We start from the raw sequence: 72089 nt of genomic DNA on the forward strand, positions 1-72089 counted from the left end.
GTGTGTGATTTGATGTTTTAGCCTTTGTTTTGTGTTTTTTTTTTTAGATTGCCACGTCACTGGTGCTCTTATTAGAGCTCTGTTTTTAGAGCTCTTAATCACCACTGTTATGAATATATGAGGGGTGCAAGTGTGTATGGGGTGGGGTGTAAATAAAATGTTGTAGAGGTGCAAATGTCACTCGCATCTCTTCATTTATTGGTAATTATTTTTTTCTTCTCCTATCTATATGTAGTTTCCCCTTAATTTTAAAATTACTTCTGACTGTGGGAGTGTTTAGTCGAGCTTCTATCAAATTGAGAATTGATAATATAAAAATAAAAATTAAAGCACTTCTAAGTTGGCTTCATAATAATTAATTTTTTTCAATTTATTTAAATTGCATAAATTATACTTTGCCCCTTTTTTATTTAACCATATTCTCACTTTGGCTATTGTAGGTTTTTTTTTTTTTTTTTTCAACTTACTCCCAAAGCTAATTTATGTTCAAAATTAGACAAAAAAATGTCACATTAATCACCATTCAACATATAAAATATATTGATATATTTAAATTTAGATTTGTGTCAAAGGTGTGAGTTATATATAATAAAATATTTTTATTCTAAGTGATAGTCAATATTTTATTCTCTGTCTAATTTTGGACATTAGTTAGTTTTTAGAGTGAATTGAGAAAAATTATAAACATAAAGGGTCAAAGCGTAAATATATATATATATATATATATTAAGAACCAAAGAGAAAAAATGATTAAACAAAAATGGGACAAAGTGTAATTTACCCATTTGTATTATTTTTATCTCGTAGGTGGTAACTAAAAACTCTACCATACACTTTGAAATTAATTTCTAAAATTAAAAAAAAGAATTATAAATATTTTTATAAATTGTATCAAACAATCCTACCTATCACAAAATTTTAAGCCATAATTTTCTACTTAAGAGTTATTTTTCAAATAGAAATATTAAAAAAAATATATATAAGGATAAATTATAAACATATCCTTAAAATACAGATCGCTTTATGTAATTTTCAAAATTACATTCCAACCTTTTAAGTTTTTAATTACATAAATTATTAAGTCAATTGTCAATTTTTAATGATTTCAGAAATATAGTTTAATTAACAATTCAAGTAAGGGTGCTCATGATTCGAGTTAAGTTGAGTGACCTCTCATCCTCTATCCGTCCGAACTTAGATGGAGTAAAAAAAAATTAATCAACATTCGTCTGCTTAATTAGCAAATGTAGATTGAGTAAGCAGTGTTGGTTGGCAGATAGATACAGATTGGATTCAAGATTTGATGTTTTGGGCATTTTTTAAATTATTTTTCAGTAATTTTTTATTATTTTATATCTAAAATTTTTTATTGTTCAATTTTTATAATAAAAAATATAGGTTTACTTTCATATTTCATACATAGCACATATTGGCATCTGAGCTACTTATAAGTCAGATTATTTACTTTTTTTTTTTTTTTTTAATTTATTTGGGTTACATCACTCTCTAACTTTTATTTGTCTTTTTATAATAAATAAATAAATAAATCAGTTTATTTAGCACTTTTCAAAGTAGGCTAATATAAATATAAATTTTTTTATTTTATTTTATTTTAACACACAAAACATAGAAGTATAACATCATATTCTTAGGAGGTTTGACAAATTGACTTGGATAGTATCACCCTAAACCTAAACTTAGACGGATTGAAAAAAAAAAAAACACACGTATCCATTCACTTGGATCATTCAAATGGTCAATTATGTAATGAATTTGTTCAGGTCATTGGATTTTGATAGATTAGGTGGATGTTTGTCTAATTCTAAATTCAGATAATTTTATTATTATGTAAAAATAATGGTTAAAAAATTTATTTATTTATAATTAATTTTACTTGATAAAAAAATTTCATGAGATAATATTTATAGTTTTTAAAATAATAATTTGTATTTTAAACTAATTTTGTATTTATAATTTTTAGAAAAAAATAAATACTAAAAAAATAAAAGTGAAAAAGTCACTGCGAGCGGTATTATGTTACTTTAATTTGGTAGGGCCTATGTATATGCAGAGGCTTTTCTGTTTCAAGTGTGTGGTCTTAAATTTCTTGAAATCCGAGAACACTGAGGTTCACCAGTATACCCACTTACCGACACTACAGGTGAAAAAAGCGCCAACCAGTTTGATTTTGGCTCGATCCCCAATAAAGCTCATTCACCGTCTGATGCTGATCGAACGGCGGGCGACAAAGCACTCGAATATAAAGCCTCCACCGGATCCACCGGTAACGAAATCCAGTTGGCAAACACGTGTCCGCTACCTTCTCTAAGCTTTCATTCTCTGACCTTACCTGACTCTGACCCTGACTATTCTCGTAAATCTTTACCAGAAGCAGACACTGCAGAGGCCAAGTCCAACAGGCCAAGTCCAACTTTAATTTCTCAAGGCTAAAATTCACTACGCGTTGGGCCAAGCCTGACTGTGGGAAAGACTTATCTAGACGAAGTAGAAGATATCAAAGAAGCTCGTGATACAATATTTGAACTCACCTATCAATGTGTCGAAACAAAAGAGCAACTTTAGGAATCATTCTCCAACAATGTTAGCAATATGAAAAATATATCATAAAATTTATTATGAAGATTTTTTATTTCTTCATTAGTGTGTAGTGTTTTATTATATGAATAATCTAAAAGTGGAGAATTTTTCATGATCATTTTTATAATATTTTTTTCATGATCCCTAATATTACACACCATTCTCTCATTGCCTAAGGAACAGAACCATGATACTCCTGCCAATGTGGAGTTGATAGAAGATGAGACCACAAAGAAAGATGAAACCTGAGAGAGTAATTTATATAAAAATTGGGCTGAGCTGGGTAATGGGCCATCATGAGCCGCAATACAAAGGGCTGAGTAAAAAGGCTTTAAAGTTAGTCCGGTCCAAGAGCCCCGAAGCTAGTCCGGCCCGGAGGAGACTTGATGTTAGTCCGGTCTAAAGACACTTTGAAGTTAGTCCGGTCATGGCGTATCTTGGTTAGAACGGTCAGAACCTTACTATTCGGTAGCTCGGTCTGATCACACCATGGTGTGTACATTAGAGAACCGAGATAAGGTATAGCGAAAGGAAGAACCGAACTAAGGATAGTTCGGCCTACTCTGCAGCTCAGCATAACCATGATTACTTCGGTCATATTGGAGTTCGGCCATGATAAAAACCATCTCACTTGGTTTAAGCAGTGAGGGGTGTTGAAGGATAAGCATTATCTTTCAGGAGTATGAATCCTAGGAGGACTCTGCATGGAGGAGTAGAAATCCTACTAGGATTGTGCCACACGAAACCTATAAAAGTTCACAAACATCACCTTTAGAGAGATAACACAACTTTGCTTTCTGAATACACAGAGCTTTTGTCTATTTGTCAAGCTTACTGACTTAGGCATCGGAGAGGTTTCCGGCACACACCCACCGGCTAGCTCACATTTGTGTTTTCAGGTGATAAAGCAACGACGTACGGAGGAGCGCAAACTTGATCAACAAGATTATACGAGAAAATTTATTTCTTTCCCGTGTAAAACCTAACTGAATGAGATGAAACGCAACAGAAGTTTTAGATTTTTCATATTTTGGTAATCGCCAAGTCAAAATTTTAATTTATTTTCAAGTAGCCGTTGTTTAGATGCAGAAATGTTTAGGCTCTTTGGTTTTCAGAATTTGTTTCTTGGGGGGTGGGGGGGGGGGAACTTTTTTCCGTGAACAAATTGAAATGAAAAAAATAAAAAATAAAAAAATCATGGGTTTCATACGGTTTTATCGTTTTTTAGGGCAAAAATAATTTCTAAAACTTCAAAAACATATTTTTAGTGTTTATTTTTGTTAAACAAATTTATATATTTAAAAAAAAAAAAAAACGAAAACTGATTCTGAAATTGAAAACAGAGCATTAGTAACTGTTGTATACTAAAAGGGCGATTATCCAAGCAAGCCAAGCCAGAGTTCATCTTCTTGATACAGAACCTTTGGGTGTATCCAACCAATTTATACTTAATTGCTTATTTTGCTACTCTCTTTTTGTTTCAGTGCTCCTCTCAAACATGTTGCATATGAAGTGAATACAGCATAGAAGTAAGCTGTGTTTTGTGCCTATAATCTGTACCGACCTTTGTAATTCTTCACTGCTTCCATCTTCACTCTTTGATGGTTGTGTACTGATTTTTCGGATTACACTTGCCCGTCGACCAGCATTTTGCTGATGGCCAAAAATTCATTGTTGGAGCATTAGATATTAGATATAGGAATTTCTCAAATTTTTATTCAGATTTGGTGAAATATTTGATACACCGTTACAGATGCCCTTAGAAATGCAAGAGAATTGGTTAAAAAATGTTAGATTAGTATACTTTTTATTTTTTTAATTTATAAAAAATATAAAATGTGAATTAAGATTGAAGTAATATAGTAGAGAGATGATATGACACAAATAAAATAATTGTGATTCAAATAAGATAATGTAAGAAACTCCAAATCTAAAAATATTTCTTTTGAAAACAAATAAATTATATAAGTTCATTTAGTGACTTTTGTTTTAAATTATGTTAAATCTTTTTATGTTTTCGATCTATCTTGCGTAGATGAATTAAAAAAATAAAAAAATAAATTGAAAACACCAAAATAAGTAAATCCTGGACACCATAACTTAAACATTATTGGACAAATTATAAATAAGTGGAACATTTATAAATTAATTACATTAATGTGTAATTCTAACACACATGAAAGACTAACACCAAGCACATAAACTTGTAACCATACGCATAAAACACTTCAACATTGTAAAAATAAAAATATTTTTTCATTACTTGACTAAAATGCAATTTTTCAATAATATTATTGGTGAAAATAATGTACCCACCATTTTTATGTTTTTATTTTTATTTTTATAAAACAACACAATACATATATAACAATTAGTGGTGTAGTGGTGTAGAGCAATGTCCCTCCTTTTCGTTTGTTCTTACACATTTCGTTTGTTCTTACACATTCTTTTGACAATTTATTAGTTAAAAAAAAAAAAATATCTATTTTGCTAAATAAATTTTTTAAAAAATCATTCATTTAGGTATGCTTAGAGGTGGTTTAGAGTTGACTTTTTAGTAGTTTATAATTTTTTTAAAACTTTTTTTTGAGAATCTAAAACTATTTGCATTTAGCCTCCGTTTGGGAAGTGGGTTGGCTTTTTGGATTTTTAGTTTTTTTGGCTATTTTAGCCTGGGCTTAAAAGCTTGGTTTGGGAAGGGCTTTTTGGCTTTTTAGCTTTTTTGAGTTTTTTTATGAGAGAAGAATGTAATGATTATGGATTGGATGTGATGTTTTGTTTGTTATGGCTAAAATAGCCTATTTTGTTTTTTGTGGCTAAAATAGCCAAAAAAGCCTGGAAATCCATTTGCCAAACACAGTAAAGTTGAGTATTTTTAGTATTTTAGTAAGTGAGAAAATTGAGTGATTTTTTATATTTTTTAAAATTTCTGATAAAGAATTTTTTTTTGAATTTTTCGGCAATATGAGATTTTAGTTTAAAAATTAAAAATTTACTAAAAAATTTAAAAAGTCAACAAATATCAAAAAAATCAAATATCTATATTCACTCTATTTTTTGTATATCTTTTTCATAAAAATTTTAAAAATCATTCTAATCATATTAATTTTTTTCATCTCATATTTTAGTTTAAAAAAAATAAAAAGTCACTAAAAAAAAATTTATTCTCAAACGATCCTGAATTAGCTAAAAAAAACTTTGGAATATGCAAAAAAACAAGTAACTTTTTTATTTTTTTTATCAGTTTGTTTTTATCCAATAAATTATTTTTAACTAAAAAAGTGATAAAGTTAAAAAGTTAAATTATTATCAATGATTTGTTTTTTCAAAAAAATAATTCAATTTTCCATTTACACAAAATAATTTTAAGGAGTATTTGCGAATTGACTACTTTAATTTATTTTTTAATTTTTTATAAAAAAATTTAAAAATAAAATAGAAAAATAATGTGATAATTTTTAGTATTTTTTTTAAGGGCTTAAAAAGTGAAATATATATAAAAAAATTAAAAAATAAAAAGGTTAATGCTAAAATTTGTTTTGAGAAGTAAGTTAAAAGTTAATTTTTTAATTTTTTTTTAAAATTATATAAAAATATAAAAAAGTGATATGACTAAAAAAATATTAAGGCCTCATTTGGTAACATACTTTTTAACTTAAGAGTCAAAAAGTTACAAAAAAAAATTTAAAAAGTCAATAATCTATATAAAAAAGTCAAAAAAAAATCTCTCTACTTTTTATATATGTTTTGGTAAAAAATTAAAAAATCATTTCAAACATATTAAATTTTTTTTATACCATATTTTAGCAAAAAAATTAAAAAATTATTAAAAAATACTAAAACGCTTAAAAAACGATTTTTAGGTGGTATTTGGTTTTCATTTTTGGCTAAATAATCACAAAATGACAAAAAAAGTCAAAAAAATTACAAAAAGACAAAAAAAAATCTATCATTCTAAAGCTAAAAAGCCAATAAAAAATATCAAACAAACAAAAAAATTTCAAACTAAAAAATTTATAAAATTAAAAATTTAACTAAAAAAATCATTGCCAAACGAATGCTCAACCGAGTTGCCGAAATAAGGTTAAGGCCTCGTTTAGGAACAGACTATTTTTGTAATTTTTTGACTTTTTATAAAAAGATGTACAAAAAAATAGAGAAGTAATGTGACTAGTTTTAGTTAACTTTTTAATTTTTTGACTAAAATAGTCACTCCCCAAATGAGGCCTAAGCACACTTATCTCTCAAACTTTTATTAGAGGACATTAGAGTAATTTCACTCTCACTCTTAGAATGACGACGTCTCATCGGCAACGCCGACAGTCCCAATGTCCCAATCAACCAAACTAAAAGGCCAAGCCAGCGTCACCGCCAACAGCAACCGGTGTGAACATCAGCACCATTCCTACCAGTGGGTGGGTCCCAACTTAAAAACCAACACTATCCTCTTCTCTCCTTAATTTTTGGATAAATTACAAATACTCTTTTGAGATTTGATGAAAATATAAATTTTCTCTTGAGATTTGAAAAATTACATTTCATTCCTTGAGGTTTATATTTTTATAATAAATTGCTTCCTAAAATTTTTATTTTCATACAGACTCTCCCTTAATTTCTCTTTTGTTATGAAAATTTGATCTTCAAGAGACAATTTATAATTTTTCAAATCTCAGAGAGGATTTATATTTTTATCAAAAGTATTTGTAATTTGTCCTTAATTTTTTTGTGTTTTTCAATGGTTCGTCACCTTGGTTGACTTCCCAATCTCGTCACTCTAGCCTTACCTCAAAACAAAAAAAAAGCCACCAAACAAACCAAATCCACTTTTCTATATATACCTTAATCCTATCTATTATTCATTCCTCTTCTCTAAAATCCACCATTAATCCCAACCTCCAAAGCTCTCTTCACCTTCCATTGTTCTTTCACCAACACAATTTCTTCAACCAAGATCATATAAACCCAAAATGGAGAGGATCAAGATTCAATTTTGATCAGTCTCTGTTCTCACTCTTACCATGAAAGTTTCTTGAACCCAGTCTCTATCTTCACATATAGATAGATATTTGAGCTTTGAGCTTTGAGCTTTGTGCTTTGCTTGTGGTGTCAGCAATGGTTTCTCTGCAAGATTCTCACTCCAATTCAAGTTGCTTTCCCACAACGCGACCCTTCTACAGTCCATCTTCTCTCTCCTCCACCAGGATTCAGAGGTCTCTGGGCCGGTCCATGCGAACCATCCGGTCCAACTTCTATAAAACCGACCATAGCTACTCCTTCCCCGGCTCGACCGTCGATAAGTCGGTCTCCGAGAACCTCACCGACTCCGTCATCGACATGCGACTCGGCGAACTCGCCGCTCGGCCTAGTAACTCGGCGAAGTCCTCTTCCTCGTCTTCCGACGAATTCCTCGATCTCTCTCAAGCCTTCAGCGAGTACTCGGCTTGTAGCAGTGATATCTCCGGCGAGTTACAGCGACTCGCCACGATTCCGATTTCGGAAATCAAACCGGATCCGAACCCGGAACCCGAGATAGAGCCATGTACCGGTTTTCTTGAACGCGAAACGTTCTCTACCGAGATTATCGAGAGTATATCGCCGGAGGATCTCCAACCGACGGTCAAGATCTGCATCGACGGTCTCCAATCGCCGTCGATCGCCGTGAAACGGTCCGCGGCCGCGAAACTCAGACTCCTCGCGAAAAACCGGTCCGACAACCGCGCTCTGATCGGGGAATCCGGGGCGGTTCCGGCTTTAATCCCTCTGCTAAAATGCACCGATCCGTGGACTCAAGAACACGCGGTGACAGCTTTATTGAATCTCTCTCTCCACGAAGAGAACAAGCCTCTGATCACCAATGCCGGAGCAATTAAATCCCTAATTTACGTACTGAAAACGGGGACCGAGGTTTCGAAGCAGAACGCTGCTTGCGCTCTGCTCAATTTGTCTTTGATCGATGATAACAAGATGTCGATCGGAGCGTGCGGAGCGATTCCACCCCTGGTTTCGCTGCTGATAAACGGGTCGAATCGGGGGAAGAAGGACGCATTGACAACGCTTTATAAGTTGTGTAATGTGAAGGTGAATAAGGAGAGGGCGGTGAAGGCGGGAGCGGTGAGGCCGCTGGTGGGGCTGGTGGCGGAGCAAGGAATTGGGATGGCGGAGAAGGCCACGGTGGTGTTGAGTAGCTTGGCGGTGATTGAGGAAGGGAGGGAGGGGATTGTGGAGGAAGGTGGGATTCCTGCTCTTGTTGAGGCGATTGAAGATGGGTCCACCAAGGGGAAGGAGTTTGCTGTGTTGACATTGTTGCAGTTGTGTGGGGATAGTGTGAGGAATAGGGGTTTGCTTGTTAGGGAAGGTGGAATTCCCCCCTTGGCCGCTCTTTCGCAGACCGGGACTGCTAAAGCCAAGCACAAGGTGACATTTTTATTGATTTTGAACTTCTGATACCGATACTGATACATGTCTCGATACTGTTATTTATATGAATGATTATGTGTTTGTTGCTTGCTTATATTAGCTTGATTATGGAGTTGATTGGGTTACTTTGCATTATCATTTGGTAGTTTTTCAAATGGAGTGTCTAGTGTCTACCATCTTCAAGTGAGTATTGTGTGCTAGATTAGAGTGTTAAGTTTTTGGTAACTTGTGAAATTGAAATTCTTGTTTGGATCTTGAATTTGTGAAGGGAAAGGGGAGTAGAAGAAACTAATTTTTTTTTTTTACTTTTATTTTTGGTAATCAATTATACTTTCTTATGTTTCTTGCCTATGTTACCTTAATTATGGAGTTGGGGTTAGCTTAATTTGCATCATCATTTGGTGGTTTCAAATGGGTGTCTTTCAAGTGAGTTTTGTATGCTATATTATAGTGTCAAGTGTGCTGACTTGTGAATTGAAAATCGATTAGGCTGTCCTTTGTTTGGATCTAGAATTTTGATTAGGAAATTTGAATGAAAACAAATATATATTAGTGAGAAAGATAGAACTTTGATAATTACCAATAAGTAATAAAATATGTACAAGTAATTTAATTTTTCTTAAATTTTTTGTTTATCTTGACAAATTCAAGATCTAAGCATAGTTTGCTTGGCTCAAAAATGGCAATTATGCCATTTTGAAATTATTGTACTTACTAATTGAATTATTAGACGTGTTAGGCGGTAAGGAGGAAGTAAAATATCTATCAATTTTACTCTCGGTCATGAAACTTTAAATTTGTTCATTTCTTGTGAAACATCGAATTATTTCACAATTGATTATGAAATGTACTTTGTTTGATGGCGGCATACAAATTTGAAGTATTTCTTTTACTTATTTCGAAATACCAAACAAATTTATTGATTCATTCCGATTAAAAGTCTGAATGGTGGTTAGTCATAGCTGTCTTTGACTGTCTATTAACCAAATATGGAAATAGCAATTAATGATAACATGTTGTACTCTTTTGTATAATTTTGATCTATTGGCTGCATCTATGTTCAAATTTAAGACTATCGTATTGCTAGTATTTGATATGTATTTTGATACCGTTCTTTAATGGTTATTTGGTTGGTTTTGTAGGCAGAGACTTTGCTTAGGTACTTGAGGGAACCGAGACAAGAAGCTTCTACGTCGAGTCCTTGAAGAGAGGTAATCTCATATGAGATGGTTAGGCTCTAATATTTAGTATACTAGGAAGTGTTTTGGTTGTTGTTTGTATATAGGATATATTTTTGATGGTTTGTACAGAAGGGTTGAGAAATTTGGAAGTTTGTGTTAAAAGAATTAATAATTTAGTGGAAAGCTAGTGAAAGTTTGTGTTTAAAGAAGTGATAAATTAGTGGATGGAAGCTAGGGAGGAGAAGAAGCTGACCTTTTTGATTAGTTGTTTGGTTGTTGACTAGCCTAGGGTTTTTTGGGGGTTTTCGTTTTGCTCTTGCTTGACTATTATTTTTGTTGTTGGAAGGAGAGAGAGAGAAAAAAAAAGAGTGGGTTTGGGGTTGTTGATGAGATGATTTGGGTTAGGTTTTGTTTGGATGGACCCAAATTCTTCTTGTAAAAAAGATTTCTAATGGTTTGCCAATAATACTTGTTTGTGGCTGATATCCAGAGATGATTTTTGAGAAAAAATCTCAAAAATTTGTTTGGTTAAAAATTTTTGAAAAATAAAAAAATTTAAAATTACCTCTCGTTCTATTGTACATTAATCAATCATTTCTTTTTGCCAGCTCTTTTTCTTACACTCTACACATTTTTTCTATGCCTTCTCTTTCTCTCACATCATACACATTAATCAATTATTTTTTCTTATATTCTTCTATTCAACTATAAAAATAAAAAAAATAAAAAAATAAAAAAATAAATTAAATTAAATCATTTCAAACTCTAAAATTGTTCTCAAAATATATAATTAAATAAAGTTTTAAATTTTAAAAAGTCTTTCTAGAATACTTTCAAAATTGTTTTACAAAATCATGCATGACTATAATTTTTGTGTTTGTGTTTTGTTGATGTTTTCTTTTTGGGTTGATGAAGATTTGGGTTATGTTTTGTATGGATAATCCAAATTTTGCTGGAAAAAAATGCGGCTTAATTACACTTTGCCGCCTCTACTATTGTTGATTTATCATTTTACCCCCTCAACTTTAGAACTGAACATTTGGGTCCTTAACTATAAAAAAAATATCATACAAATCACTCTCTCCGGAGGAGTGAAAATGAATAAATTTTGATAGCTAAGTGTAATATTATATTGATTTTTCTTTTTTGTGGTTTTTGAGTGGCCCTCATGTGAGATGGAGTGCCACTTACGGATTCTGTTAATTAGATGGTGTTTGGGTGGGTGTGGTATAAACTATGAAGGGGGGTGACCGCATATATATTAGGGGGCTGGATGGACAGAGACCTTATATATATTTAAATTTTTACCAAAGTTTTTACATTATTTTGTATAATTTCTGTGTATTTTATGATTATTGTTTTTTAAAGTCAAGATATGTTACCGTGAGATGTTAACCTATAGAAAGTAAGACTGCAAGGGTAAATAATAATATTAAGAACACAAAATTTGGTCACATAAAATGTGAGAGAAGGCTAGAATTAAATTCAATTATGGAGGTGTCTATATTCATAAATTTGTAAATTTTGACGGAGATTGGCCTCGTTTGGGAATAGGATAATTTAGTAATTTTTTGGTTATTTAGCTAAAATATGAGCTAAAAAAAATTAGTATGTTTGGGATCACTTTTTAGTTTTTTATGAAAAGATGTGCAAAAAATAGAGAGAAAAGAAAATCTTTGACTTTTTAGTATGAGTTGTTGACTTTTTGATTTTTTTAGTGATTTTTTGACTAAAATAGCCAGACTAAATATTATATTTGTAAATTTTGATGGAGGCTAAATTCAAATGTCTAAATAGCCTCCGTTTGGGAAGTGGGTTGGCTTTTTGGCTTTTTTAGCCTGGGCTATTTTAGCCTGGTTTGGGAAGGGTTTTTTGGCTTTTTGACTTTTTTGACTTTTTTTGTGAGAGAGGATTGTAATGATTATGAGTTGGATTTGATGTTTTGTTTTTTGTGGTTAAAATAGCCTATTTTGTTTTTTGTGACTATTTTAGCCAAAAAAGCCTGGGCTTTTTCTTGCCAAACGGAGGCTAAATATTAAATGTTAGGAGATAAATTTGAACTCAAGATTTCTTTTTTGATATTATCTCAAAAGTTTAAGTTATTAAAGAATGAATTTAACAATATATGTCAAGTTATTTAACAGTTTCACGAGACGTGTATCACAAATTAACGGAGTATTGGTTCATTATGTTTGGCCAAGAAAGAAAGAGTACAAATATGATGATGGCATGGACCATTGTAGGGTCTTTTGAACCTGCCAGTCTTTGGCGTAAAGTAATTTCATCATCCGCCAGTTGTGTTTTTGTGTCCTATCAAGGCATGCATGCGTAAGAATTCACTATTCACTTCATTTTTAAACAAATTTTCAAAATATAAATTAGTTTCGAACTTTACTTTTCTCAAACTTGAGTTGTTTTTCAAAATTATGTTTTCAAAACACGGCTTTTAAATTTGAAGTTGTATTCATGATTTCTAAAAATCTTAGTGTTAATTATGCCAAAATTCTTTGGCTATTGGTGAACATTAAGTTACTCCATTTATGAATATGTATATTTTTATTTCTTCAATTATACTAGTAAAAAGTTGTATAAATATGCCTTCATATATGAGAGATAAGTTGATATTCACAAATAGTTAAGGAAGATTCAATGAAATTTTATATCATTACTCTACGTTGAAATTATGTTTCTTTAAAAAAAAATATATATATATATATATTATACTAAGAGTAATAAATTCAAAACAAGAATCTGTTTCAGAAAACAATATGCAAAGATATATATGTCATGGAGGCAGAGCCAGCCAGCAGACAGCCAATCCAACAACCAACCCCACCCCACCAGAGGATGATGCAAGGAGTTGGTATATATGGGCTGCATATATCTTTTATCTCTCTCTTTCTTTCCTTTTTGTCTTTAATAATTAATATATTATTATTATTACAACAATAATTCATACCATTAAAAAAAGATTACTAATAGTACTAAAGCATTGAGAATGTCAAAAAAAAAAAAAAAAAAAAAAAGACATAGATAGTGGGCGGGACTCACTGCCACATCATTAGTGGTGCTATTAGAATACCACTGTTAGTGCTCTTAACTATTTTTCTTATTATTATTATTATTAGTGTGCATTAGCTGGCATGGAATAGCAAGTTTTGTCTCTCCCTCCCTCCTCTGCTTGTGTATATGAGAGAGAGTATAGCTTTGCCATTTTTTGCACTTAGGTTCAGAGTTATTGAATGCTTGTGTTGTTCTCTTTAATGGGTAGTTTGTTTGTCTGTCTGTATGGTACGTCTGTTTGTTTATCTTGTGATCCCTTAGTTCCTCCTAATCACTCTTTTTTTTTTTCAAATTGTGTCACTTAGTGTTAAAAAGTCCTTGTTTTTCTTGTCTCTCCTCCTCTCTTGTCATATGATGATTTGTCTCACTTTTTGTATTAACTTTTTTTAATTTTAACGATGTGATAATATATTAATTTTTTTTGATAGGATATGAAATAGAGGACGAGATAGATAATTAAAGAAAAATGATTAGGAGCTCTAATAAAAAGAGTTCTAATGAACTCTAATAGGAGTGGATTTCACTGTGATGTGATGTTTTGACCTTGGTTTTATTTTATTTTATTTTTTTATTCTTTGCCGCATTATTAGAGCTCAATTAAAGTTTCAGAATTAGTGGAATGTATCATTGTTCTTTTTTTTCCCTTCTCTCTCATGCATCTCTCCTATTCAAAAACCCTTCTCTCCAATTTCAAAGTCCTCCACCTATCAAGTTAAAATAAATTTATCTTACAATAGACAAGTAGTTTGGAACATAAAGATACTCGCAAAGGCTCATGTTATTCCCTTTGAATGGAAAACATAATTGATATCATCGAGAACCAAGAGTTAAAAATTATTTTGCTTATGTGGTTCCACAATGCCCTTACATTTACGAAAGAGATGTAAAAGGTCCGACATCATTCCTCCACCTCCATAAAAAAGCTTCTTACACTAAATATGAGTACATAATAAAAATGCAATACACTTCACAACACTACTGCCCGCAAATATCTAAACCAAAATTTTTTACCTTCCCTAGTTGTGTTCCCCCATTATTCGTTTGAAGAATTTGTTATATTAGTAGGCTATTTTACTTTTTGACTATTTTAATAGGTTAAAATTTGTGTGTTTGAAAAAATGGTTGAATTTTTTTTTTGTGGTTTGATGTGATATTTGTTAGAGAAAAAATAAAATAATTATGAATTTGATATAACATTTTGTATTATTATCTATTTTAATCTATTTTACCTTTTTTTTGTATATTTTAACCAAAAAAAAAAAGCCAAAAACCCACTTGCCTAACAGCGCCACTCAAATGAACAAGGCCACTCAAATGAACAATTTCTGAATAGTTGATAAGATTAAGATTCCAGCATCTGCACCACAATAACTTTCATATGTTATCACTGAATCCAAGACACCAACACAACATGAATTGCTAAAACAATTTAGTACTGCATGGATAGTAACAGTATTGAGAGTCAAAAAATATATACAAACCATTATAAACCTCTCGTAAAGCTAAAGAAAAAACAACACATCTCATGTTCTTTTTAATTTAGATTTATTTTTTTGTAGTTTGATGTGATATTTATGAGAAAAAAAAGTGAAATGATTATGAATTTAATGTGATATTTTGACTTATTAACTATTTTAATCTATTTTGTCTTTTTTTTATACATTTTAGCCACGAAAAAAAAAGAAGCCAAAAACCCACTTGTCAAACAGCGCCACTCAAATGAACAGTTTCTGAACAGTTTATAAGATTAAAATTCCAGCATCTGCACCACAATAACTCTTATACGTTATCACTGAATCCAAGACACAACACAACATGAATTGCTAAAACAATTTAGTACTGCATGGATAGTAACAGTATTGAGAGTAAAAAAATATATACATATAAACCTCTCATAAAGCTAAAGAAAAAACATCACAAGCCCAGGCGGTTTTGCCTGTTCTTGAGGGTCCTTCGAAGTAGAGGGAGATTGGGCGGATGGGCCTCTGCTCTGGTTTCTGTTATCAGAGGAGGAGGAGAGTTCTTTGTCAGTATATAAATTGTTTATATTATTTTTGTGTATCCCTAATCTAAGGAAATCGTCTTCCCTCCAAACGGAAAAACAACAATTTTGACATAACTCGTACTGAACGCAATTTCGACTTACAAACAAAATATTATTTTCTGCCCATTTTTTTACTTCTTCATTTAAGAAATGAAATGAATTAAAAGGGCTAGTATATGGGGCCTCTCTCTTTTGTAATGATCCCTGGAAAATGTTTTTAATTGGGGGTATTTTGTAACGTAATCGGTGGGACATCTTTCTTTACAGAGAGCAAATAATTGTTCCTCCGTTTCTGCTTCACCAAGTATTCCCTTCCAGAGTCCGTCTCTGTTTTTCGAAGGACTTCTCCCCTTAGATGAAAATTCTCCCCATTCGACGAACTCGCCCCCTTTCTGTATATACTGTCGACTTGCTGTTGGCGAGTGGAGTTTTTCTATATTTGGATGATAGGTCCTCCCATTGGTTCCAGTGAGATCGAAAAATCTCGGGTTGGAGGTTTGGATCTTTTTCGTGCATTGAACCATGGCATGAAGGTGAGGGTTTCCATCTTCATGGAGCTCCCTTGCGACAAGTATGTAGTATGGCTGACAGGTTAGTTGGAGGAGAGATTGGAGGAGTTCTAAGAGTTGTTCTTTTGGGCATGGGCATTGTGGGTAGGTGAGGAAGACATTCTTGGCATAAAAACGGAAAGAGGCTTGGCGAGGCATTATTTAGCTTATTTAGTGATTAACACTTAACTTACACAAGTGTGAATGTTGTTTGTCGAGGCTTTATTTAGGGGGAGGTCACACCAGCTGGGGGGGGGCGCTATATATAATATTACTAGCGCCCCCCTGTTGAAATTGTACCCGATAGGCAATTTCATCCGTCGATGGACGTACGGATGGTGACGTGTAAGGTGGAGATTAAATCCGTACTCACACCAAATAGTCACTATTTGGTGTGAGTGGTGTGAGTAGACGTGGCCCGATCTTGTCCACCCACGTGTCAAGATCGTGGTGGTTTTGTTTGGAGATAAAGCAAAGGTGCACAGAATTCTGCGTGAATGAACAGTAATGGGCGGGAATTCAAATTTTAAATTCCGAATCTCCGCATTTACAGCTGTCTATATATCTGGGTCCAGCCTCAGATATTTGTTGGTGGAGAGAGATAAGAGAGATATGCTTTTGCAGTTGGAGAGTTATTACACTGAGGTGATTTTCTGGTACCTTGTTTCGTTCCTCCTTTTCTTTCTGCCAATTTTGTCGATTTATTTGGTATGCAATGTTGTACTCCTTAGAAAAGTATCCCGAGAATTACGGACAGTTTACTCAAATGTGTGTAGATCGCTTTTTGACGTGGCAACTAGGACTGTGGGAAGAGAGCCGGCGGAGAGCTCCGGTGAAGTTTGTTCTGATGTACGAAGATTAGAGGGCAAAAATATCAAAGCTAAGGTGTCTGAATAGAAGGGTTAGCAGAGGTAACAGATCCTGTAGAAGTGTTTGTATAAAAGATTTGGAGTTATTTATAAAAAATGGAAGGAATATGAAGCAGCCATTACCGGACCCCCTTTGCGTACCGGAGGTCAAGAACACCGGCGGCCAGTGGATATAGGCGTAGTTACCGTAGTCGTGCCCCTTTTAAGACCCAGTATGTTCGCAGACGGTACGTTCAGAATATTCCCCGATTTATTAAGAAGACTAAGAGGGGAGTAAGGAAATTACAGCTATACGATGAACAATTAAGGGACGTTAAGTTTGATAATAAAGGCGTGGCGAGATTACTTAATGGTATTGAGTTGGGTAATAAGAGATCTGACCGTCAATCAGACAAGATTGTGGTTAAGGGTATCAAATTCATTGGTAATGTTCAATTGGGACAAGATGCTAAGGACGAAGCTGTGGTCCACCACGTGTTGTTTTTTGTCATCAGTGATAATAGTCCGTCTCTCATGTTCTTTTTAATCTCCGAAAAAAAAAAAAGCATAAAAATAATCTTGTCTAGCGACTAAACAGCAATCTAATAGCTAAAATTACCATTAGTCTGAGACAAAATTCTAATTCCAACTGATCTAAATTAAAACAGTTGTAAAACAGATTCTAAGGTTAGCTCAAGCAGGATCGACATCCTTTTGCTTGGAGCAAATGCTTGGCCTGTACCCCTTTTCCAGCATCTTCTCAACTTCCTCAAATGGCAATCCTTTCGTCTCCGGTACAAGGAAAAAGCTGTCCCTCCTCTGATGCCTCTGTATCTCAACGGGTATATCTCTGAGTTCACAATCCACGGTACTGTTCCCATCCCCGATGAGTGCATTATGATGTACAATCCCAGAAGTAGGACTGCTAAAGCCCCGAATTTGGTTGGACAGCCCTTCGTTTACCATGTACGATGTTCTGTGCGGCAGGCATCTCTTGTAGCATCGGTTGCAGCCAAGCATGCTCCCGGAAGATACTGATGAAGGGGAAAGCACATTAGTAAAGTCGCAATTGGTAACGTTTATGGATTAGTGTTTACAAAACACGTTTATACTTATTTTTGGTGTGTATACATCGATGTGTTACAAAATTTTGTTTTGAAAACAAGTGAAAGCAGGTGTTTGCAGGTGGTTGTCGTTAGGGGATGGTGGCCGAAGGTCATTGCTAATCATCGGAGGTAGTGGCTATAGATCGTTTTCGGTGGAAAGATTGTTGCTGAAGGTGGTCTTCAGCGGTTGGTTGCATAAAGCCAGAAGTAGTTGCCAGATGTGATGGCCAAAGGTGGTTGCCGTTAACAAGAAAGAGGTGGTGGCCGGAGGTTGCTGACAGCGGTACTAGAGCGGGTTGCCGGCAACAGTGGCTTGATGTTGGAGGTGGCCGGATGTGGTGACTGCCAGTGGTGATAGGCTGGGGGGTGGTGGCAGGGTGAGAAAGGTAGGAATGAACAAAAAAACTTGTTTTCAAAACAAGCGAAAATAAATTTTTTTATTACAGCAATTTAATAAATCTTGTAAACTATTTAATAACTTTTTACAGTTTTTACTTAGAATTTTCAAAACTTCTGTAAATGTAAACAAAAAACTGTGAACATAAACAACTCAATGGTAATCAACATTTGTTAGGATGACAACACATGAATGTTCAAATAGATTGATTCATTGAAGGAGTTGAAAGAAAAAAGAGGGCAATGAATCAAAACTCACTTTGTTAGGTGAATTAGCACAAAAGGCGGAGTCTGATGCTGCTTTCAAACATTTCGTACAACTCCAAGATGATGCATCCTGTGTTGACAAATAACTTGAACAGGTAGAGTTCCCGCCAAATCGCATGCATTCGAACCTACTAATTGGTGGAGAGCGAACAGAAGCTTGGAAGAACACAACCGCTAAGGCCACGAGGCAGACAATAATCCCAATCATCAACAAAATCATCAACCTCCTCCTCCCATATCTGTCAACAGTAACCATACTAACAATTGAGCCTAGAGCATTGAGACCGGAAGTGATGAGAGAGAGAGCTAAAGCAGTCTTGTTTGAAGCGTAACCGGCCAGTTGAACTATGGTTGGACTGTAATACATGACAGTGTTTATACCCACAAATTGCTGAGCCACTTGAACTGTGATCCCTGCGTAGTTGAACTGTGATCCCTGTGTGGAGGCCTCTCCTAACCACATCGTTTTTCCAAGCACTCTTTATTTTTGAAAACATGCCATCCCCGATGGCAGCTTCCTCCACCTTTTCAGCTTCAACCGATGATTGTAAGGCTTTCATTTCTTCTTCAACTTCGTTAGCAGGGTAGATCTTCTCTAAGATGGCCTGGGCCTCGTGTACCTTATTCTGATTATCAATTCAAAGGACAAAACTGTTATCCAAATTGCATGAAACGGCAAGTCTGTTTATAAGTCCATCAAGGTTCAAACTAATATGTACAGTATGTACATTCAAAACAAGAAAAAAGAAAAAAAAATTGATGAGGAATTAAAAAAGAAAGAAGATGAGATCTTTCTTTTATCACTTGGGAGCCATGTGAGTTGAAAGTCTCATGCACGGTTTTGAATGAGATAAACAAGTGAGGAATTCTCTTTTTGACTCTGACTCTCCCAATCCAATGGTTGCTTGGATGGTGAGCAAAGGCAATTGAACACGATGTAATCAAACTTTTCATCACCCAACTCTGAACACGATGTAATCAAACTTCTGCCCATTTATGAAGTGGAAAAAGTAGGAATAGCATAAAATTGCATACTGATGTATTACCTGTCTATAGAGCCATCTAGGAGACTCAGGAAGTAACAGCATCAGTATAAACTGAACAAGAGCAGGAACACCGGCAACCCCTACCATCCATCTCCAGGTACCCGGTGCCTGAAACACATTCATTTGGAGGGATTAACATTAACACAATCAATAAATAAAAAAAAAGTGTTACAAAAATCAAAGGAGATAATCAATTTTCACGCCTTTGTGAATGCGAGGTTGATGAGATACGACAGGAACTGTCCTCCGGCGATCAGCAAACCATTTGTGCTGACAAGCGCTCCCTTAATTCTAGCAGGAGAAGCTTCTGAAATATAGAGAGGTGAGGTCACGGAAGCCATTCCAACTCCAAGACCTACAAGTATTCGTCCAATAATTATCACCCAGGGAGCTGGAGCAACAGCCATGACTATTGCACCGATAAAGAACAGAAAATCAGCCATAATAATTGATTTTCTCCTCCCGAACTTGTCGTTCATCCATCCACCAAAGACTGCGCCAATTATAGCTCCTGCAACTGCCATGCTCACAAAGGTTTCCGGCAGATTGAGGAAGGTATATGATAAATCATCACATAAAAGAAAGATATGAATTGAGAATGATTTCAAGAGAGATCAATTGAAATGTGTAAGGAATTAACTTGCCTGTAGCCATGTCTTCCTATCGACAGATTTGAAGTCGTCCCGGATGTACAGCAGGGCACCAGAAATAACACCTACAACCCACAAAAGAATTCTAATGTACAACATGCAGCTTAAGTATTTTTAGAGCTTTGGGAGCAGCAAGAGTCAAAGCAGGATTGCAATGGGAACAAGGGTATAATGTCATTTTTCTATACTTGAAAAGTTTTGTTTTGTCAGTTACGTGGTCTAAAAGACGCCGATTTCACTAGGTTTTTTTTTCTCAAATGTTTCTTTAGAATTCTAGTATCAAATTTGAACTTAACTTAAATTTAAACTTCTCTCCTATAAATAAGGATGTGACCCTTGATTGGGATTGCGGAAAATTCTTTTACTTTCCTTTTGAAATCAAGTTTGTTCGACTTGTGGATTCAAGAATTTCGTCTACCAGAACAATATCAAGCCTTTTTCCTTATTACCGCTGCATCAAATTCAGTGACTAAACAACACAAAAATGGTTTGGACTGTAACATGATTCAAAGTATTATATCAACTCATGCTACTTCAGTAATATGTGTATGCAACAGAGTGATTGCAGTGGGAGTGACAGTGAAGTCGGAAAAAGATAAAAAAAAAAAAAAAAAAGTCTTCTAAGCTTAGCTCGTGTTACCATCACCCCAAAAGAAAAAAATGAATGGAAAAACCTTGTGTTACCGGTGTCATAACCAAATAGGAGCCCTCCAATGCCAGCTGATAGAGCAAGTCGCATTATGTATGGTGTTTTCCAACTTGTCCGCCAGCATTCTGTGAATTCTGTTTTATCCGGTTTGCCACCCCCTTCCATCTGATTCGGGTCGTTGAGATAAATTTATCACTGAACTTCTGCTCAAGAAATTTTTTTTTAAGAAGATAGAAGAACAATGCAGAAGAAATATTTGATGTATTAAATCAAGGTGAACCTGCAAGAAAAATTAAAGAGGGCATCACAGTATTGAAGCCTATACATCATTAGTGAGCAACATGATCAGCATATACAATAATCAGAAAATTGGATATGATCAATCACATAAAAACCAGTATCAAATTCTTTGTAAAACACATAATTGAATAAAATTATCGAATGTAACCATAGACGGAAATTCATTCGGATAAAAGAATAATAGATCAGATTATACATAAATAATATGGAAGAAGAATGAATTGTGCAGTAACGTATTCCTTAAAATTCAACAAAAAATTAGGGAAAAAATAGAAAAACGAAAATCATTAAACACATTGCTGGGAATTATGAAGAAGCATTCAATCAAAAAATATGTGGGCATGCATCTATAAGCACAGATAATTTCTCCATTGTTAACCATACTCAATTCTCTTCAAAAAAAAATTTAAAAAAATCTCTGCACTGATTTTAGGCAAATCTCAATTCAGTTGCGATTAACAATACTTTTACAAGAATGGAATGAAATCAAACCCATCAAACAAGAAGTACAGTTTCTTTATCTAATTTAGATCATCCCAAAGTTTGTTGAATCTACAATGCAACCCATCAACACCATATAAACTATTTTGATCACATGCAACACAATCCAAAAACTAAAACAAAAGAAAAGAAAAATAGATAAGAGTGTTTTTCAAAGCAACAATTGCCTTGTTGAAATTTTACTTCCAAAAAAAAAAAACACCTTTCAGTGAAACATCATTACCTTGAGAAGCTTCCCTCTTTCTCCTCCTCCTCTGCTTCTTCCTCTCTGTTTTTTAGATTTACTCAAGCCCTTTACTCTTCTTATTATGATATATCTACACATATTTATTGAGATTTTTTTTTTTTTAATATATTTTTGCAGTTAATGAGGATAAGACTTTGTTTGAATTTATGTTTGCGACCCACATCAGAATCAAGCAATTCCCTTGGAATCTATGATTGGACGGCCTGATTAACAGTCTGAGTGGTGGTTAGCCATAGCTGTCTTTGACTGTCTATTAACCAAATATGGAAATAATAACTAATGATAACATGTTGTACTCTTTTGTATAATTTTGATCTATTTGCTGCATCTATGTTCAAATTTAAGACTATCTATATATCAGTAGATAATAATTGTATTGCTAGTATTGATATGTATTCTGATACCATTCTTTAATGGTTATTTGGTTGGTTTTGTAGGCAGAGACGTACCTTAGGTTCTTGAGGGAGCCGAGACAAGAAGCTTCTACGTCAAGTCCTTGGAGAGAGGTAATCTCATATGAGATGATTAGGTTTTAATATTTAGATTCCCGAGTCAACACATTTTGAAGCCCAGATGGTAAATGATAAGGGCATTGATGTGGTCACAAATGAAAGGGAAAGTCAAAGCAATCAGGATCTTGAACCCAGTAAGACAATCAAAGGTAAAGAGAGCAAGGGGGAAAAAAGGAAGATCCAGAGAAAATTAGTGATGAAATCTGGGTTTCAAAGAGGGGCCATCTTTAGAGCAGCTGCTGCTGCAATTTCTTTCTTCATCACTGTCTCGTAACAGCAGCTCAAGCAGTCAAAACAAACTACTTTCGGAGGCTCAAGCTACCATACAGCTTGGGAAATAGATTTCGAAGGCAAAGATGATGAAGTTATGAAGAAAATTATTGAAATGGAAGAGAAGGACATGGAGCAAGCTGCTGAAAAGAACAATGGTGTTGGGGCTTAGAATAGCATCAAGGGAGGCTCAAGAGTGTAAAATATTTTTTATGAAGACTCTTTCTTGGAACATTAGAGGGCTTGGTAGGCCTGAAAAGAGGAGGAAAGTCAAAGAAGCTATCAAAGATAGAAAAGTGGACATGGTGCTGTTACAGGAAATAAAAAAGGCAAATGTTTTAGAGCAGTTTGTGAAATCTATCTGGCCTCATGACCTAGTTGGCTATATGAATGTGGATGCGGATGGGAGTGCTGGAGGTCTGCTTTGTGTTTTGAAGCCTGAAATCTTCTCCTTAGCTAACTGCTGCTACAACAGGAACTTCATCTACTACTAGAAAAGGAAGTATTGGACACGAAACTTTTTGCGACGGTTAGAAAATCGTCGCGACGGTGATGGCGCCGTCGTCAAATAAATGTTTTTGCGACGGAAACTTCAAGACCGTGGCAAAAAATAGTATTTTACTCGACGATTTCTCACCTGTCGGTTTTTTTTTTTGGTTTTTTGCGATTGTTTATTTTGTCTTGCGACGCCATTTATTCTTCCGTCGCAAAAAAATTTGTTTTTGCTTTCCGCACCTTCCTCTTTGCCCTATCTTCCATACCCTTTCAATATCCTCTTCTCAGATTAACCAAAAAGAGGGAAAAAAAACCCGTCTATCTTCTCCAGTCGCCATTCTCTATCTAACTAGAGCTCCCGGTCGTCACAACCCCAACAGTACTAGCGTGGGATGAGGTAACCCTCCTCTCCTCTCCTTTTCTTTCCTCTCACACTCGCTCGCACAGACCCTCACAATCTCTCGCTCTCGCGTTAGGCTCACAGACTATCTTTAGCAGTGGCGGCAGCGACTTTCCACGGGTTCTCTCTCCGGCATCCAGGTATATCTCTTCTCTGCTCTCCTCTGCTTTCCTCTGCTGTTCTCTTCTCTTTTTCTCTTCTGTTGCCTTCATTGGAACCAAACCCTCTTCATTGGATTTAACCCTAAACACCAGTTTTAAAAATTAGGTTTTGATCTCAATTGAAAGGGGGAAACAAGTGGTTGTTCTGGATCTTTTGGATTTTCCCATCAAGTGTAATGTGGATATAACCTCATAAAGCGCCTAACCCAATCTCTGCAAGTACACGTTTTAATTAGACAAAGCCTCATGGTAGCTAAAGCTTCACATATTTTTCTGCAATATAAGCATTTTAATACTTAACAAAGATCAAAACTCTGAAACATGTAACAAATACTGTTAAAATAAATTGACAACTTAATAACAGAAAAATAATAAAATAAAAACATGCCCCTCTTGGAGTGGAGGAAATTCGGCGAATATTCTACCTGAAACTCCAACACTGAATCACTCAACACTAATAGAATTGGTGTTCCAATGCCAGTTCTCTAGTTAGGCCAGGTACTGTTGCATATTTTTCGTGTAATCTGAATGTTAACTCCTTGCTGTTTGTCTTACATGAAAATTTCATTTGAAATGTGATTTTGCGAGAGGTTATTAGAATTTAGCCAAATAGTTTTGGCCCAGTGAATTGAGATGATGCAATGAAGAAATATTTTATGCTTTTAAAATAGGAATTTTCTAGGAATTTTATGTCTATATCAAAATTGAGAACTTGGGGGAAGATGACAATCAATAATCTTTTTCATTGAGTTAGTGTTAAATTTTCTAGAGGAAACAGAACATAGTAAGTATTTAATTACAAAATTTGTGGTTCCTTGAATTATTGTTAAATTTAGTTAGATTTAACAATAAGAAGAAGAATACAGAAGAAAAGAGAAATTATATGCTGGAATGGGAAGAGAGAGAGTGAATTAGGATTCTTTCCATCATCCTCTTGTTTTAATATTAAATTAGTAACTACAAATACACTTCCAAGTTTACATAACACGTGATACTTATCATGCCCAACTTGCAAATAATGGGGTGAAAATTCTTACTACCAAGCCTTTTAGTGAATACATCTTCTAACTGACATACAAATCAAAACCTTGCTCAACTTTTTCTTAATAAACTGTCTGTCAACTTCAATATTCTTGGTTCTATCGTGTTGAACTATATTATGAGCGATGTTGATGGAACCTTATTGAGAAAAACCATAAACAACATTTGAGAAATAAAAGAAACCCATAAAGCTTCATTTAAGTTCCAATTACCTCAGTTGCTGCCTCAACAGGCTCCTCAGCAGGCCTTTCCATTTTCACTCCAACATCCTCCGTAGAGTAGTCACCATGGACCTCCATTAACTTGCCAAGATCAAACTTGGGAGCTTTCAAGATCTTGACTTTGCGAATGAAGACATTCTACAGCAGAGGGTAGATTTACACCCCTAATCACAATATAGATCTTTCAGTAAAACCTAGAGCCACATAAGCTCCCAAATTTCATGAGCCAAGCTGCCACATAAGCTCGCAATATAGATCTTTTAGTTTCTTGAAACTTCTGATTTTTAATGAAAAATTAAGTAGTTTTTCTCTTTTCAATGCATCTCAAATTATGAACAACTTTGCTTATATTCACAAATTTATATTTGTAATTGCAGTGCGTCAAGAGAAATTTGCTAAAATAATTCTCTTTTTTCTTGTTTGTTGGGTTCATTTAACAGTTTTTTTCTTATCAGTATTTTATTGACAACTTCTTGCAGAACCGATTACTTGCAATGAATTACATACATGAGAGAACCGATGATAACAAATGGGTTAAGAACAATTTTAAGTTGAAAGATTACTCAATTAATGATATTTGTGTCAATCTTTATCAAGTGAGGATTGGCAACTGAATCATAAAACTGAGGCAGTAGTGGGAGTGCTAGATGCTATTTTGTTCTGTTAATGCTGGTGCTATTTTCTTTTTATTGTTTTTTGTTGGTGTCTTGCCAACGTTTAGTGTGTCAACCTGGTTGAGATATGTTCCACTAGCAATGATGCAATGTTATCACCCAAGTACTAGATTTGACAACAATTCAAATTTGCAAATGTTATAATAGCGGTTAGTGTTTCGATAATGATACTTCTCCAACTCCGTCAACATTCACGCATTCCATAGCTATCCCAAGCATGCAATTTCCAACACATTTTGTCTTGAATAATTGCATACCATAGCAAATAATAAAGCCTTTTGTCTTGAGTACAATTCTGTAGCACAATAAATGTGTTCTTTAATGCTATCGACTATTCTCTTATCCCTTCTGTCTCTTTCTATCCATGCAGATGTAACAGCTTTAATAAAAGACCCTATTCTATCCTTTTACAATTGTTTGAGGAAAAACTAACCGAATAGTTACTAAAGCTAGACACAGCTTAATTGGGCCAATTGTAGAAGACTTGCATAGTGCCTATCTAGGCCTATTCAATTGAGGAATAAAGGCTATTTCTCATGAATGATGGAAGACAACATGTTGCTGTCCTCCTCAAGTCTTTTGTTGGCCTTGGTTGGATTTTGTTCCACTTATTTTAAAGAAGCTCTTACTTCTGTATAGATTGTACCTTCTTTACTTGAGTAAGATATATGTGTGTGTGTATGTATATTCAGTTATTGGTTTGGGACCTTGAGCAAACTGACCCTGCAATCCATAGCCAAACAGCTTTTTTTTTTTTTTTTTTTTTCCTTTTTTGAAGTCAAACTTTGAACTGGGAGAAAAATAGAAGCACTGATGAACAGAGCCAAAACAAGCCAATCAGGTTTTGGTGTATATTCTAGCTTTCACCAAGAATATGTAGAATGTGGCCCTTGTAGAGGTCTGTACTCTGATTTCTTTGGGTGAACTAACTCTTCAACTAATAACTGATATCACATATGACATATCAAGGCCATAGCTTTTAATTCAACGTAGTGGATTTTCTTAATTGCAACTTCAAACTGCACTTAAGTTCTCCATTTTTCTGAGTTCCCATTTGGGAACATATCAGCTGCATGCTATTTTTCTTTCCGCATTGGACAGTTGAACCTCACCTACTATAAACATATGAGTCTCCTTTCCCTTCCAAAGACGAGGCTTATTTTTAAGGAGATAACTTTACAAATGTTGGCAACCAGTATGCTGCTGCTGAATGAGAGTTGTGGAACTTGCTATAATGGCCAAGCAAATTGACTGTATGATCATAGTCTAGGTGAGTGCAATTTCTGTGAGCTGCTCCAAAATTTGGTCATAATCCTATAGCTTACCTCCAACTTGAGAATCAATATGAGACATGCCCTTAGAATCTCCCATGAGTTGATTGATTCTTCCTTCACTCGTAAAAGTTTTGACTAAATTTTTCTAATTTTTAAAATTGTATAGTCGAAAAATGGACCTAAAAAGTACATAGATATTTTTTTTGACTAAAAAAGAAAGAGAATATTTTGGTCTTATTACAAAAGAATTAAATTCGTGCCAAGCAAACATTCATTACTTTTTTTGATTTCTATACTAGTGGAAGTAGTTGGCCTCATTTAATACATTCTAACTAGTGCCACTTGTCAACAAAACCCCTCTAAAAAATTAGTAAAATGGTAAAAGCTTGGGCACTAATAGTGAGAACAAGGGTTTGAGTACAAGTGCAGCTGGGCAGGCACTCTGCAAATAATGCTAAAGGGTAGGTCTATGATTAGTACACCTAGAACTAGGAATGGCCTGTTGTATGGATCATCTTGAGTGGCCTAACTGTCATTATTATGAACTAGTAAAACCTGCTTCATGGTTAAAAATTCTTCTGCATGGTTTTTAATTCTTGAATGTTATGGAAGTGTAAACCTACATTGTTGTTTTATCAGACGTGCAGAATGTTCGTGTAAATTTCATTTTCTGATGTGTATTCTTTTTGTAGGATTTCTGATCTGAAAAGTGAATGCAGCTATGATGAATCAAGAGTTAATAGATAATGGAAATCGGATGATGGATGAGACTGATCAAGCCATTGAGAGGTCAAAAAAGGTTAGTATATCTATTCTGCTCTAGTCAACTCAACAAGCCTTGCGCCAATTGCCTTGCATATGTCTATCTTCTCCAGATAACTCTATGTAAAGCTATATATTGATTAAAGACTTAAAAAGTCCAAACATGGCCTGACCCACATGTAATTGTTTTGGCCCTTTCAATTTGATTCGAGTCACTTTTTCATGCCTATGCATCAGTTAACCTACAATGCACAAGGGCAAAGCCATCTCAAATGGCATTCCCCCACTTTATCTTCAATCTGTGTCACTACTAACATAATTTGATTTTAAGTTTTATGTTGGCTTTTTGCTTACCGCAACCCTCTTCCCCCTCTCCGGGCTTGGGATGGGTTTTCTAAAATTGCATCGGTAGCCCCCTCATTCACCCATGTGTCTCACAGTGACACATGTGAGAAAAGGCTTTGGATTAGCCCTCTCCTTTCTTTATTATTGATATACTTAGCCTTTTCCTTTTTTACTTTTGATGATAGGATGGCAAGTTAACCAGAGTTAGTTAACTTTTGCTACATATTGTTGAAACACCTACATTTGGCAATGTCCAGAAAGCTAGCACATATCTAAAAGTATGCATTTGTTATCTCTGTTTTGGTATTCTAAGTTGCAATTAAAAATGATAAAAAAGAAAGTGATGTTGCGAATAATTGTAACTGACCTATCTGAAGACTAAAATTTTCTCAACTTGTGTGATGAACTTGTCTGTGGTTAGAGGTGCTCATGGATAACAGTTGTTCTAGTTTACATTTTTTATTTTTCTGTGTCACATCATATTCCTGCTAATGGACCTCCAGTTTTTAAATTTGTTTGGCACATATTTGTTTGGTAGTGCTAGCAACATCTTCCTGTCAATCTCATTTGGTTTTGGGTCTTGGAAGCAATTTGGTGTGGAATTAAAAAGAAATAAATAAATGATGATGGTTTTTCTAAATTAGTGACTCTCACAAATGTGCCCCACCAAGAGAGAAAGAGGGGGAGAAGGCGGTGGCAGAATTACTTGTAAATCTTCAAAAGCTAATTTTCCAGGTTCTCTGTTTTTGTAATAGGTTGTCCATGACACAGTTAACGTTGGAATCGATACTGCAGCAGCTCTGAAGGCGCAGGTACATTGTTAAGACTAATTTGAGAAAGAAAGTTGACAGCTTCTAAAATTTAGGTGTGAGAACTGAAGCATCATGCTTCTTTTATGTTTAGACTGAACAAATGAGTGGAATTATTAATGAGTTGGACGCTATCCATTTCTCGATCAAGAAGGCTTCTAAACTGGTGAAGGAAATTGGTAGGCAGGTCAATCTCTAAATTATTCACATCTCTCTTCTATGATGTAATTAATTATATTGTAAATGAATTTTTTTTTTTTTTTTTTTATTTTCTTTTTGAAGATGCAACCCTTTTGAGTACGTGATAATATTTTCGCATATCGATATTGGAGCTTACAATCTTATTTATGTATTTCTTTATTTATTGAAATAAATATCCAATGTTTTACATTTTCTGTAAGCTTGAAATTAATTATATTGTAAATGTTTTTTCTTTTTTGGTATTTTTTTGCAGATGCAACCCTTTTGAGTACGTGATGATATCTTCACGTGTCGATATGGAAACTTACAATCTTTTTTGTACTTATTTATTTTTTGAAATAAATATTAAATATTTTACATTTTCTGTAAGCTTGAAATTAATCATATTGTAAATGATGTTTTTTTTGTGTGTGTGTTTTTTTTTTTTGTGCAGATGCAACCTCTTTTAAGTACGTGATGATATGTTTGCATATCGATATTGGAGCTTATGTTGATATTAAAACAAACTATGATATATAAGTTTTTTTATTTGTATTGTCGATACTTTTGTTTTGCTTTCGATACAAAAATTTAAGTTCTTGAATATAAAAAATTATTAGTATTGTTGGAAGATGTTTTATATATTTTGTAAAGAATATTTGGTTGACAATTGTTACAGGGTATATATATATATATATATATGTATGATTTTGTGAATGTGGATGTGGATGTGGATGTATTTTATTTTAGAAAATATTAATAATTTGTACAGGGCATAAATTAATAAAATATATATTGATTTTATGAAAACAATTTTATTGCGACAATAATAACCGTCGCTAATGTAATAATTATTTCCTTATATTTTATTAGTGACGGGTTAACCTGTAGTATATACATATTAGTTCAAATCTTTAGTGACGGTTTAAACTGTGGCAAATATGGTATTAATTTAATTTTACTTTTTGCGACGTTTTAGACCGCCGCTAATAATACTTTTTGCGACGTCAAATACCGTCGCTAAAAAAGTTTTGGCGACGGCAACCAACATCATCACTAAAAGTGAAGTTTTTCCCTCTTTTTTTTTGTGTCAGGAGAAATCGTCGCAAAAACTATTGATTAGTCGTCGCTACAAGAAAGCGACGGTTTGTAACCGTCGCAAATATTTTTTGTCACGCCCCCTTCTGCCACCCCCCATTTCCCGTCGCTACTTCGTCGCAAAAAGTCTTTTATGACGATATATAGACCTTTTGCGATGTGTGAGACCATCGCAAAAAGTTCGATTTTTAGTAGTGATCATATTATCAAGTACCTTATTTAATAGTTTGGAGTGTGTGATTGTGAATGTCTATGCACCCAATATGTGATTGATAGGAGAAATTTATGGGCATCTTTGATCAATATTAAGGTTGTTTTCCCCAAACCTTGGTGTATAGGAGGGGACTTTAATGAAATAAAATCACTAGATGAAAGGAAAGGTTGTGTAAGAAGGGATAGGAGAATGGCAGATTTTGGTAACTTCATAAGGAGCTTGGAATTGATTGATGTACCTATGTTGGGAAGGAAATATACATGGTGTAATTTAGTGGAAGGTGAGAGATGGAGCAGGTTAGACAGGTTCCTTGTTAGCCCAGAATGGTTGGAATGGTTTAGATACAAACTCTGGACCTACTTAGATCCATCTCAGATCACTATCCAATTATCCTGATGGAGGATGAGAGAAATTGGGCCCCAAAGCCTTTTAGATTCATCAATGCATGGGCATCTCACCCTTTTTTTCATTAATGAAGTGAAAAAAGTGTGGGAGGGTACTTTGGTAGATGGTTGGGCAGGTTACAAACTAAAAACCAAACTAAAGGCACTTAAACAAGCTTTAAAGAAGTGGAACATTGAAGTGTTTGGGAATATGGACTCTAAACTGAAACAAGCTAAAGAAAAATTACATGCCCTGGATTTAATTGCTAAGAGTAGAAATCTGGATGAAGATGAAGGTAGGAGGAGAAGAGAGGTGACGAGAGAAGTTGTTCGGGAATTTTTCAAAAATGGATTTTCAAATTTATTGTTTAGTTTTGGGTGTTTTTCAAAACCTTCCATGTTTTTCTTTGGAAAGCATGAAACAAGCTTGGAGACTTTGTCCTACATTGGAAAGAGAGCAAAACATGGAGCACTTAATAAAATGCTACATGGAATATTCCTTTGAATATGATATTATGGGATGGATGCTAGTGTACATGCACTCACACCTCAAGAATGGTGCTTTGCACCATCCGCACACACGTTCGCGTATGGCGTGGTCAGTGGGCTGTGTGGCGTTTGATGGTGCACTTTGCACAGTATGCTGGTACATTTGCTTCTTATCTCAGTGCGTCTCGCGCCATATTTGATTATGATAAACATCACAAAGCCCACCTGGGGCACGTCTCGATTGATTTATTTCGAAAACAACCTAGGTCTCATAAGAGCCCTGTAGAATCTCCCAAGCATGGTTGATCTTTATGCCTGTGACCTGAAAAAGCTTTCTGAGTCGCTCAGAGGTAATACATTCCCTTTCCTTCAAGTAAATCTAACCGAGCCCAAGCTAACAACAGCCCGATCCTTGTTGGATCTTATATAGCAAGAGTAGTCTTACTCAACCAAAGATGCTCCCTTCCCTCTTCCCTTAGAGATTTAGCTTCGAAGCAGTAAGCTCTGTGCTCTTATTCTTTCGACCAATACAAGCCTGAAACCACCTCCAACCCCTAATTATAATTATACGCCGACCCGCTTGCTTGCCCATATCAAAGAAAGGAGCTTCGGTCTCGCTTGTTGCCTCCTGGAATGCAGGATACTTACCCTATTATCTTGCTTAGTAGAGGAACGATGTGCGCTAACCTTCTAACCATATTGGTATCTGACTCTTGAAAAAACATTTCACGCAGGTCCGTCTATCATTATTTATATGTAATTGTTCATTCGCTTGACCTAAAAGTTCGGTTATGAAACCCACCCCTTTATTAGTATTAGTAAGCCTTTGCAGGAAAGCACTTAATAGTGTGGTAAACAAAACCCCGCCGACCTTGGCTATCACCTTTCAGCACCGCTAAGATCACCAATAGATAAATGGGAAATCAGCTCTCTTGAGTCTGCGGAAGTGTAGTTGTCACTTTATCTTAATAGGTTTAGCTAGCGGGAGGGGAGGGGGGTTAAGGGGGAATATCCGCTAGTCGAGCTGAAGCTCATATATGAATTGGTGAAGTTCGCCACGAAGAAGAGCCATCTTTGCTTTCTAACAAAACTCTAAAAGTCGCGAAATGGAGGATCGAAGACCTCAGCTGAGAAAGAGCATTCGGCTAATGATGTGACAAAAGGGGTCGGGATTTCAAGCAACCAACTAGCTTTAACGAAGAAAGACACAACCATTATTACTTACGATAGAGTGCCCCAGTTCCCGGAGATTCGTTAAAAGAGGAGGTGTGACCGAGATTAAATAGAAGAAAAGGTTATGCTAATGAGATAGGACGAGAGTGGCAATGCGTCGTGTGATGCTTCAGTTGTAAGCCTTGTCGGAGCCTTAAGAGTGGAAATTCTGGCTTTATTGTTGTACGATGATCTCAAAATCATCCCTTGAAAGCCTAATAGGGGACTTGCCCCTTCTATAATCTTTTCCTGGATAGCTGGATAGAGAGTGCGTTTGCGTGTCTATTGGTCTTGCTAGATGAGATGAGGCATACTTGGCCCCTTAACCATTGCCACTTTCTTTGTTTGCTGTGTTGTGGAAAGGTAAAAAGTCGAAGGAAAATGACACTAGTTAACCAACAGAGAGAGAGAAGGCCACAAAGAGTACATTCCTCGCTCGAGACCGAGACATAATAGAATTCGATTATGCCTTAATTATCTTATATGCCGAGTCCATGCAGTCTCACTTTGGTTTCTCTTCCCCCACTAACAGATAGTTGATATAAGACTTAGAAGTCAGGGACTACTTTTCCTCTTAAGTCAACTATCCACTCTCTCTTTCTTACTCGAAGAAAGGTAAACCTCTTTTCTTCTCTTCCTTATAACATAGGTTGCTCTTTTTCCCTATAGGGAGTAAGGGTATCCGGTCGGTCCTCTTTTCTTGTTCGAGAATCCACAGCAATAGATGAGACTGTTGGGATTGAGTTTTCCTTGGTAGAAGCTCTCTCTGTTGGTATTACCGCTGCACTCGGTCAGTGGCTCTTCCCTTTAGTGTAATATAAATATGCCTGTGCCATGAGGACGAAATTAGTCCCATGAATAACTAACACTATTCTTTCTATTCGCATAGCCCTTTCTTGTGCATCATAGGCTACTGGTCCTTGCTTCTTAGCGCTCCGTGGGTCAACCAGGCTAGGTCCTCTCACTTCTTCAAACCGGGGCTTTGATCGAGATAGGAAGACTAGTTGACCTTCTTCTCTTTGTCCAATCATTCCCTTTGATAAAGTCGCAGAGCCTATTCTTGCAAACAAACTTTTTTTTTGTCCTAACTGCGCATTTGAACCTTCTTCTATCAAAAAGCTTAGGCATCTTTCGATGAGTAGGTCCGGAAAGAGAGTTAAGGCAATACCTCCCTCAAAGCCGTTACTCCGCCTCTTTTTTTTTTTCATGTGAAGGAGGTGCTTTCGGTAGTGACTAGACCACTTCCATGTCATACCCTTATAAACAAGGATGTATATCCGATCTTGCTTGGCCGAAGAGAAGTGTAGTCAGGGGGGTTTTAATTAGCGCATAGCCAAACTACAGCTTAACTTGCCATTGCCTACTTTTCTATCATGTTCTGTGCTTTCCAGTCAGTAGGTGAGGATAGCTCAGTTCAATAGCCATGGGATTTAGCGGAATATTCAGGAGATCAATAAGTATACTGATAAGCCATATCTTGTTTTTATTTTGTTTACTGCTTCTCCAGAAATGACTTTCTTTAGCTAGGAGAGAAATCAGTAGGCTTCAAAGCGCACTACTGAATTAGAGGAAAAGATAGGATATTCCATAGATGTCGAGTTTACATTAGCGGATCTAGTTGACTATGAAGGTGGTATAGAGGCAGCAGCATTCCTAATGCCGGTCCTATATGATGAAATTCCCTACCCCTCAGGACTTATTCTCCGAATCAACAAACTACGGCCCAGCTAGATACGGCTTTGTTGAAGCAGTCTCTTTCACTGAGCAAGCAGATGAACTGAAATAGCCCCTTTCTTCAGTCAGAAGAGTGGTGTCACCTTTCCTACTTCTCATTAGTTCCTTCTTCCCGGAGTGCGCCAGTTCAGGAGCAAGGGATAAAAACCACGAGCAACAGTTCTCTATCTCCTATAGTACGTCTCCTTTGCCTTGAAAGCCATTAGCTTTGTTTGAGCAGTACTTTTCGGCTTGACTTGAATGAGTGGAGGAGTCTCTATGCTGATGCGGTCCTAACTCATCTCCCTATCTTGGGATCGGTCCAAACGCTCAGCAATGTTAGCCATGTTGAACTCGTAAGCAATAGAATCAAACTCAGAATCCACAGCTTATGATGAAACTAGATCGATGGAGGAAACGAGCTCTCTTTCAGATCTTTACACTTCGGCTAAAGGAGATTACTCGGCTACAGTAGCTTCCTCTCTTTCACCTGAACCTACTAAGGTTGGGCGGATTCTTCGGATAAACCTCCTTCATTCTACCTGGATCTTTTCTGTACCTTTGTTAGCTTCCTATGAAGCCAGTATGCCTCTTTGCACACCTTTGCCCCCATCCAATTCGGTGCCTAGTCTCTTTGTCATACAGTACATGCGGAGAACCACTTTTAAGCATGAGTTGAGCACTGGTCCTCCAAAGTATGGGCAATAGTAATGGTTCAAAAAATACAGGGAGGAGTAGGGAAAGAGCCTATCCCATTGTCCAAGTACTAAACGGACCTTAAACTAGAGCCAGGAGACAAATCTGAATACCACACTCGAGGAACAGGCCAACGTAGCTTACGAGGAAGGAGATCAGAAAGACTAAACTGGGAGTGCAGTTACAGTAGCTAGTTTCATGAGGAAACTCTTTTTTCCCAGGTTCCTTAAAGCAAGCTTTTGGCTGTGCAGATGGAGATCTATTGAGATCAGCGCTTCCGATGGTTCAAGGAAAGGAACCGAGACTCCAGGCAAGTCGATCAGAGCAAGGACCAGAGAAAGACGTTACAGGTTTAGTTCCATCTATCTCTTTCAGGAAAAAGGCTAGTTGGGTACGCTCAAAAGTGACGTCAGTTAGTGGAGCCCGTTACCGTTAGTCAAGTGATTCGCTCAGTGAACGAGTAGAAAAAACCCTTTTTCAAGTCAAGTGGAAGAAAAAGATAATGCGCTCTCGGAGAATAGAATCTATCCTTTCAGTTCAAAGCTTAGTGCTTGGTAGGTCGTAGATAAAACGGTTAGTTACGTTACGGGGGGTCGAGGGCTATTTTCTAGAATAGACCTTTAAAGTCAGCCTTTTAAGAGTAGCCCTTCCACAAGCAGATGGAAAAGAGGAAAAGATACCTGGAGTTCTTGGGCTAATATAGGTCCAGCTGATCAGAGGGAGTAAAGGGCAGAGTGGTTTGATGAATTTACTATTCCTTACAATCTTATTTGCTCGTAACAATAGAATAGAGAGGGTTAAACAAAACCGTTGTTAACGCTTGTAGCTTGCGTGTAGTAAATAAATGCCTCAGGCATTCATTTCTTATGCGGTAAAGACAGAGTCACTGAAGGTATCTGAGGAAGGGAGAACTACCGAGTCAGTAAGCGGTCTGCACAAGCTATCTTCAAAAAACACATCAGTCATCCCAAAAAGTGGTAGCGAAGCTCAGGTGGTAATGCAAGTGCGCGGTAAGCGTAGTAGCCCCCTTCTTGTACAACCAAGCTAGTGAGGGCCTTTAAGCCTGTAAGAAGTAGGTAGCTTTTTCTCTGGAACAAAGTAGCTCCCTCGGAGAAAGAAGCCCTATCTAAAGGGGGGCATCCCTCCATCTCTCTTTTCCTTTATTTTGGATTTATTAACCCCACTTTTAGTTGAACAACTCTACCAAAATAGGTCAGTCGAGGACTCGACCGGGTACTCGGCCAGTAGAGTAGGTCCATTATAGCTTGCCCTTTTATCGTCTTTCAAGAAGTACACGTAATGTCAAAGAAGGAATGACTATCTAAGTTGGTTAATGCCGGTAAGTTCGAAGAACGAAATCCAAGTTCTATTTCGTGTGGGGGCTACCTATTTGGCAATGTTCAAGTTAAAGCTTCTTCTCAGAACGATTAGTTTAAATTTTGGTAGTTGTTTCTATGGTCCGTGCTCTTAGGCGAAGAGTAAGCTATATTGGGTTAGGACGTAGTGCCAGAATGAAGTCCCACACTTAAGAAATAGCTCAGAAACAACCTTAGCATACTAATTAGAGGGTAAAGTAGTAGCTAATCACTAGGAAATAACGAGAAATAATCATAATGGTAAACTAGAGTCACCGGTTGGAGGGAGTTCCAACTTCCAAAAGAGGAAGGTACGATCCATCAAATTGATTCATGAGAGGGGGGTAGAATCTTTCCTGCAGTAGTTAGAGTCGGAGGAATGATGACTTGGCTAAGGGTGTAGACGTGAAGGCGAGCTTCCTATGTTTAGAGGTCTTTAGTTGATTTTCCCATTTTTCTACATTTTTTGGCATGTCATTATGATGATAAGAGGGGGTGATGCAATATCATGTCAAATGATAAAGGAAAATGGCCTAATAGTTGGCATTCCTCCATTGCAAGATCATGTCTTTATGTCTCACTCAATCCAACGGAAGGACGAATTCGAAACGAAAGAATAAATGGTGAAAGCGGAAGAAGCCCCTTGCAGATGAGGCGAATAGGCTAGGATCGGAGGAGAAAAAAGGCTACTAGTGGGATCGGCGGATAGCATCCTCACTCTCGTTGATCAGACGCAATTGGCAGGCAATCATCTAGGCTGTTATAAGGGGATCGCCTAGTTTCTCTTTTTTTATCCTTTGAATCGTCTGCCTTCCGGCAGATAATGAGATCGAGTAGCAGCACATCTTGCAGCACATTATTTGAACATTATGTGTTGTTTTATGTGCTTTTCGAGCTTTCTACCCAAACCTTTTGTTGAGGTAATTCGAGTCCTTTACATTCTTATCCTCAACTTCCACCTTTGGGCTCTTTGATCAAGATGCAATTTAAGGCCATGTTCTTTACTAATTGATCTCTCTCTGATGCTTGATGGTTACCACCACCTTACGAGCTTGAATCACATGCCTTATTTGGGCCTCTAGAACCCGCATTTTCTTCATTGGATTCAAGTCTTGCATGAGCCAACGGTTCACAACCATGGAAGGGAAGAGGTGCGCTGCCCTTCCAAGTTTGATTATCCGATCTGAAGAACAAAACCAAATGGAATTGTTGATCAGATCATAAAGGCCTCACTCGAAACATTGAATTGAAGGCCATCTTTCTATAGCCAAAAACCTCATTCTTGGCATTTCAACGATCATTTAGATCACTTGATTGGCCTTGAGAACGTCGATTTCATATTAGTAAACCTCGAATTTAAGCACACTTCCTCTCATAATCGTAGCCGTCTAGCTAGCCTTCCCGCTTCCTTGACACTTTGATTTGAAAGCACATTTGGCTTTGTTGGATTCGCTATCCTACGTACCCAAATCAGTGTAGAAAGTCTAGAGAAAGGAGCTTCTACCTCTCTTGCTTGGGCGCCAGCCTATCCTTCTCATAAGACCGACCAATAATTTAAAATTTTATTTTTGCATTTATCTGCCGTTGTTCTTGATTGATTTTATTAAGTGTGCAACATGGGACATAAACCCTAGCTTTTCCTAAGGAACCCTATAGGCAGGGAGGGTACCGGCCAATAATTATCTGCCGCTAGAGAATCACCTAAGGGAAGAAGGGAAATGAGGTCCTTCGATTAGAGTTGCGTCCTAGCCGCCTCACCTTCTTGTAATCGTGAGGTAGTGCCATAAACTCGGATTGGGGAAGCACTCAGAGCACAGAAGAAAGAGGAAGAGACGGAGGAAAGGGCGAGCCTAGACTAGAGGAATTGAGAGCGAGATCTCCTCCCAGTAGCCTTGAAGGAAGAGCTACTCGCCTAGAATAACTCACGAACCCTTTTTGGCACTTTGCTTCGACGAAACCGTTAAGCCCTACCTCTCACCTTGCCATGCAGAGGATGAAGACTTCGATTTCAGATCCAACGATTTCTTTACTTTACCTATGAATATGCTATCCGCAAGAATAGACACAAACTCCTTGCTTTCGGGATGCCCATCGGCAGCTTGAGCCGAGACTTGATCAAGCCAAAAAGATAGTAAGCATTCGGCCTCTTGATTGATTGACTCACAAAACAAGAATTCGGGGCATAAGAAGTAAAGCAAATCCATGGACTTGTCGATCCCTTAGGACTCAACTATTATCAATTGGTGGCATCGAAGCAGGTTCTATACGCGAACTAGATCAAAGGAAGAAACCTCAGTCGCTAATCGATTTGACAAACCCAACCGGCGATTTATTCTTCCACCTTACAGTTGAATGCTCTGGGGCGAGTGCCCGGCTTTTAACCCCACCTTTTAGTTTCTTAAGGCGGGGCGTAGCCCTTTTTATTCACTCTTGCTCTAATAACTTCAACTGCCATATAGTGAGATCTATATTTCAAAGTTCTAAATAATCGACGGCGCAATTAGTCTTTCTCCTCAACGACGTAGTCCGGAGTGAGTTTGACGAGCGCTGTGAGAAGGGTACATATTAAGCATAGCGATGTGGAATTGATCGAAACGAATGAAAGAAAGTGTGGAAAGATGAACTTCGTGAAGCAGCATAAACGTAGCAAGTCCGTTGAAAGCAATTCCCCTGTCTGTAGGAAAGTTCAAGGTGAATCTCTCTCGTTTTTGGCTTGCAATAAACTCTGGTGTCCTGATTGAGCAAGACATATTCCTATTTATCCACCTCTAGCGTTAATTCAATTTCTCGAGTCTATGTAGGGCAGGGCTGGGAGCAGTTTATGTTAATCTGAGGTCCTCTTTACTTCCTGCTAAAGAGATTTTGTACAGTTTATTCTCCCAGCCTCCAGTTTCTTCGAGTTTCCAATCATTTATCTTCCCCAGGTGTTTTATTAATTCAGAGTTTAGCGTGTTCTCGTCCCACGAGAGATTTTGTTCATCTTGTTTTGCTTTAAAGATTTATATAGGTTTTTCTTCCCCATCTTTCGACCTAGCTATGAGGGGCCAGTTGGCGTGATCCTAATACTGCGTTTCTATATATCTGCATATAGTTACACAACTCGGTTTCTTGTTTAATAGAGGTATTGTTTTTGTATTGAAATTCCTTCTCTCATTCCCCCTTTTATAGGTATATATCTCCACCCTGAAAAAAAACATTCTACTACACTGGGTCTGCTCTGACCTGAACAGATCTTGGAAGGATAAGAAGTCCCCCTCTTCTTTTGGTTGTGCCTCTTCCTTTTTTAGGGGTATGAGAGCAAAGTTGATGAGCGCCACCTTGTGGTCCTTATTTTTTTCAAAAAAAGTTGGACTTCTTCGTATTCTCTGTGGGAAAAAAAAGGCATGATGAGCGGATTGTTAGGGGTTTCCCCCTAAAAGAACATTCTCGGTCTCCTCAAAAGGTGAAAAAAATTGATTGGCTTCCAAGGAAATTTCTCTGCAAGGCTCCTTTTCAAAGAGCTTGGTGACTTCGTAGTATTAAAGATTCCTCATACAGCAAACACTTTTTCCCATGTGGGGTTCTTTATGTAATAAAAGGTAGGCCTGCTCATCATTATATTCTAGGTTTAGATGAGTTGGGGTAGGATTTAAATAAGCAAGTAGAGATTGTTGGATCCTTCTATCGGTGCATCCAAGTAGTGTTGATATGATTCGCCCTTCTTCCAAATTTTGGATTTTGGTATAGAAGGGTAGCCTAATGAATCCAGCTCTAAAAGGTCTGTGCTTCTCCATAATCCCTGAGAGTTCATTCGCTATCATTATGACGGGAACCTTCCTATGTTTCCTAAAGGTCTGTTGATACTTGGAATCCAGTCTACAGACTTGTCCATCCAAGACCTTTAAGAAAGTGTTAGCATAGGTAGTCGTTGCGCTGATAAGGTGAGTTGATTTGGCTAATGAAATTCATCGTATAGCTAGAGATCATAGTAGTTGTTAGCACCTGAGAAGTCATTCACCCTGGCACTGGCGAAATAGATGCGAATAACTTTGGCGAGCATATACATAATTAGGGTCTTCTGGGTGTTAGGGGCCCCATATACGAAGAGTTGTTTCATCTTAATAGGTCTTTCGAAACACAGGTTACACGCAATCCAATCGAGTAGGAGGTATTTTTCCTGTAAATCCTCAATGCCATACTCTTTTGGAAAGCCATGGTCTGTTACATAATTGAGAATGCGTTGGTAGATCATCCCCTCCCCCTCTTTTTTTGTTTTTATATCTTGAAAAGCTTCTTTCAAGCGAGGGAGTTTCTTTAGCATGACTTTTCTTAATATAGGGTCGTCATAAGCATCGTACCACTCGTGGTTTTCTGCCAATCCAATCATTCTAGGATTTTTATTTCATTTTAACCTTTTTTTGGTTCTGCTTTGCGTATACGATAGTCCCGATAGTTTTTAGCTAGATTAAGGATCTACTCCTTCGAGTGATCCCCAACCACGATTGGATTTGGATCCTGTTTCGTGAGATAAGTAAAAATAGGCGGCCATGCTCTGTGATGCATTTGAATATTACATGCATATTCATCCCATTCAGGAAAAGCTCTCCTCACCTTCTTAACTAGGGAATACCTCTGTGCCGAAGACTTAAGTATGCCAACATGAAAGTGGTAGCCATCCGCCTTGTGTAGTTCTTTCGCGAGAACTATACTGAAATAATAATTGGAGAAAGTGAGAGAAGATAGAGATGAGCGAATAGAGAGAGAGAGAGAGGCACAATTGTTTCTATAAATTGTATATATCAATTACACAAAGAAGGCACTCTATTTATAGAGGATGCCTTGGATGCCTTGGATGATTGCCCACCGAAAGGTGCTACACTATGAACAATTAAATAATGATACACTAACATAATGCTACACTATGAACAATTAAATAATGAGACACTAACATAATGCTACACTATGAAACACAATGATGATACACTAATATACACTAACATATACAATGACATACAAATAGACCCCAAAAGCCTTCAAATGATCTCGTCTGTATTGACATCCTCTCGCCTTTCAGCATGGTTTAATGTAAGCGGGAGGAATCTCTTAACAAAAGAATGCCTTTGTTTAGAAGCTTTCTTCTGTGTTTGTTCCTTCTGTACCTGTCCCTGTGCCTCTTGCGTTGATATAAGGTTAAGCTTCTCCTTACGAGTAAAATCGAAAACTAAGCGATTGATCATGCCCTGTGGCACAGAATTCTCGAATTTACAAAGCATACCAAAATTGGATTTCCTTATTCCCCCTTCGCTTGCTCTGCTTTATTGCCTCTGTTCTTAGGCTAGCTATTAGCTAAAGGTTACTGGCAACTTCATTCTAACTACACAATGTTAACCCTTGCTTGGTCAGTCTTGAGATGCATATGAATCAGAAATCGAAAACGGGATGCTAGAGGATGGCAATTGGCTTCAAAGTCCGCAGGTATAAGCTATCGATGGAAACGCTAGGCAAACTTGTAACATAATACGGGTCGAGTAGCAGATCCAAAAGAAAAGGAATCAATCCTTGGCTAGACCCATCTCTCTTTTTCAAATCATTCATTCCACTTTTCTTTCTCAGTGTGGTGGCATCAACAATTCCATCAGTTCTTGGTTCTGTGGATGAAATTCCAAAAGAGAGGGCCCTAGTAGAAAAATAGAAATCATGTTCAGGCACTGTACCCTAGGTAGGTCCTCCAGTCAGTCAAGTGTTGACACCAGATTAGGAAAGAATTTCCTTCATTCTCAATGTCCGGATGAACATGCATTCTTTTCGATACAGTATGGTAGAGTATGGTAGACTTGTAACCAATCCAATTGGAAACCTTAATTCAAGAGATCAAACTAGCGAAGGTGTTATTCTGTTTTCTTCCGTACACCTTTGCCGAAACCGGTACCTCCTATCATTGGCACTCTAGAAAAATGAGGAGAATTTTTATATACCATATACAGATGCCAAACACTAATGTTTTGGTTCCCCCTCCCTTTTCCTTGCTTAAAGAGTTCTAGCTTACGCCTTGATAACTGAGTATCTGTATTGTATGCATAGTGCGTCACAAAGGCGTTAGCCAGATCTGGCCATGTTCGAATGGTATTTGGGTCAGTGTTCATCAACCAAGTCAATGCGGGTCCGGTCAAACTGTGCTGGAATAGTTGGACAAGTAGCTCATTGTCGATTCCCATGGGCTATAGAGTTCCGACATACATCCTGCCTTTTTAAGCTTTGAGGTAAGCCTCTTTTTATCCTATTTTGTTATGCATCCGGTTCTATTATACTTATCTATCTCTAACCACTTAAAACCATACGGAAGCTTGACTTTGGGGTATAGGGAGAGATTCTCAAGATCTACAATATCATACTTGTCCCCACTCAACTTATTAACTGCCCGTTCAAGGCGACTGGTCTTCTCTATTAGAGGATCAGACGACTGTGGTGGGACGTATGGCACTATCTGATTCATGGGAGTGGGAGCCAAGGACACTACCGGTACTATAGGAGGCTTTCTTCGGATCTCTTCCTCGTAGTGATCTATAGGTTCAGGAACTGTGGGCTGATTCTGAACTGGAGAAGGTACTGGGTCATAAAGGTATAGCATCTGCTACTCTTGGTTGGCTTTGTAGTTGTGGATCTGTGTCCCCTGAGTCGAGGTAGTAGATAGTGGGTTTGTTCCTTGAGCAGCACGTGCAGCCAGGGTCTTTTTGATGGCTACTTGTAAGGTCAATTGTGCTAGCATCTGGGCAATCTCAGCTAGTTGACGGCGACTACCTCGTTAGAAAGTTATTAATTTGTCGGGGCTGTAGGGTTCAGCTAGTGGCTAAAGCCAGTGGACTCTTCATTGTCCCCATCATAGAGAGGGTTCCTGGTGCCTCGGTGACTGGCGTTGTTGGCCATGATCTCTGGGTCTGATTCACTAAGGCGTTCTAGGTTCTCTATTTTGACTAACCTCCTGGACGAGCCTCTGGTAGTTCGCACCCACCCGCGATTTGCAAATTGATGGCGAACTAAGTCTAAGAAGGATTCCTCTTCTGCCGAACCTATGGTTCAACACTCAAGATTAGGGTAGGATGTACCCTAAAGGCTGACACTGGCTTAATAGAATAATAAGGAAAGGACTGCAAAGATGTGTGCTTGCTGCTGTATGCTTCCTGATTAACGTCCGATGTTGCACTGTTGTATGCTGAATCAAGCGATCCTGGAAATAAGTGCATACTGAGTGTAGTGCAATTTACTGGGTTCCTTAGCGGGCTATGCCTAGGTTTAGTACATGCATGAGGCTCAACACGGGTAGGCTTAAGGCTTACCTTAGCAGGCTCTTGCCCTATATACCTCGTAACCCGAAGACTAGTCACTGGTACTGGCTAAGGGTGTGGGAGTTCGCAGCTATGGTCTATTAATAGGTTCGTTTTGACCTTTTTTTTCATCCTAAAGTTCCAGGTTGGACCAGATATTTGAAAACCTGGGCGGATATCTAAAAACCTTTTCTTTTGATAAACCAGAACAAATACAGAAGCCAAAAACCGCATCAACTCATTCTTCTAGTGATGCTGCTTAAACTCACTCTCTAGGATCTATGTTTACTCAATAGTTGAGGAATTTTCTACCAACCCGGGAAAAGAGCAGGGATAGAAGACTAAGAATTGAATCCAACCTCTTGCCTTGATCGACTCCTCCAATCATAAGTAGGGCCTTTCCCTTTTGATTGGGTTTACCATGAAAAAAGATTCTTTAATGCGTCTATGGGCGCCCCATCTTACTAATAATAATGAAGGGCTTATTGGTCGACTTAGACTCAAAATATCTTTGATCAAATGAAGCGAAGAAAGCTACAGGGCGCTCATACGTGTGCGGAGGACATGTTAACAGCCAACTGCTCGCTAAAAAGATCATTCGATAAGGATATGATGGATCAAGATTGTAATAAATTCGTCAGGGGATGCATGAAGTGTCAAATTCACGCCGATCTAATTCATGCGCCGTAATCATCACTCCATCCTATGTCGTCTCTGATAGTATAGCTTTAAAAGAAAGGTTTTGGGAGAATAAGCATTATCATTAACTAGAAAAGAGGGGCTTAAGCTCTATAAGTAAAACTAAAGACAATGAAATCAGATCTGACTTCCCAGGCATATACAAATCAAGAAGAAAGCAAAGGACAGAAATAGTCGTAATACAACTTGTTAATAATACATGATATTACACTCCCCCTCAAACTCGAACAAATGAGAGGTCAAGAAGCGAGAGTTTGCCCACCAAGAATTCATGCCGAGCACGAGTGTGAGACTTGGTAAACAAATCTGCAATCTGAAGGCCTTACTTTTTAAGGTGAAATAAAGGGTTGTCTTTTAATCCAAGCACTTCTCGCGAGTAAAGCGCCCTTTTTTTAATATAAGGGTAAAGCCAGTAAGTTTATTATTGGTAAACTCATTAACGACAAGGTTGGTTGCAATCTGAATAGCGCCATTATTGTCACAATGAAGAGGCATTGCAGCGGTGAGATAAACCTCAAGATCATATAGAAACCTGCGTAACCAAACCACTTCACTAGTGGCTGCAGACATAGCCTAGTATTCTGCCTCTACACTGGATTTGGACCTTATTAATTATTGCAAAATAAAGGTCCTACTCTAGCTAGGTATTCCCTTCGAGGGTGAGATGGGATGAGATCAGTTCGCTGCTTTCACTTCCTTTCTCCAGTAGTGATGAGGTCTTGCAGAGCCTCGACTGCCTCACACGACGGATAGAGCAGTGGGCATACCAGAAATGGATTGTCAAGAACGGTAGATAGAACAAGGATGCATAGCAGGCTTAAAAGACGACACAAGTAGGACACGCTGAGGCCAAGCTTTCCTCTACTACAGTATCTTCTTCCCTTATCAGAACGCTTTGACCCTTTGCCATAGTTACAGAGATTCGCGGTAATAAATAGAAATCATTTGTTTGTAGACAGAAATGAAAGATTACACCCCTTTCCTATAGATAACCAAAGAGCAGACATGAGCAAACCAGAGACCTATTCCATATAAGCTAGCTAGCCAATGAGATGAGCTATCCATTGAGGGAGCTTAAACCGATGTCCCTATGTGCCAGCCGTTACCTTCCTTTCAGATAGGTCCTTCCTTGCGTACTATACTTAACTTATTGAATTCCAGTTTCAATAAACGGCCTATTAAGAGGGGGAAAGATCGGTTGGACAAGCCTCTTCAGGTAGAGCTAATCACGTCTCATGATCGGCGGAGGCCTTATGTTGTAAGCTGTGGTTCAAAGACGAGTATTTCAATCCCTCACATTCGACTTATCAAGCTTACCTTCAGGGCAGTTCTTGGATCGGGAGGGATTCGAATAAATGAGAGTTCATTCCTCCACCTTTTCTTCTATGAAACTTCCGATGGTTGCCTTCTAATAGAGATAACTGCAATATGCTATCCTTTGAAAAACCTCTAGTTCACCTCCCTTCGACCACCTGATATCCGAAAATGGACTAAACAATACTAAATAAACTGAATAGAATGGATAGATTGATCAGCCGGTTCCTGCGAGGAAAGAAAGTCACTCATCTTATTAACAACGATCGAACCCGGCATAGGAGAGCATCAAACTTCTTCTATCATTTAACGAGGACTTCTATCTCTTTCGGGCATAGGTGGTACTCCCCCTAAATGAGTAAGGCGCCTCTTCACCGATCAGATAGATAAGAGAGATCATGGTTTAAGGCTTCAGTGGCCGGAGGAGATGGGAATGAAACGATCTACGTCTGGTGCTAACACATTAGTAGATGCCTTCTAGGTATATGCCCCGGGGTCCAAAGCTGCTTCTTTTTCCTCCTATCCCGTATATATGCTTTCAGTTCCGCGGTTTCGTTGCATCCCTAACTTGAGTGAGTGAATGGCCACTGCTTTCTTTTGGGTTGCATGAAATGAGGGCCCCCCTATCACTTAAGGGCAGCCTCCTAACCCATGGAACCCGCTTGCCTGGTGGATGAGAAAGCTGACTTCGCCCTAAAAATCGGATATGTATGGAGCAGGAAAGAGGAGATTGGAGTCAAAGGGAAGGATAACACCAAAGCGAAACACCTACTGCAAGGCAAGGAGAGTAGACCAAGTCAGAAAAATAGGTTTTAAAAAACCAAGTCAGCAAGTTGAAGCTCAAGGACGAATGAGTTCTTGAGTCAACAAGCTTTCTCCTCTTTAGCCCCCTTTCTAACTCGAAGAACGAGCCGAGTTAGCGAGCGGCGCTTCTTCTTTTCGGCTGAATGGACGACGCGTTACGCGAAAGGAACCTTTTTTCAGTCCAAGAGGTTAATTTCTTCCATGAGATCCTGCACATCTAGCCATTTGCACTCTTAAGTGCCATCTACCGGTAACCCGCTTTCTATGAATAAGTTTGACCTGCTGGCTCTCCAATCGATGATCTACTGGTCCCTCTATACCCAGTCAAGTAGGCCTGCTTTTGGCTTATGCCCTTTTTCTTAGTAAAGAGCTCGTTCAGAGAAAATAGCTCTAAACTAGTGAGGACAGGTTTTCGATGGAGAATGGCATTCAAGGGAGGGCATGCGCCTGAGTTCCGGCTAGTAGATAGTCGAGACTCAGTAGCGCCTGGTATTCGAACATTGGTTTTTGGAATAAAATAGTATGCATTGAACTCATCCGACAAGCCGTGAATCAGTCGGTCGGTGAGGATATTTAAACCTATATCCCCGTCCAACTCCCCCTGCTTCTATGCGCGTGCTCTGTAATTATTAACCACATTGCTCATCCAGCAGGATCAACTTGTTTGCTTGAAACTCCCATATCAATGAATATGAGTAAGATCACTCATCCATATGGTGCAAAAAGTCTTTTTTATATTCCATAGATAAGAACCAAGTCTTCATTCTAACTATCTCGATTAACATGTGTATCGTCTTAGCAGGACTAGCTTCTGCCCAACTCGGACAAAGCTAGAATCCAAGCTCGGGGGGGTTTTTTACTATATGCATTTCTTCCTGTTCAAACTTCCTAAGGTGAGCCAATTTCGCTTCACGTAGATGACCTGGTCGAGATACTAGACTAAGTGTTACAGAGAAGAAGGTGACTTGCGAATAAATGAAGATCCTTGAAAGCTCTACCCAAAAGTTTTCACTTCACTTGCTCGATGCAACATCGACTTCCAAGCTTGGGTAACAATAAGGGTTAGTGGGCGAGGCAGATGTCCACGCAGTGGCAGAAGGTGGTAGAGCTCTATCCGAATTTGATAATCAATCACCTATCTGATCATCTTCCAGATTAGCCTTCCCAGATTACTATCTTCTTTTCTACAGGTTTAGGTCTCTGGAGCCTTTTTTTGATAGAGTGGTTTATTAGAGTGCTCTCTATACTGATAGAGTGGTTTACTCTGCTAAGCTTGATTTCATCATTGCTTTGACTCTATTTTTATAAGTAAAAAAGTAATCTCCTCCTTTTGTAGAAGTAGAAAGTAGTAGCCAATCTCTTGCGCCCTTTCTCTTTCGAAAACTTAATTTGGGGAAACTTGTTTGTCAATTGTAAATGTAGGATGTGTTGGGTGCTAGCTCAGGAGCGAGAGTCCTACTCAATACGTGAAGTCAAGCGACGGAAAGGAAAGGGCTTTTTGCCAAGTTGAAGAGAAAGAGCTCGCTTAGCCGTCTACAAAGGGAAAAGAAGGACCTTTAGAATAAATAGGGAAGGGCTTTGAATTAAGCCCAATTGGTCGAGACCTTTAAATAGAGCCTAGTGTTGATCGGACGGTTATGTGTCCGATTTGGAGCGGTTTGATTATAGTCGTTGATTGGAGATGCGCGCGATCGTACGGATGAGATGGCACCCGGTCGTGATTAGGTGTGATTAGTCAAGGCATCTATTTAGTGTGAGAATAATTTGCACCTTAGATCGTCAATCCAATGGTCTGATCTGATCGGATGCAATCAAGGGACATGACCATTCGATCAAATACATCAAGGCCTATAAATAGGCTGCGAAATCAGCCATTTCAATCATCTAAAAAAAAATCCATAAGTCATTTATGCAATTCTCTCTCTCTTTCCCTCTTGATTTAGAGTTTTCGATCAAGAGTTTCTTAAGCTAGCTTTTTCTTTTCTTATTGGTAATCAGGTTTTGCAGACTTAATTATTAGTGTCTTGGTTTTCTTGATTATATCAAGAGTATTCTGATCTACTGTCATCAATGTTGACACCAATAGACTTGATTTTTAGATCAGACTTCATTATATCCTGGAGGCAAATTTGTTGTAACCCCCTACACACCGTTTGGTGGGTGCAAATATTGTCTTTAGGAAAGCAACTTAGTAATGCGACTTGATGCATCAAATTTTTTGTTCTATATAGGCAAGATCATCGCCAAGTTTTGAAGGCCCGAAGACCACTAATTGAAGAATTCAAGATGAATTGTTCCAACATTCTAAAGACAATATATAGATATAGAGAAGTCTATTCAGAAAATGACTCAAGTTTTCATGAAGCTTAACCGATTTGATGGTGGAAATCTCCGACGTTGGCAAAAGAAAATGCATTTTTCGCTCACCACTCTCAAAGTGGTCTATGTGCTAATTACCCCCTATCCGGTGGAGCAAGAAGACGAGACTATGAAGCAAACCTGTACCAGAACCAAATGGGAGAATAACGACTACATTTGTCGAGGACACATTCTGAATGCACTGCCAGACTCTCTGTTCGATGTGTATCAACATTTGGAAACGACAAAGCAACTATGGGACATATTACAATCAAAGTATCTCATTGAGGATGCCACCAGTAAGAAATTTCTTGTTAGTAAATTTATGTGTTTTGCTATGATTGACACAAAGCCCATTATAGAACAATTCCATGAGATCCAACATATTCTGAGTCAGTTTCGACAAAAGAATATGAACATGGTTGAATCTATTGTAATTTCGTCTATAATAAAGAAACTACCATCTTCTTGGAAGGATTTGAAGAAAACTCTGAAACACAAAAAGGAAGATATAATTTTAGAGGAATTGGCTCAACGCCTCTTAATTGAGGAAGAGTCAAGATTTCTTGAAAGTAAAGAAAACCAATTGGCTCAGACTTCCAAGATTCACATGGTGGATGATGGTAAGAGGTTCAACAAAAAAAAGCGTAAGCGCGATCTCTAACCTGAGAAATATGCTAAGAAACCGAAAGGTGCTTGCTGGCATTGTGGCAAGCCATTCTCAAAGATGCTGGTGACTGGTGGATTGATTCAGGAACAACAAGGCACGTCTACAATGACAAGAGTCGTTTCACTATCTATGAACAAGTGAGTGATAGAACAGTTCTCTACATGTGCAACTCTTCAACTGCTGCTATTAAAGACAAAGGGACAGTGGATCTAGAGTTCACATTTAAAAAAGTGATCGCATATGAACATTACTCAAATTATTCCAATTCAAACAATTAGCCTTCATCCATAGGCATTGAAGCAATTTATCAATTAAGCACTTAGCCTCATGGCAAGCATGCTAGACATGGCAAAAATCACACTCATGCAATGTGCTAAAGCACAAAAAGGCTCACCTAGTACTCCAAGGTGAGCCAAAAGAAATAAAAGATTTAGAAAAATGTATGTTCCTAGCTAATGCAACGTGTCTAATGCAACGCATGCGATATGGAACTAATAAGCTTGGCTACTAATTATAATATGTGAGTCAATTTAATAGCATGCGGTCTAAGCATGTATTCAAAGAAGTATTTAATTAACAATGCAAATTAGAATGATGCGCCGAGCTTAATGTATGTAAGACAATGGATACAAGGCATGAGAGATGCTAAACGAAACATGATGCCCTAAACTAACCATCATAAGCAGGTAAATAAAAAAGAGAAAGACATGGTGTTAGAAGACATACACATTATTACAACTGCACCCTCATGCAGGAGGGTTTGAATGAATTAACTAGCTAAGCTAATTAACTAGCTATTACAACAACAAATTGACTAATTATTACAAATCGAATAAACTAACTATGCTAGCTAGTTATTACAAAACCAATTAATTAATTAACTATTCTATGGAACTAACTAATTAATTAATTACAAATTAGAATTAACTAATTAATTACAACATGAATACAACATAAAAGAAGTAAGTAAGCCAACGAATCAGCCCTGGGAAATGAAGGATGCTCATGCATGCGTGGATTTTCATCCGAAAAGCCCATTGTTCTGCTACCAGAATGCCTTTGTTGCACAGTTAGAACATCTTTTCACCTCAGCCTCTGCTCTGTTCTGTTTTAAAAAAGTTACTGCTTCGTTTGAAAAAAGTGGCCTGCAGGCCATAAGTAGTGAACGACCGGCCACAAAAAGTAGCTTGTCGTCCAAAAGAAGTGGTATGCCGGCCGGTCACGACCCAAAGCTACCCTTATAGGTTTAGCGTCATAACTAGCCAGTAATCCTTGGATTACCAAAGGCCTCTGAACAGAATAACTTATAATTAGGGGCTGCAGAAGCGAATATAGAAACATACATAGTCCATTGAGCGGTGGAGACGTATATTGTAACGCCCTCAAAATAATACAAACAACCCAACTTATGAGAGAAATGGATATAACATAATTAATACGCTTTCATATATCAGAGTTCGTATTACAAAAGGTATTACATGCATTATACATTCATAAACGTTCATCTTGAATCTACAGCATGTAATACAAGTTAATAACAACAAAATAAATACTCCACAGGCTTACATCTTTCCAAGTTATCACTTGGTTATAACAAACGAGAGAGTCACAAGCTTTATACATTTAAAGCCCTCGGCTTGAATAAACACTTAGACACAAAAATGACAAAATAGAGCCTTCAGCTCCTAAGTCCTCCTAAGTCCTCCCAAGCTATGTCCTTGGAGGAAGCATATCACCTGTACCTGAAAATATTCTCCCATGTAGGGTGAGCCAAAACCCAATAGAGATAAATTAACACAATATATGAGATTAACTAAGATATAAGTGTCAAATAAATATTCAATGTTCATGACCGACTTACATTCTTTCCATAACTACTTAGTATTGATATTCACATCTCAATCTATTTCCATTTTTTCATTTCAAACCAATTTATAGACATAGTTCCTTGTTATCTAGACAACCCCATATGAGACTACAACTTATTGGTTCACAATTCAACAACAACCGTTATTCAAACACTTTAATTTCTGTCATTTTACGGAATTCACATGCGAGGGAATCGACACCCATAAATATAAGGTTTCGGGACTTTCACCCTAGACACTCTAGCCAACTTTATTTTAAATGGAGTCCATCCCCTATCTCCTCCCAAACAATGGAGTACATCCCTTATCTCCTCCCAAACAATAATACATATACAATGTATTTAAATGCATTGTCATATACAATGACTATCCATAACACATATCCAATAGTTTAATCAAACCGTCATATTCAATGACATAATTTATATGATTAGTCAATTCACCTAATCCTCATGCAATTTTTACAACAATCATAACTATCATCCACTGATTGCCCAAAGCAAATATTTCTAAACAGATATATAATCTTTTAAACAGATAATTTATCAAATTTTCATAAGTGAGTGATTTAACAAATCCAACTACACCATTCATTTACATGTCCTCCCAATTTCACATTTCGCATATCAATTTCATTATTTATACAAAATAATTATCCGACACAAATTAGGGCAAATTTTTCCCTTTTCAAATATCAACCCCAAGGTCAAATTTCACCATTTAACACAAAAGAGTTTCATATTCAAATCCCCACATTCATTTTGCAAACCAACATGGAAAACCCATTTTTTAATTTGAATCCAAACCCTAGTTTATCCAAAATCACTCCCAAATCCCATCATCTATACATAACAATTAATATCTAGGTTAAAAGCCATATTAAGGTGTAGAATATCCCTAGCTCAAGAGTAGAAGCCCAAAGAAGAAGAAAAAAAACTTCAAAAATGCACAAAACCAAGCTTTGTTCGGATGGAATGGAAACCCACAAGATGTTCCACCTTTTTCACAAAGAAAGTAGGGTAAAGATGCTTAGATCTTGGAGTGTTTGTAGAGAGAAGTCAAGTTTTAGAGAGAGAATGAGCCGATTTAGGGTTTTAGAAGAAAAGAAATCAAAAAGTGATATAAAACTGCTCTGTTGTGAACTGATATACGCAAGGCTCACTCGAGTGAAGGAGTTGTCACTCGAGCGACCAGACACAATAAGTGCCTCGCTCGAGCGCAAAAAGTGTCGTTTGAGCGCAGAATACATACCTTCAGAAGTTTTACAAACGCACACCGTCGCTCGAGCACAAGAAGTCTCGCTCGAGCGAAGAACTTTACTTTCCCAGAAATTCTACAAGTCGGGAAAAAATACTGGGAACACCCAAAGCTCACTCGAGCGAAGAAGTAAATTCCACAAGGCTCGCTCGAGCGCAAGAAGCCTCGCTCGAGCGAAGAAGCAAATTTCTGGACAACAACAACTTGAACAACTAGCAACTAACCTGCTCCGAACATGCCCAAGACATTCTAATACTCAAACCCAAAGACAAAAGAGGAAAAACAAAACATGGAGAACAATATTAAACTACGAAACCCGAGTCTTGAATACAATGAAGATCGGGTCAAAACCGGGATCGCTATATATACGGGACAGAAATTTTAAACCTTTATACACATATTCGTGACGTCATATTGCAGTAGTCTTACATCACATTCATTACAGATATAGCTAAAAAGGGACTTAGCCCGGTATACAGATAACAAAAAACTTGTTTACAACCCAAAAGAAAACAAAGCTTTTACGTTCACAAAACATGACCATAAGACGTATGGAATCTCCTCGGGAGGCACAAAGGCTGGCTGACAAAAACTCTCTAGGCAATCATCACTGACCCTGGCCACGCGCCTGATCACTTACATACATAAATAATAGAGTGAGCGGAAGCCTAATAAATAATAACAAAGTAAAGAGTTTAATGAATGATGTCCATCTCAGAGTTAGAAATCAGAGTTAATATCAGAAACAGATTCTTATGCATATTCAGATTTCAAATTTGAAACAGATTAAGATTCAGGTACTTATCCAGAAATCATAAACAGTTATAGGTGGTACATCCACTAGCTATCATATCAACTTGGTCTTGAGGCCCACATATATAATCAGTACCGACGACCATCAAGGTCCATATCTTGCACGCAAGTAGCCATGGTATTGTTACCCCTAGACAAGGGCCATATGAATATAGGCCTCGGTATTATTACTCCCGGGCAAAGGCCACGTGAATATAGGCCTCAGTATTGTTACCCCTGGGCAAGGGCCATATGAATATAAGCTACGGTATTGTTACCCCTGGGCGAGGGCCACATGCATATTAACCACAGTATGTTTACCCTCGGGCGAGGGCCACGTGAACCATGGATGCCACAACTATATTTCAAAAAAATGGATATTCATTCATGTTTCATAAAATAGCATTTTAGAGAATAGATCATATCATATCATTCAGAAAATACTTATTATTAAACATAGCTTTACAGAGTTATTACTCACAGATGGCTCCAAAGCAAACATACAGAGTAGACAGATCAGATAACTTGCGGCGCGTGACCTACAGAAATACAGAACAAATACGTACAAAATTACACACCCGGAATCATTAACTTAGTTCTTTTTTATATTAGTGTGTTCTACCTCTTTTCTTCATTATTCCATCTTAATTAGGGCTTAAGAATGCCTAGGATACAATGAGGATGCTAAAATGTACTTGAAAACTCTTAATGAAAATTGCTGGAAACAGGGGTTCCGCTCGAGCGGGCTTGCAAAAGATAAGTGGTTGCTCGAGCGCAACTCCTTCCACTCAAGCAGACTATAAACTTCTGCGAAAATACTGGTTGGGTGAATTTCATGCCCGACGAACACTCGATGGTCGCTCGAGCGTGAGACTCAACGCTTGAGCTCAACTCTTGTCGCTCAAGCGGTTTACAAGACATGTGAACTTCTAGGAGCATGCTTCATGCTTAAGTGGACTTTTGGTCGCTCGAGCGAAGATGCAGAAACCAAGGTGGCCACTTGAGCGTATGATCTGTCGCTCAAGCATAGAGGTCGAATTCTGGACTTTCCAAATTCACCTCCAAGCTTCCAAACTCAGCTTCAAAGCTATAAAACTCGTCCTTTTGGGCCAAATAATTGCGAAAACAAATTTAAACTTGGAAAACATTGGGAATTCAAGATTATTTCATGAAATTAAGGCCTAATAGCATGCCAAATGTTCAAAACTAAGCTCAATGCTTTGAAAAACATAACATGCATGTATTGTTTTGACTTCAAAACTTTCAAACATGATCAATTGGTATGAAATGGTATTAATCAAGATGAATTCTAAAAATAAAGGTAAGATGAACACATGCATGAGAGAATTCTCTGAAATCAAACTCAAATTGTGTTCAAATGGACATACATGCATGAGATGTTCTTCTTTTCTACCTCTTAGTTCAATTCTTGCTTAACTTAGCTCACTTCTCTTGAATTCATGTATGGAATGACTTAAACTCAAACCTAGAGGTTGAATTTTCACCTTAGATGTTCAATTATGCTCTAGAGTGTTAAAATCTTCCAAATTCTCTTCCAATGCTAAGCAATCCCTCTATTTCCTTCCTTGTTTGATGAATTCAAATTCTCAAGCTTTCCTATCCCTCTCTTCTCATGTTTGATCTTAAGGTAACAAAATCAGAGTGTGTAAAGTATAGCCAAGGGTCCACTTATGCCTTATATAGGTTTGATTAGAGAATTGATTAATTAGGCTTGAATGAACATTAATTATTCTAATTTAATCGTTCTGAACCGAATTTTAATTCAACCTATCATAAAATTCTAAAAATTCTAATTAACACGAAAATCAAGTCAATTTTGTGATCGGATGCTGTTAAGGCCTTCAATTCGCAGAATAGAACAAAATCATAGACAAATATTCTTACACAGAACAGATAAAAACTCATTTAACACATAACACATGTAATGAATGAAAAATTTTACTTATTAGGCATAATTAATCATGGATTAACGTTAATCAGAGGTCGGGGTTATTATAGTCTCCCTCCTTTAAAGAGTTTGGTCCTCCAAACTCAAATTACCTTCATTATGAAAGAAAACCAAGTCTAAAGGGAACAAATCTGGATATCTTCTCATCATATCTTCCTCTGTTTCCCAGGTTGCATAGGTCTCTCTATGGTTTTGCTAATCAACCTTTAGTAGTGAAATTTCCTTGTTCCTCAGTCTTTTGACTCTTCGGTTAACAATTTGGATCGGCTGCTCCTCATACGTATAATCATCTTTTAGAAGCGCATGAGTCAGTTCAATCACATGTAGTAGATCTCTCAAATAATTTCGAAGCATAGAAACATGAAAAACATTGTGCATATGTTCCATGACCGGCGGTAAGGCTACTTGATATGTCACTGGGTTGATCTTCTCAAGAATTTCATATGGCCCAACATATCTCGGCGCCAATTTTTCTTTCACTCCAAACTGCATTTGCCCTTTCATACGAGTCACTTTGATAAACACGTGATCTTCTCTCTGTCTCGTCTTCGAACATCTGTACAACTTTTTTGGCGGCTTTGTGCAATTTTTAATCTTTGTTGAATCAATTTCACATTTTCAGTTGTTTTTTGTGCAAGTTCTGGTCCTAACAATGGTCTATCTCCTACCTCGGCCTAACAAATCAGAGAACGGCACTTCCTACCATATAAAGCTTCATAAAAAGCTTTGCCGATACTCGAATGGTAACTGTTGTTGTATACAAACTCAGCCAAAGGGAGGTAAGTCTCTCAATTCCCTTGGAAGTCCAACACACACATATGTAACATATCTTCCAAAGTTTGCATGGTTCGTTCTGTTTGGCCGTCTGTCTATGGGTGATAAGCACTGCTTAGCTTCAGTTCAGTTCCCAAAACCTATTGCAAACTTTGTCAAAACCTTGACGTGAACTTTGAATCTCTGTCAGATACAATGGATACTGGCACACCATGTAATCTCATAATCTCATTCATATAAACATTGGCCAATTTGTCCACATTGTTAATAGATTTAACAGGCAGAAAATGGGCAGACTTAGTTAAATGATCAATAATAACCCAAATAGAATCCATACCTCGAGAGAAGCAAGACAGTCCAATAATAAAATCCATGGTAATATGCTCCCATTTCTATTCTGGTATTGGAAGTGGCTGAAGCAATCCAACGGGTCATTGATGTTCGGCTTTAACTTGCTGGCAGTGCAACCATCTAGTCACAAAGTCAGTAATGTTTTTCTTCATTCCAGGCCACTAGAAGTTCTGTCTCAAATCATGATACATCTTTGTGTTCCTCGGATGCATAGCAAATTTGGAATTATGGGCTTCAGTCATAACCCATTTTCTCAAATCACAATAATCTGGTACACAAAGGCGATTCTGTAATTTCAACACATTATTGTTGAGCACAAATCCCGGTCTCGGTTTTAAGTCAATTTCATCCACAATTTTTTTCAGAAATGCATCTTGCAGTTGCTTATCTCTTATCTCTTCAATAACTGCGGGTTGCGCAGAAAGATCGGCTAGAATTCCACCTTGTTTACGCAAAACCACTTCAATTTCATTTCATTCCAATTCACACAACAATTTTCTCTGACCAGTGAGCAAACATGATAGATTCCCAATAGATTTTCTACTCAATTCATCTGCAACGATATTTGCTTTCCCTGGATAATACAGAATTTCGCAAGTCATAGTCCTTGATTAATTCCAGCCATCTTCTCTGCCTCATGTTCAGCTCCTTTTAGGTGAAGAAATATTATATACTTCACAAGTTACTCCATACAAATAATGACACTAGATTTTCAAAGCAAACACCACGGCTGCCAGTTCAAGATCATTAGTCGGGTAGTTCTTTTCATGAGGACGGTGTTGCCGAGAGGCATAAGCAATTACCTTCATATTCTGCATTAGCATATAACCCAAACCTTTGTAGGAAGCATCACTGTAAATCTAAAACCCATAAGTTCTGTTAGGTAAGGTTAGAATTGGTGCAGTTACCAGTCTAGTTTTCAATTCTTGGAAGGCTGACTCCCATTGATCATTCCAATCAAATGGTGCATTTTTCTGTGCCAACTGTGTCAATGGCATAGCAAGCTTTGAAAAATCTTTCACAAATCTGCAATTCTAACCTGCAAGCCCCAGAAAAAATCTAACTTCTGACACAATGGTTGGTCTTGGCCAATCTACAATGGCTTCGATTTTCTGCGGGTCAACAGAGATACCATCCTTGTTGATTACATGTCCCAGAAATGCCACACTGTCAAGCCAAAATTCACATTTGAAAAATTTTGCATATAGCTTCTTTTCTCTTAAAGTCTGTAACACAGTTCTCAAGTGATTCTCATGATCTTTCCTGTTTTTGGAGTAAATCAAAATATCGTCAATAAATACAACAACAAATTCATCTAGATATTTTTTAAACACCCTGTTCATAAGGTCCATAAAGGCAGCAGGTGCATTAGTCACCCCAAATGTCATTACCAAAAATTCATAGTGTTCGTATCTAGTTCTGAATGCAGTTTTCTCTACATCTTCTGCTTTAACTTTTAATTGGTGATACCCAGATCTAAGATCTATCTTGGAGAACACTTGCGCTCCCTGAAGTTAGTCAAATAGATCATCTATTTGAGGTAATGGATATTTGTTCTTCACAGTTACCGTGTTCAGCTCACGATAGTCAATACACAACCTCAAGGACCCGTCTTTCTTTTTGAAAAACAACACTGGAGCACCCCAAGATGACATGCTCGGACGAATAAATTTCTTGTCTAAGAGTTCTTGGAGTTAAACTTTCAACTCTTTCAGTTCAGAAGTTGACATTCTATATGGGGTTTTGGAAATTAGTTGTGTTCCGGATATAACATCGATAGTAAACTCAATTTCCTTATCAATTAAATCTCCGGGCAATCCAGTTGAAAATACATCAGGAAATTCATTTACTATAGGGGTGTTCTCTACAGCGGGATTATCAGAAGTCACAGTCAAAACATAACACATATACCCTCTACATTCATTCCTAAGCAATTTAGCAGCTTTTTATAGCAGAAATCAAGTATGGGGGAGGGACCACCCCATTCCCAATGAACACAAACTCAGGTAACCCTGGCGGATGAAATATAACAGACTTATTCACACAGTCAATAGTTGCACAGTACTTCGTTAACTAGTCCATACCCAATATGCAGTCAAAATGATCAATTCCCAAAGGCAATAAATCAACATACAACATCACATCACCAATCACAATGTCACATGTCAGATACACATACGCACATATCGTAAAGCCCCCAGATGGTGTAGATACATATAATAAATAATTCATGGATTCTAAGGGTCTAGTTAATTTTCGAGAAAAAGCATGCGATACAAATGAATACGTGGAACCAGAATCAATCAGTACACAGACATTCTATACATCCCCAGGAACCAATGCAAACACTCTCCCTTGCCATAGTGTTTCATTTCCAGTGCTGCCCTTGGCATTAGTTCTCGCATTTGACCTTGTTACAGAAGTAGACTCGGCTGAACTTGCCGCAGGACGGTTAACATCATCGGATCTCAGCGGACAATCCCTAACCATGTGGCTAGCCTTGCCACACCAAAAAAACGCACCTGATACAACGTTAACACGCACCTCTATGCTTTATTCCGCAGTCGGGATAGTTTAGAATCGAGCCACTATTTTGACTAGAGCTACTAGAGGATCTTGTATTCTGCCTTTTTGGAATGACCGAACTTTCTTGAAATTCAATCCAAACCTTTTACTTCTCCATTCTGTGGTTAGTGCCTTGGCTTGTTTTATTGCTGCTAGGGTGGCTTCCGCCATTATTGCTCTATCCAAAACTTCCACATAGGTAGGCAACTTCAAGACGCTTACTCGATCAAACACTTCCAAATCTAAGCCGCCTTCAAATTTTTGCGCCTTTTTGTAATTTGTAGCCACCATGTGTGGGGCAAACCGAGCCAACTCAATGTATTTGGCTTTATACTCGACCATGGACATCCTACCCTGCTTAAGTTCTTGAAACTCTGACACTTTCTGATCTCAATATCTCATTGAATTGGGTCCATGTCATGTCCCCATTGTTATTTCAAACTAACAACCACTATCTTCGGACTTCATCCTTTAAGGTATAGGTGGCCAAGAGTACTTTCTACGTCACGGCTTAAGGAAACTGTAATAACTCGAAAATTTAAATAGTCCTTTAAATCTTATATTAGTATTATTTAATTATAAATGATTTCAAAAAAATAATTTTAACTTTATATTATTATTCGATATTATTTTCTGAGTTTTATGGTATTTTTATTATATTTTTCTCTATATTTTTCCTGAATCAAAATACACTGAAATATAACATTTTCTGTACAACTACGATGTGTGGCCTCCAAGTCGCTTGCTGCCTACGCCTTGTCACCTATATATATAAGGATAGACAGCATGTCCCATTAACACTCTTAGTCTCTCTCTCTCTCTCTCTCTCTCTCTCTCTCTCTCTCTCTGCCTCTAAGTGTTTTTTTTTTATATATAAAACTTTGAGTTTAGTTTGGAGTATCTACTAAGTCGTAGTGAGTGAAAGATAAAAGTTGGAATTAAAGTTAAGGTGAGTTATATTATACCTTGAGTTACCATAATATATTTTACGTATGTTTTTACTTACCATACTTTATTTTATACAAGTTATATTTTATGAGTTATATTAATACAAGTTATGTTTTATAAATATTTCAATTACGTGAACTAATTCTGAACTCTATTTGTTTAAAATAAAACCCATGGATATGTTTGTTTGTATTTTAAAGAATATTTGACTATGACCTTATATACAATTATGTTTTGTAAGTACCACCACGGGAGTCCCACACCTTGAGGGACTTAAATAACCATTGACATCTGTTTGGTCACTTTATGGCCCTCTGTTATCATAGATCTATTGGCCTCTATTCCGTTTGGAGCAAAGTGTTGTGCGGAGATAAGTACTACACTATTGTGGGAGTCACCTCTATAATCCGTACGAGTCACCTCTTGAATCCGTATCTCTGTTCTGACTGTCACTCTTGTGACCTTTGTTCCGTTCTGTTCAATACCGTGGTTATGATTATATATTTATATAATCTCAGTTTTGCTACTTAAATGATTATTTGTTCAGACTAAGTTATCTTAAATATCTTAGTTACATAACTATCCATGGTTATTTTGTGTCCCTATACTCTTGGCATAATATTTCTCACTCTGCCATGTGCTTATAGCTGTTTACCAATTTTCAGGAAACAATACAATTTAGAAATAGGTTTTGAAAAATCTTAGACGTGGAGCTACGGAATAGACACACACAACACTTTTATGATATTTTCTATGTAAATATCGACCTTTTTGGTCAATAAATTTTGTTATAAAAATAGAAGCTCCAATGATTATTTTGGTACCCTCACTTGAGTATTATTTTCGCTCATGTTTATTAATTTGTTCAAGAATTAGCCAGAGGTAACTTCAGGTACTGGCCATCACGATACTTAACCCTTGCATACGGGGAACGGGTCATAACAGAGACACTTCAAATAACTTTTCCATTTCGAGCAACCATGTTTCTTCCTTTAAGGGTTCAATACCACCCAAGAAAGTTGGCAGTTTCATCTTCATAAACTTCTGGGTCAAATTGATTATATCATTGTTATTTGGCTCATTTTGTGCTGGTGGAGGGGGCAAAGGTTCTGGCCTCTGTTGTTGAGTCATTGTTTCAATTAAAGCTGCAAGCATTTGCTCCATGCAGCCCTCAGATGATTCGGCTACTCCATCATTTCTTGTATTCTCCATTTGCTATAGGTAAATAGAGCACTATAAACATAGGCAAATAGTCCTTTTCATAACATTCAGATCATTTGTTTCAATTTCATGTGTTCATGTTCTGATATAGTTTCTCACGCACATAAATTAATACACACTCACGCATGCAGATGGAATGTCCCTAACTCTCACTAGGACATCCTATAGCTCATATGGACTCGTGTGCACGATATAACCCGTGCTCTGATACCACTCTGTCACGATCCAAACCCGCTCTTATAGGTTCAGCGTCGTAACCGGCCAGTAATCCTTGGATTACCAAAGGCTTTTGAACAGAATAACTTATAATTAGGGGCAGCGAAAGCGAATATAGAAACATACATAGTCTATTGAGCTGTGGAGACGTATATGGGATATAAATTTTAAACCTTTATACATATATTCGTGATGTCATATTGTAGTAGTCTCACGTCACATTTATCAGATATAACTAAAAAGGGACTTAGCCCAATATACAGATAACAGAAAACTTGTTCATAACCCAAAAGAAAACAAAGCCTTTACGTTCACAAATCATGACCATAAGACGTATGGAACCTTCTTGGGAGGCACAAAGGCTGGCTTACAAAAACTCTCTAGGCGGTTATCACTGAGTCTGGCCACGCGCTTGATCACCTACTTACATAAATAATAGAGCGAGCGGAAGCCCAGTGAATAATAACAAAGTAAAGAGTTTAATGAATTATGTCCATCTTAGAGTTTGAAATCAGAGTTTATATCAGAAACAGATTCTTATGCATATTCAGATTTCAAATCAGAAACAGATTTAGATTCACGTACTTATCCAGAAATCATAAACAGTTATAGGTGGAACATCCATTAGCTATCATATCAACTTGGTCTTGAGACCCATATGTATAGTCGGCACCGACAACCATAAAGGTCCATATCTTGCGCCCAAGTAGCCATGGTATTGTTAGCTCTAGGTGAGGACCACATGAATATAGGCCTCGATATTGTTACCCCCGAGCAAGGCCACGTGAATATAGGCCTCGATTTTGTTACCCCCGGGCAAGAGCCACATGAATATAAGCCATGATATTGTTACTCCCGGGTGAGGGCTACGTGTATATTAGCAACATTATTGTTACCCCCAGGCGAGGGCCACGTGAACCATGGATGCCACAACTATATTTCAGAAAAATGGACATTCATTCATGTTTCATAAAATAGCATTTCAGATAACAGATCATATCATATCAATCAGAAAATATTTATAATTAAACATAGTTTTACAGACTTATTACTCATAGATAGCTCCAAAGCAAGCAGGCAGAGTAGACAGATCAGATAACTTGTGGCGCGTGACCTACACAGATACAGAACGATGTAGACACCCCATTTTTTACGGCCCTTACGACTTAGGCGTCATCGCTTGCACACCCCATGATGAGTCTATATGCTTGTCAAGTGCTCGAAGTCCTTAGCGGAATGTCACAGCTTTGAGCCTTTTAAACCCTACACCTATTGCCTTGTTTTTGGACCAAAACCCAGAGATTTTCAAGCTTACAACCTCTGGTAGCCTGCCAGCCACTGCTATAGGTTGCCGACCTTTGCTCCTAGTTACCAGCCACTGATGTGGCCTACGGGCCACCATTAATGGCATGCCGGCCACCAATGTGTTTTGTAGATATTTTGTGATAGTTATGCCAACTATTTGCACAAATGCTTGCATTTGCTCCCACATGTATGGCTGGATGTTTTTTAGGAAGGTTCATGTTTCTTTATATATAGAGGACCTCCCCTCTTGCCATGGGGTTAGAAAAATTTTGGACCAAAATTTTTCCTCTCTCTCTTACAAATTTATTGACCTTTGCCTATACACTCTTCACCTTTGCCTGTACACTCTTAACCAAACCTCTCCATCTTTGAGCTGAGGTATCTTTGAGACTTGTTTGAGCTATTGAGGGCGTGTTTGCCTTGTTTTGTTTCCTAGAAAGTGATCTCCTTTTCAAAGGTATAAAGCTTTGCCTCTTTACTTGCTTTATTTACGTTTTTTCCTACTATTTTCCAACTGTTTTTGGGCGATAAAACTCTGTATTTTGGGGCTGAAACTTGGGTTTTAAGCCCAATAAAGGTTGAGGGGTGGTTCACCCTTCTTTACACATTGCTCTTAAGGCCTTTACCCTTGTGTTTCCCACCTTTACACTATCTTTTTTTGAGCTTTTAAACACTAACTTTCAGAGTTATTTCAGTGGCTAAAATCATGTTTTGAAGTCCAAAATTGGAGGGGTTAGCCTCCCCTCCTTATGTTTTGCTCACTAGCCTAGTAGATTAATGTTTTAGCTTATTATTCTAGCTATTTTTGTCTTAATTCCAACATGTTTTAGGACTTGTTTAGGGCTATTTTAGGACTGTTTCTAAGTGTTTGTTGCGTTTGAGCTTTGTTTTTCATACTTGTAGTGTAATTGTCCTCATAAACTTGGTGTTTTAGGCATTAGACACCATCTTATTTGAGTTGATAGTGTTTATTTATGGCTTTGAATACTTGTGATCACTCTTAATCACCTCTGCAACCCTTGAGTCTTTAGTCATTTCATACTCATTAGTGATGAAAACGGTTCAAGATTCATTGTCAACTATTTCCCTCGAGCTTACATGATACGGAGGTGGTTTTGAGAGTCTTGTTTTGTTGTATTCATTGAACTTGCACACTTGATTCATAAGCTATCATGCAATGAAATTGCATCCATTGGTGGTTTGTGAATTAAACTTACTACTCCTTTGAGCTATTCAAATGATAAGGAGAGGTAAATTGTGCAAACAAACCCTTGAGAATACACTGTCTCTGCTCTATTTGCTCTCTGTTGCAGTAGGACAACCCAATCAAAAGTGGCCGGCAAGCCATCATCAGTGGATGGCAGGCCCTCTGCCAGCCACTAGTGCAAAATCAAGCAGTGTCCTTTTGAAGCAGAACAGAGTTGGTATGGAGGTAGAAATCAATGCAAATGTTCTACTGTGCAACAGAGGCATTCAGCAGCAGAAACAGTGACTTTTTCGGGTGAAAACCGCATTCATGCATGAGCCCTCCATCGATCCTCGGGATCCGTGTTATAAGTATATTAGTGTTATGCTTAAAATAATGATTTTGTAAGTAATTAATTAGAATAGCTAATTCGTCTCGTGTTGTAATTATTTTAATTAGCTAGATTAGTTAATTAATTAATTTATTCGGTTTGTAATAATTAGTTAAGTAGTTCAACTAAATTATTCATTTGTTGTTATAATAGCTAGGTAATTAGTTAGCTAATTTATTCATTCGGACCCTCCTGTGTAAGGGCACAATGTTGTAATAATGTGTATGTCTTTCAACCCCACGTTTTTTTTCCTTTTATTTACTAGTTTATGATGGTTAGATTAGGGCATCACGTTTTGTTTAGCATTCCTATGTTTGCATTCACTTGTATTGCATGCACTAAGGCTTGGTTCATCATTCTAACTTGCATTGTTAGTTAAATACTTCTTTGAATACGTGCTTAGACCGCATGCTATCAAATTGATTCATTTACCATATTAGTAGTCGAGCCTATTTAGATTGCATATTGCATGTGTTACATTAGTCATATTGCATAAGTTATGATCATGCATTTTTCTAACTCATTGATCTTTTTTGCTTTAGCATGTCACATGTGCGTGATTGTTGCCATGTCTAGCATGCTTGCCATGAGGCTAAATGCTTAATTGATAAATTGCTTGAATGCCTGTGGATGAAGGCTAATTGCTTGAATTGAAAAATTTTGAGTAATGTTCATATGCGATCCCTTTTTCAAGTGGTACATATTCGACACAATTTTCAAAACAAACATGAATCGAGATGTTCCAATTCTTGCAAATTAGTCTGTACTTGTGTGTGTGCGTATCACATAGTAATGCTAGCCTAATAAATCGGAACAAAAGCAAATAAAGTGAATAACATTCATATCATGATTAGTAGAAGCCGATCTTTGATCAGGCGAGCGGGGGTGCTCAATTCATGACCTTCCCCTCTCGTACCTAAGTTCCCGAGCCAAGACAATCTTGGTGATCACGGACACGTGGCCTTTGGCACGAGTCATGGGTTTCCTAAATTTCCCAAAAATAAAACATTTAGGTGGCGACTCTGTATCTGGCAAAGCAATCCATTTTTGGCAATTTGATTCAAGATCGATTTTCTAAAAAATTTGTCGAATTTGGACTCTTTGGTGATTATCTATTTCACATTGCACCTGTGGAATCAGATTCAAAACCGCAAGAGTCCGATACTGTAGGGCTTATTCGTCTTCCGAAAGGGGGCATGAAAAGTCAAGCTACAAACGAATACGTATAGAATCACACACCCAGAATCATTAACTTAGTTCTTTCTTATATTGGTGTGTTCTACCTCTTTTCCTCATTATCCCATCTTAATTAGGGCTAAGGAATGCCTAGGACGCAATGAGGATGCTAAAATGTACTTGAAAACTCTTAACGAAAATTGCTGGAAATAGGGGTTCCGCTCAAGCGCACCTTCCTTTGCTCGAGCGGGCATGCAAAATATGAGTGCTCGCTCGAGTGCAATGTCTGCAACTCGAGCGGTCTATAAACTTCTACAAAAGTACTGGTTGTGTGAATTTCACGCCCGGCAAACGCTCGACAGTCGCTCGAGCGTAAGACTCAGGTCCTCGCTTGAGTGTAACTCTTGTCGCTCGAGCAGTCTGCAAGACATGTGAACTTATGAGAGCATGAATTTCACACTCGAGTAGACTTCTGGTCACTTGAACGGAGATGCAGAAACCAAGGTGGCCGCTCAAGCGTAAAGGTCGAATTATGGAATTTCCAAATTCACCTCCAAGCTTCCAAACTCAACTTCAAAGCTATAAAACTCGTCTTTTTGGGCCAAATACTTGCGAAAACACATTTAAACTTGGAAAACATTAAGAATTCAAGATTATTTCATGAAATCAAGGCCTAAAAGCATGCCAAATGTTCAACAATAAGCTCAATTCTTTGAAAAACATAACATGCATGTATTGTCTTGACTTCAAAACTTCCAAACATGATCAATTGGTATGAAATGGTATTAATCAAGATGAATTCTCAAAATAAAGGTAAGATGAACACATGCATGAGAGAATTCTTTGAAATCAAACTCAAATTGTGTTCAAATGGACATGCATGCATAAGATGTTCTTCTTTTCTACCTCTTAGTTCAATTCTTGCTCAACTTAGCTCACTTCTCTTGAATTCATGTATGGAATGACTTAACTCAAACCTAAAGGTTGAATTCTCATCTTAGATGTTCAATTATGCTCTAGAGTGCTAAAATCTTCCAAATTCTCTTCCAATGCTAAGCAATCCCTCTATTTCCTTCCTTGTTTGATAAATTCAAATTCTCAAGCTTTCCTCTCCCTCTCTTCCCACATTTTATCTCAATATAACAAAATAAGAGTGTGTAAAGTATAGCCAAGGGTCCACTTATGCCTTATATAGGCTTGATTAGAGAATTGATTAATTAGGCTTGAGTGAACATTAATTATTCTAATTTAATCGTTCCGAACCGAATTTTAATTGAACCTACTGTAAAATTCTAAAAATTCTAATTAACATGGAAATCAAGTCAATTTTGTGATCGGATGCCGATAAGGCCTTTAATTCGCAGAATAAAACAAAATCAGAGACAGATATTCCTACACAGAACAAATAGAAACTCATATAACATATAACACATAACACATGTAATGAATGCAAAATTTCACTTATTAGGCATAATTAATCATGGATTAACGTTAATCAAAGGTCAGGGTTGCTACAGTCTTCCCCCTTAAAGAGTTTGGTCCTCCAAACTTGAATTTCCACCTCAGGTGTGGACTACACTTTACAATTTCCACACCACATTTTCCATTTCAAATATTGATTATTCTACATATTGATCATTCAAATGCACTTGCAGGCATTCGCAGAGTATACAGAGAGCCTCCTTGAGCTAGTTGCTTCTTTGATTGGTATGGTGCAGAGGAGAAAGACGCTGCTTGGTCTCCACGGTATTCAAGTAGTTTCCTTTATTTCAGTATACATTTTACTACTAACTCTGTTGTGCACCACACTATCATATTCCCACTGATACATTGGCACTTTTACTGTAGTCTTCCCCAAACCGCACTGATGTACTACATTGGCACACTGTACTCATACTGTATTTGGTTTCTGCATGACTCTCATTCCGCATACTATGCCTATATCTGACACACACACTGCAGCTGATATGTTGACAACTGTTTTTCCATATTCCATCTATACCAAGGGCGCCAGTGGCAGCACCACCACCAGCACCTCCTCTAGTAGTAGGGAGGAGAGAGAAACAAGCCCCAATACGTGGCCGAGATGTGCGCCACAGTCGAGGCAGGGATAGGGGTACCCGAGGTTGGAGTAGTCCCTCAGAGCTCGTTTTGAGTGATGATGATGCCGAGACCAACGACTTCGAGGAGGCAGGGAGTTGACATTTTGAGTCATCTGAGAGCGAGGGTGATGACGCTGGCTCAGAGTCCGGGAGCGGAGATGACGCCGAGGTTGGCTCCGAGGCAAGGAGTGGAGATGATGAGACCGACTCTGGCTGAGAGTTTGATTCTGACAGGGGTACTGATGGAGACAGTGCCCCTGAGTCCCCTCCGAGGAAGAGGACGAAGAGGGCCTCTCAAGCTTGAGATGACTGGCACCGATTTTTGTACTTTTTGCTTAGTTTCTTTTTGTTTGCTCGCTTAGCACATGTATAACTTCATATAGGCTTTACTTTTGTTTTTGAAACTTGTACTCCCTTTTATAAAAATCATGATCGGAATAAAAGCTCATAATTTTTACGAAAAGTGTTTTTGTTTTTTCATCATGAGCACCATATTTGCATGAAATGGAAATAGTGTTGAATTTGAAACCAAAAAACAAAACTTGTATTGGCACGGTTTTCTTAATCGGGTAATGAGGCAACCAACAACCAAAATACAAAATACAACTTGATAAACAAAGCAAAAACAACTCAAACATAGCTATACACAATTGCTAAAACCAAAAGACTCAAAATAAGACCTCAAAACATAAAGATCAAGACAAAACCAGGCTGCCAAAACTGTCCGGCCCACAAGTGAACGGTCGACCACCACTGGTGGACGGCAAGCCAGAAAAAGTGGATGGCCAGCCACAATTAGTGGCCTACTGGCCACTAATGTGAAGAACTACTAGAAAGCTGACAGTTGGCCTCCACTCATAGCCCTATCTTCTACAAAAGGTCCTTCTTTGTGATTTTTTCTCCAAAACCTCATTTTTACAGTTGTTTCTTCCACAAATAGAGAGATTTCTTACCGAGAAGCTCACGGATTGGATAACCACTTTAGATGGCACGAAAAAGGTAAATTTCTAAGGTTTCAGCATAAACGCACTTTTTTCGTCAAGCCATACTCCAATTTGTTTTCCGTTCCACCATGTCGCGATCCGATGTTGGGACCCGATTCCGCATGTCTTTTGCTTCGGAGCACAGGAAATATGTCCGACCCTTGAAGAATTTCAAGCACTAATGAAATCTTGGCATGATGAGGAAATCATGCCTCAGCCCCGTTTTGGCCATGCCCTAGCCCTGGGACGAATATGTGGGCTCACTTTGCACGAAGCTCGATCTCTGGCTCATGACGGGGAGCTGGATATACCAGGCTTGGTTCATCGGTTTTCCGACATCGGTGACAAAGAAGACCTTCTTTGGCGAGGTTTTCAACGACATGCCCTCTGTTTATGTATGCTTGCGCATTTGTTTCTTGCCCCTAGTTACGGCAGAACCAACATTTGGTTGATCGAAGTGGCCTAATGTCTGAAAGAAGGTAAGAGTTGTATCAGTTTGGCCCTGGCCGAGACCTTGATGGGTTTAGATGATTTTTATCGGCGAGAGACCACCAGATTTGCAAGGAGTCCACTACTGCTCCAGGTATTGTTTCTTTCTGATATATGCCTCACATATCACTCAGCACTCATGCTCTATTTTCTCTCAAAGCCCTTTCTTTACTTTTCTTTCCACGTACATCTCTCTATTCTTTAATCTCTTATTTTTCATCCCTTCCTAGGTATGGCTCATGGATAAGCTAAAGGTGGTGGACCCTTGCTCCGGGTATTCAGCTTGAGCTTATTTCTTCCACCAACGACTAGTGGACTTTCCCAATGAGGGTTGGTGGTGTAACTAGATGTGCAGCAGGTCTGCAGCTGACATAGCTTGGCGTTGCCCTAGCTCAATCTGACTGAGATGAATTATAACATGACTCGACAGCCTGGCATAAGTTGATTGGCCTTACGCACTACGTGTTCTATTTTCCCTTTCGGTTCAAACGCCAGTTTGAACATGATCAGACCTGCCCAGAGAAGGGGGTAGCATACCCGGCGTCATTCCTAATTCGTGGTCCACATATGGCTTGGTACCTCATTGCTTGGAGAACGAGAGAGCTTCTGGCCCCTGCCCCTAGTTTCGATTATGCCTTTTTTGGCGAGTGCTTGACTTGGCTCGAGGATGAGGCACAAGTCGGGCCAATTTTGGCTACAAAAGCTTCCGCAAGTACAAGCAGAGGACGCAGGAACACCTGACTCGCCTATGCCTCTAGTTTATTGCTTTGACCTTTCTTTTCAAGTTTTATGATGTAAAAGCAACTTTAATTTGTATTAGAGAGTTGGAGAACTTTATGTTGAAATCAATGGAATTAAAGTTGTGAGCAATAAAAAAATCTCCTTTTGGTCCAAAAATGGTCTGAGTTATAAAAAGTAAAATGTTGAACAAAATCAACTTTTATTAAAACTTTCCAAAACCATTTTCAAAAATGATCACCACCTGACACACACAGAATCAATCCTCAAGATGTGCAACTCTAAATCGGCAAATCATAACTGCCCTTGAATGAATACCACTACGGCTCTGCATTGTAACCAGCTCTTCTTCCCAGAATGACGATCACAACCGAACTAACAGATGATGAATAGAGATGACCTAATCAGAAAAAATGGACAAGACAGTTGAGTTGGAGATGGTTACGGCCGAACTTCAGGATGAAGTTGCTTACATATCCCAAAGATGGGAATCAGGCCTTACGTAGTTCGGTTCAGGTTCACTTGAGTATTAACTCTCTCCTTTTGCGCTCTAACTTTTGCCAAAGTCGCCCTTTAGGGTTTTCAACCTTGCGAGCTCAGTTTTTCTTTATTTCTAATTTTTTATGCTCTAACTTTTGCCTAGGTCACCCTTCTGGGTTTTCAGCCTAGCGAGCCTCTCAGAAGTAGTATTTCTTTAACTTGTCCATATTGATCGGCTGTGATAATTCTAAGCCATCTAAGTCCATGAGAATAACTACCCCTCCTAACCAGATAGCTTTGATGATGTAAGGACCAGTCCAATTGGGTCTAAACTTGCCCCTAGGGTCATGGATGGGACCCCAGTTGTCTTTCAGCACCATGTCACCTTCCTTAAGATTTCGGGACTTAACTTTCTTGTTAAAGCCCTGGCAATTATACGCTTGTAGCCCTGAACATGATACAATGCTTTTAGCCTCCTCTCATCAAACAGCATTAACTCCTCAAATCTACTTTGTTGCCAATCTGCTTCCGCTAGTTAACACTCAGCCATAACTCGCAACGGCAGTACTTCGATTTCAATTAGTAGAATAGCTTCCATCTCGTAGACAAGAGAATATGGAGTTGCTCCTGTAGACGTCTGGATCGAGGTCCCATAGCCCTAAAGTGCGAATGGCAATTTATCTGGCCAGTCCATGTAGGTCAGAACCATCTTCTGCAAGATGTTCTTGATATTCTTATTGGCGGCTTCAACAGCTCCATTGGTTTGAGGCCTGTATGCGGATGACTTATGAAAGGCCACATTGTATTTCTCCAACAAGTCTATCACCTCTTTCTTGAAGTGGGAGCTGTTATCTGATATGATCTCGTTCGGAACTCCGTACTGACAGATGATATTGTTTCTGATAATTTGGCCACATGCGATGCCTTCAACACTACATAGGATTGAGCTTCCACCCACTTTGTAAAGTAATCAATTGCCACCAAGATATGTTCATGCCCATTCGATCCTTTTGGCGAGACAACACCGATAACGTCAATTCCCTAGACTAAGAAAAGCCAGGACAAAATCATGTTGTAAAGCTTTGACGGTGGAATATTCATGTGATTGGCATGAATTTGACATTTGTGGCATCGCCGCACAAAACCAATACAATCCTCCTCCATGGTAGACCAATAATAGCCTTGTCTTAGGATCTTCCGGGATCTTCCTCTTCCTCCACACACAACTTATGCATTCCCAGATGACCTCTTTTATATAGCTTACCACCGCAGATGATAAATTGGACGGCGATACGCCGTATTCTCCGTTTGTCTTTGGCATTTGCCCCTGGTGGATACGTCTCTTTTTCCATAAAGTTCCAAATATCGTAATACCAAGAGTTTTTGCCCTGCACTTCATCTATCACGGCAATAGTTTCACAAGCCGGCATGTATTTCTGTTCGATGATAATTAGACGTATCTGGACTCCAAATGCAATGTCCACCATAGAAGATAGAGTTGCTAAAGCATCAGTGAACCTATCGTTCTCTCTTAATAGATGTGTGAAAGTTAGCTTTTCAAACCTAGGAATCAAAACATCTAGGGTCTGATGGTAAACCTTCATTTTCTCTTCTTTGACTTTTCAGTCTCCATTTGCTTGAGAAACAACCAAGTTCGAGTCCCCGATGACATCCAACCTCATTGCCCTTAGTTCTAGAGCGGCTTCTAAACCAGCAATACACGCTTCATATTCTACTTCATTGTTGGACACCTTGAACCGAAGTTTGAAGACTAAGGGTATATGGGAGTCTTCGGGTGCTATCAGTAACAAACCTATCCCATAACCATACTGATTGGATGCTCCGTCAAAGTACATTGTCCAAGTTTCCTCTTCAACTTGCCATATGGGAACAAGTATTCCACTACCTCATTTCCTGTTACCGGGTGGTCTGCTAGGAACTCCGCTATAGCTCTTCCTTTAATCGAC

At 37.7% G+C, this 72089-nt stretch overlaps 2 protein-coding genes and 1 pseudogene across 16 annotated transcripts; 2 read left to right on the forward strand and 1 right to left on the reverse strand.

Moving 5' to 3' along the window:
• The first annotated feature begins 7095 nt into the window (after window positions 1-7095).
• Window positions 7096-10679, forward strand: LOC114270801 (ARM repeat superfamily protein). Its single transcript, XM_028212391.2, has 2 exons — window positions 7096-9012; window positions 10158-10679. The coding sequence occupies exons 1-2, from the start codon at window positions 7711-7713 to the stop codon at window positions 10218-10220; spliced, it is 1365 nt and encodes a 454-aa protein (XP_028068192.1). The 5' UTR covers window positions 7096-7710; the 3' UTR covers window positions 10221-10679.
• A 6490-nt stretch (window positions 10680-17169) lies between these two features.
• Window positions 17170-22449, reverse strand: LOC114270803 (inositol transporter 4-like; annotated as a pseudogene). The gene is made up of 7 exons (XR_014340878.1): window positions 22311-22449; window positions 20849-21016; window positions 20160-20229; window positions 19718-20054; window positions 19515-19622; window positions 18461-19094; window positions 17170-17733 (listed from the first exon to the last, which is right to left on the reverse strand). The product of XR_014340878.1 is annotated as an inositol transporter 4-like (transcript).
• Window positions 22435-29722, forward strand: LOC114270802 (putative plant SNARE 11). 14 transcript variants are annotated; one of them, XM_028212394.2, is made up of 7 exons: window positions 23288-23535; window positions 23615-23678; window positions 27602-27708; window positions 28772-28828; window positions 28920-29004; window positions 29280-29294; window positions 29460-29722. In XM_028212394.2, exons 3-7 carry the CDS (start codon window positions 27631-27633, stop codon window positions 29543-29545), a joined length of 321 nt encoding a protein of 106 aa, XP_028068195.2. In that variant the 5' UTR covers window positions 23288-23535; window positions 23615-23678; window positions 27602-27630; the 3' UTR covers window positions 29546-29722. The 14 variants fall into 14 exon arrangements, 10 of the variants coding, with proteins under 10 accessions (XP_082744495.1, XP_082744494.1, XP_028068195.2 ...); XM_028212396.2 differs by adding an exon at window positions 26006-26226 and having other exon boundaries at window positions 23290-23678; XM_028212398.2 differs by having other exon boundaries at window positions 23398-23535; window positions 27629-27708.
• The last annotated feature ends 42367 nt before the right edge of the window (window positions 29723-72089 follow it).

This window comes from Camellia sinensis, chromosome 9 (genome assembly GCF_055761805.1).
Source record: "Camellia sinensis isolate YWXY chromosome 9, ASM5576180v1, whole genome shotgun sequence".
NCBI lineage: Eukaryota > Viridiplantae > Streptophyta > Magnoliopsida > Ericales > Theaceae > Camellia > Camellia sinensis.

Bases quoted from the DNA above. Each gene is read 5' to 3' on its own strand.
- LOC114270801 (XM_028212391.2), top strand. From the start codon at position 7,711: ATGGTTTCTCTGCAAGATTCTCACTCCAATTCAAGTTGCTTTCCCACA. The intron at 9,013-10,157 runs GTGACATTTTTA...TTGGTTTTGTAG, and splicing joins CTGCTAAAGCCAAGCACAAG to GCAGAGACTTTGCTTAGGTA.
- LOC114270802 (XM_082888366.1), top strand. From the start codon at position 26,172: ATGAATGATGGAAGACAACATGTTGCTGTCCTCCTCAAGTCTTTTGTT. The intron at 26,227-27,628 runs GTTGGATTTTGT...AAGTGAATGCAG, and splicing joins CAAGTCTTTTGTTGGCCTTG to CTATGATGAATCAAGAGTTA. The intron at 28,829-28,919 runs GTACATTGTTAA...TTTTATGTTTAG, and splicing joins CAGCAGCTCTGAAGGCGCAG to ACTGAACAAATGAGTGGAAT.